General features: G+C 37.0%; 2 protein-coding genes across 3 annotated transcripts in view; one reads left to right on the top strand and one right to left on the bottom strand.

Annotated features, from left to right (window-relative positions):
• The window catches only part of LOC104606557 (E3 ubiquitin-protein ligase UPL5-like), a 13,368-nt gene extending 10,521 nt beyond the window's left edge, over window positions 1-2,847 (top strand). The window contains exon 3 of the mRNA XM_010271833.3: window positions 2,247-2,847. Coding sequence (XP_010270135.1) covers window positions 2,247-2,510 — 264 coding nt within the window. The 3' untranslated portion in view covers window positions 2,511-2,847. The remainder of the gene's footprint in view (window positions 1-2,246) is intronic.
• A 19,856-nt stretch (window positions 2,848-22,703) lies between these two features.
• LOC104606556 (glycerophosphodiester phosphodiesterase GDPDL4) lies at window positions 22,704-53,700 on the bottom strand. Of its 2 annotated transcripts, none has more exons than XM_010271832.3 (9): window positions 53,345-53,700; window positions 51,878-52,168; window positions 40,857-40,969; window positions 39,612-40,113; window positions 35,435-35,473; window positions 34,994-35,278; window positions 24,913-25,049; window positions 23,467-23,947; window positions 22,704-23,217 (listed from the first exon to the last, which is right to left on the bottom strand). In XM_010271832.3, the coding sequence occupies exons 1-9, from the start codon at window positions 53,454-53,456 to the stop codon at window positions 22,922-22,924; spliced, it is 2,256 nt and encodes a 751-aa protein (XP_010270134.1). In that variant the 5' UTR covers window positions 53,457-53,700; the 3' UTR covers window positions 22,704-22,921. The 2 variants fall into 2 exon arrangements, with proteins under 2 accessions (XP_010270134.1, XP_088750796.1); XM_088894670.1 differs by lacking the exon at window positions 53,345-53,700 and adding an exon at window positions 52,519-52,727.
• Window positions 53,701-72,089: the final 18,389 nt, after the last annotated feature.

The following is a 72,089-nucleotide window of genomic DNA, read 5'->3' as shown; positions in this document are numbered from 1 at the left end:
CTTCACTTTAAATATGTTTTGTCTGTTATGTTAATGTATACTAATTTAAGCCAATAGGATTTTTTAAAGAATTTAGTTTCTTTTAAAATTTAAGTTTGCATTTATTGAATAAGTAATATTTTTAATTTAAAAAAAATTTGTGCCACTTCTTTTAAAATGCTGCTTACCCTATTTTGCATACATGTTTATTGCCTTCTTAGGTGAAGGAAAGGGTAAAGGCAGTCACTTTATTGTATGTGTTGTGCTTAGGGGTGCACAAGTTTTACTCCTACTTGTGCCATGTTGTGTTTTATGCACTTGACTAGAACCCTGGGAATGAATTGAGTCTACTCAGCTGCATTGCATGCTACAACTAATAATTCCTTCCTGTTAATGCACATAGTTATCATGGTGATCTCATTTTTCTTGGGTCACTTTTATGCCACATATTTTCTGCTTGCATGCTTGAATCCTTCCTGGGCAAGGTAGGCACATTATCATATGTTGTATACCATGCATTTTTTTTGGTGATATATGATATGTAAATCATATAACATTTGCTGTTCATTACTTGGATTCACTGTACTATTAAATTTTTTATTCCTTGTTATTAGGGATGCCAAGGGTTGGGCAAGGTAGGCACATTATCCTTTAGGGTCGGATCAAGGAGGGTTTACCATTCAACCCGACGACCCATTGACATCTCTAATTGTTATATGAAAATTCATGATTCTATACATCTTGCTTCTTTGCTAGTGGGAATATGGAATGGATTATTTTATGAGTTCAACTACAGTGCATTTACTAATATTGGCTGTATGGTGCAGCATATGAACCATAGATTTTGCCTATATATTAATGTTTAAATTTATGATTAAAAGTGGTATTGCATTAATGTTTTAATGTGGCTTATGCAAATTCATTAGTATTGATTTTCTTTTACTAATTTTCAAAAGAATAAGAAGTTGACAAGGCCAATGCTCTGTTACCTAGTGTCACTTTGCTTCCTTGATATGTTTTTTTGGTATTAAAATAACTATGTCTATGTGTTTCCCATATTTTTATATACACAGATCGAGTGTTTATAATTTTGTATGGTCTCTCGACACATGATGATCCAAAGCAGCATTGTTTCTGCATGGCAGCTATAGTTTTATTGGGACTTTATAAATGGTTAATTGATTTAAGCATTTATTATGCCTCAGGCGTTTAGTTTACAATTGAATTGATTCTTTGTATCTGTTTAGGGTTTGAAATATAGATGATTTGAATCTTGAAGCTATAGGACTTTTACTGTTGCATCAATTGTCAATTTGCTGGTTTGTACATGACCAAGTAAAATTACTGTTTATCTAGAGTACACAATAATTTTTAATGGAGAAGAATGACTTTTGGACTGTAGAATTGAAAGTATGTAATAATATTACTGTGAATCTAAAGAATAGAGAAGCTAGTTTTTTTAATAAGTTGATGAATGTTAGCCTAGGGATATTTGGAGATCAGATTTGTTTATGGATCTGCCATTTTGTTATGTGACTGTTTTACTTTTATTTGGGTGCTGTGAAGGAGCTTTTTGATGAAAGATGTTAGCATTGAATCAGGAATAAAATGCAATCATTGTTCTCCATAAGAAAATCATGAAATTCCCCGATTAATGTGTTCAGTTGTAAGAATTCTACCAGGCAAACAATTTTAAGACAAATTCAGGCTATAATGGTGGTTCCAATCCAAGGAAGAGGCTTCTTTTTTGTCATTGTCTGGTTTGAAATTTGCCTTTTGTTGCTACCTCCCTCCATTTGTTTGCTTGTATTTAATTTAGCACAGGTTACTTTCTTCTTGGGCCAAGTTGATTTTCTAGACCATCCTGAGAAGCTACTGCCTACATGGTTAGGTGTCTCCCTTGTTGCAGTCACGGAAAGAAGCTTAAGGCTCCATTTGGAAGGAGTACAAATACAAATATGTAGAGCGCAAAACCTTGTATTTTGTATTATTTTATATGTATTTATGCTGTATATATTTGTATTTGTACTCCTTCCAAACTGAGCCTAAATAGCTTGGAATTCATTTTCAGATATAATTTGAAGTGTTGGTGCCTTGGTGGTGTTGCAAATGCAGTGAATCATGCTAGCTGCTTTGACATAATATTTCAGTAACAAATCTCCATTAATAAAAAAAATACAGCTTGATTGTTTGATTAAGGAGCTTTTTACTGCCGCCAAATTGATTTGCCCTGATATTTTAACTCTAGTGTGTAAAAACTCGTGCAGATTGTTGATGAAATGTCTCCAGAGCAGCTAAGGGTTCTTCTCTTCTTTTGGACTTCATTGAAGTACCTACCAGTAGAGGGCTTTGGCGGTTTGGCTTCTCGCCTCTACATCTTTAAGACATCAGATTCTCCTGATAGGCTACCCTCATCCCACACATGCTTCTACCGGTTATGTCTTCCGCCTTACCCATCTCTGGCTGTTATGCGGGATCGCCTCCGTATCATAACCCAGGAACATGTTAGCTGCAGCTTTGGTATTTGGTGAGAATACTCTGCTGTTTTATGATGATGGATTGGTTGCTTCTTGCTTGTAAAATGGTGTACAGTTCTTAGGATCATAGCCTATTTCTATTTTTGTTAGGGCATCTTAAAAGCTAAAAGGTGGTGGTTATCACTTCGTGTTTACTTTAGCGAAGTACATTTTCTCAGCCCCTTTTGTCAATTGTGATATATGTAAGGTGTTATATAAGGTATACCAGAAAGAAGGCAGAAAGAAAGAGATCCTTGTTGCACAAGCTTCTCTCGCCTGATTTTTTTTTTCTCTGAAGTTTGAACCGTAAAGAGTATGGAGGAGGTCTATTTCGGTTTTAGCTGTTAATTTACTACTCTCTTCTTTCTTTGGATTTGGAAATTCAATTGGCTGACAAAATAAAGAAAATTGGACTTGATTCTATTCATATCGAATGGCCAATTGGATTCAAATTTGGATATAACTTGATTCTATTTGATAAATATATTTTTTAATTCTAAAATATAATATAAAATATTAAATGTTTTATACTTTTATATAATTTGTAAAAGTATCATTGGGCCATTTCTTAATGCTACAAATCCTAAATTGACATCTTTTTTTTTTTTTCTGTGCAAATCATTCTAGTGGTTCTCTCCTGTGTAGTACCCCTAATAGGCTTAAAGTCCTAGTTGGAGAGCCATTGATAAACACTTGGAAAGAAACCGTGGATACACATTGCATAACCCAATCGATTCACTCACAGGCACTTACAAGGGGAGAAATTATCTTATTCTATTTACCAATATTTTTGCAACGATTTTGCATATAATAATGCCTAAACTAATAATCTGAAAATTTCTACCAGATCGAGATTCTTTGAGCTATTAGTGAGTGCTTCCGAGTTAATTATGATTTATGATTGGCACATGTATGGTTTGAGAAATTTCATGCAAATTGTGGAACTGCAAGGCCATTGAAGCGATTAGAGATGTCATTGGGTCAGATCAAGAACCGAACCGATTATACCAGTTCCGGTTGAATTTTCTGTCCCAATTATAATTGGGTTTGTTGTGGTTATGAGTTTTGTATCCCAATTACAATTGGGTTGAGACCGGTTTTTTATGTTCCAAACTATTAAAATCTGAACCCATTATGTATTTAATAATATATATAGTCTCATGGGCTCTCTTGTAATCTTTTGTTGTACTTTGTCAAGAGAATTTAATAGAGACTACACACAAATAAGGAAGTCTATTTTTTCTCTTTTTTTTTAATTTTTTATTTTATTTTATTCCATCTCATTTTTATAAACAACCAATAGCATAGCAAAGGGGATGTGGCACCACTATCCCCTTTGCTAGATTCCCGCTCCAATTCCCCTCTAATCTCTCCCCCATTTTCCCAAAAAAGGCATTGTTTTAAGAAAATGTATCTCTAAAAAAAAACCACACCCATTGTTCTTTCCCAAAAAGTTGAAACTAGCCGTTGAGGGGGGGGGGGGGGGTCTCCAATGGCTAATTCTTTGAATGGGCCATGTCGTGGGCCATGCTGGCCCATTAATCCATTGGCCCCAAGCCCGACAAAGCCTATTGGCCCATACAATTGGGCTTGGCTACGAGTGGCCCGACCCGATTTACACCTCTATCTTAGGGGTTAGTAAATTTAATAAATAAGTAATAGTTAAAAATATAAATAAAAATTATTTAAATAATTAAATAATATTTCAATTTTTAAATAACTAAATTTTAAACATAAAAACATTAATAACTAAATCATATTTTAAATATTAATTCAACAACAAAAATAGATTAAATAATGAAATTTTATAATAACTTTAACATATTTATTAGAAATACAAAAACAATTATAGTAGATTTAATATGTGATCATAAGAATATAAAAATAATTTATTTAAAAGAATGAAATAAATTTGAAATAATGAATCAATTAATTTAGATGTATTGAAGCTTTTGAATAACAAAAATATGTAATAACCTTTTCGAATTCAAAGAAACTTTCTATGGGAAAAGAGTAATAGATGCTGCATTCATTTGATTGGATGGAAATCCCTTTCTAAATTGAAATCCAATGGTGGGTGGGGTATAAAAAAGGTTGAATGGATAAATGCTACTTGCCAAGCAAGACTAGCGTGGAAGATTTTAATTGAACCATCAAAGTTATTGGTTCAAGTCACGAGGCAAAAATATTAGGGGACTATTGACTTCTAGAAAGACAAAGTTAAGAAAGGGAGCTCTTGGGCTTGGAAGGGAATATTAAGCCATCGTGACCTCTTAGAAAAGGAATACATTGGAATGTAAGAAATGGTAAGAAAATAAACCTTTGGAGGGACAGTTGGATTGATGGCCATCCTATAGTTAATTCAGTTTATGGGAGTGATATTACAAATTCAAGGAAAAAGTAGGATGAATCCAAGATCCGTTGGCTATTGGGAACAGAGTAATGGAACAAAATTAGAGCTATTGTTATTCCATCTAAAGATAAAGATGATTTGATGGTTGGGAATCCTGACCATAAAGGAAATTTTACTGTAAAATCGGCTTACGATTTGTTGGTAAATGGTGATTTGAACTCTAATATCCATTGGTAATGATGATATGAACGTGTGGCCTCTAAGTTGTCCTCCAAAATTAAAAATTTTCCTCTTCTTGGTGTTAGCTAATAAACTCCCTCAAAATGTTTCGTAAGGTAGAAAGGGGTGGATGTGGAAGAGTGCAGTCTTTGCAGGGACATCGAGGATTGCAATCACATTTTCATTAATTGTGGTTATGGTAGGCAGGTTTGGAACCTCCTGCATTGGGTAGGTTTGAGAACAATGAATGATGGAGAAAATGTAAAATCTTGGTGGGAGAGAATCTATCAAAGCTCTCGTCTTAAGAATAAGGGGATCATAGATTTCCTAGTATTTCTATTATGGAGATTATGGAAGAACAGAAATGGGAAGGTGTTTAAGAATACTATATATGAGAACCCAGATCATTTTGGTGTGATAGCTTGTTCCAAATGATTCCTTTATTAAGATAAATTTTGAGGCATCAAGGAAAAGTGATGGTTTAGTAGTTGTTGGGTGTATTGTGAGAATTAAGAAAAAGGAGATTGATGCTATTCGATCCAAGGTGTTCCGAATCAAGGATGCAGTCAGATAGTCTTACCAATTGGACAAGGCCGAGGTGGAAGGACGAAGACGTACACCGAAGTGATCTGCAAGTACAAGAAGGATTAGAGGCCCGAGGAGTTGTTCCTCGGGTAGGCATTTTGACGCTCAAGTCAGTAGGAGATGGGAGATCGGTCAAGACGAGCTGAGGAAAACAGACTAGTCTAGACCGGGATGAATAAAAGGGGTGCTAAAGTAAGTTGAGAGTCAAAAGTCCTTTACCTTGAGGGTGAGGTGCCTTTATATGCCCGAACATCCATGTTGTAATTGGATAAGGCCCACAGGGTTGTCGAGATTAGGTTGTTTGTTGAGGTTCCGAGGAGCTTCCCCTTTCCTCGACAAGGCATGTCTCCTTGTCTGTGTAGAACTCTACCTCCTCAGTGCACCTTCTCGCAACACGGTTGCGTGAGTTGTGCTGACGTGGTCTGATGCATGGTTTTTAAAAATGAACTAGTGATTGAACCGGTTAGAGGTCCGATTACCGGTTCGAACGGTCTGACCGTTCAACCCGAACAGCCGGCCCATTCTGACAAAAAAAATTTAAAAATTGGAAAACGGTCAAAACCGTTCGAACGGTTAACTGGTCGGTTCAGCGGTTTGCTGACCAAAATCAACGGTTTTGAGGGAAAAAACGGTTTTGGAGGAAAATGGAATCGGTCAGGTGACCGGTTCCTGGTTTTTCCGGTCCAACCATCCATTGCGGACCGGTTTTGAAAATAGTGGTTTGATGAGGTCGTCCACAAAAGTTGACATGTGGTGACTTCAGCCAGCTTAGACACCACCCAAATAGAGATCTTGACTAGTAAATGTAAATAAGTGGGCCAATGTTCTATTAATATTGCTGAGGCTCAGGCTGCGCTTGAAGCCCATGACATTGTTAAACCTTTCGAGTTGAGAAATATTACCATTAAGGAGGATTCAAAGTTGGTGATAAATTGTCTCAAGGGTCAAGACATGGTGTTGTGGAGCATAAAATCCATCATCAAGGAGTGCTACTCTTTATATGAGACTTAGAGTTTAAACATCCATATTCTTGCATCTTTAGAGTTTAAACGTTGGTCATGGAGGAGATAGTAATATTTTAATCGTTAGCAATAGGATTTTGGATTCAATTTGTCTTGCTGATGTGTTGGGGAGGGATACCCCCGGGTTGTATAGCCTGCATTGGCTTCTTTTTCCTTTCTTTCTGTTGAAGATTTTGCAGTTTTTGTTACTTGATTTTATTTGTTATTTGTTTAATTAGTGAGTGGGGACCACAACACACTATTTGGTAGCTTTTAGAGTACATTTTTTATGTTTTATTGAGCTTTTTTTACATTAGCCACCCTATAAGGGCATATCGGTCATTGCACACTATTTTTTTATTAAGTATAAATACTAATGGAAGAGGGCAGCCACATTATATTGCTTCCTCTTCCTTTTCTTCGTTCTCTCTTCTTACAAAAACTTCTTTTTTTTTCCTTTTTTTCATACAATTTTTATTTCAACAAATTTATACTTGGTATTAGAGCCTAGTTAGGATTTTTTGAGGCCGATCCATGTAGTCCTAGTTTAGTCAACTACATGAGGAAATAGAAGGCTGATTGATCTAGTTAAGATTCCCACTTCTTGGATTTTTGTGGGTTTCATTCATCAAGAAGGTGATTTTTTGTTTGATATCAAAATCAAGAAGAACCAGAGTGTGGAGAAGAGTCTTAGTCAAGTTGGACTCTTTATTTTTTACCTAGTGTTGGGCAATTTGACTTATTTTGGATATCCTTAAGTTTTTAATAGGGGGCGGTTTAATTTCTTGCTCTCCCTTTCTAAGTTTCTTGGAGAGATCGATACCTCTTATCTCTCTTCTCCAATACCTCTCAAGAAGGGAAATTTCTCTCCGGGCAAGGTTTCTTCATCCAAAAAGGGTTTTCTTCCTTAGGAAAGTTTTTCCACCCTTGCTTGCGAGATTGATATGGTTTTGGAGTGTTTCTATCTAATTCTTGTTAGTTTTTAAATTGATTGAGTTGAAATTGAGGGGTGGAGCATTGAGCAGAAGTCAATTGGAGACCTAAGTCTAGGTGCAGGAGGTACTAGTGATCTTTTTGGATTTAGGATTATTACCCTAGTAAAATGAGGTGGTATAAACTATTTAGAATGGGCACTATCAGCCAAAATGTCTATTGGTGCTTGTGGGAAACTAGGGTATATTACTAGGAAGGAGAAGAAACTTGATACATATTCCTCCCAATGAGTGTAGAAAAATTACATGGTGATGTCTTGGCTATGTAATTCAATGTTACTTTACATTGGTATTTTTTTTGTGGGTTACTACTACAAAGGAGATTTCGGATGGAGTGACTGACGCCTATTCCCAGAAGCATAATGTAGATAGGGCCTATCAGTTAAGGAATTATGTGATTAATACAAAACAAAGAGATAAACTTCTTGGTATGTATTTCTCTATATTGAAAACACTTTGGCAGGAGATAGATCACCTAGAGACTATAGTTTGGGAAAATACTAAGGATTCTACAACCTATAAGAAATTGGTGGAGAAAAATAAGGTCTTTAAGTTCTTAGTTGGACTGAACCCTAAGTTTGATATTGCTAGGCAATACATTCTTTCTAGAGAAAGTGTCTCTTTCTCAAGCATATGCCTTTGTATCTAGAGAGGAGAATAAGATGAATGTTATGATGAAACAATATAGGATTGGCTAGTCAACTATAGTTAATATAGTTAAACCTAAACCAAATGGAGACAGTGAGAGTAATGAGGTTAGGAGGAAAGATAAGAAGGATTTGGTGTGTAATTACCACAAGAAGCCTAAGCATACAAGAAAGAGAATGCTAATGTGGTAGTTATTGGAGAACCAACATGACCTCTTACTCAGGTTGATTTGGAGTCCATTGCAATAGAAATAGTTAAGACAAAATTGCTGAAATATGGGTAGCTTATAAGTAAGAAGGATTCGATTGGTTATAGTTTTATAGGAGGGTAGCAAGGTGGAATTCATATACCACTACCAACTATGCATCCACTTTAGGTAAGAAGGGACCCCCTAGATTATAGGCTTAAGAGCATTTGACCATATGAACAATATGTCTAACATTTTTACTTCTTACTAGTTGTGGTTTGGCAAAGATAGTCTCTACAATTGATGGTTTTCACATTCCCATTTTTGAGAGAGGGACAATTAGGGTAACTAATGGTGTTACTTTGTCTTCTGCCTTACATGTTCTAAATTTCACACTAATATCTTTTCTATGAGTAGTTTGACAAAAAAACAAAAAAAACTAAACTGTTCAGTGACATTTCTTCTTGATAACTATGTTTTGTAGGATCTAGAGTTAAATAGAATGATTAAGAGTGGCCATGAGGTGAATGGAGTCTGCTTTCTAGATGCATTTTCAAGACATCCAAGTCATCATGCTAGTAGCAATAGTAATGAGTCAAAGTCAATGAGTTAAATTATGATGTGGCATAACTGTTTAGGTAATCTTTCTTTCAGTTCATTAAGATGCTTATTTCCAAAATTGTTTGTCTGTTCAGTTGTCAAGTCTGGAGTGTGAAAGTTGTCAGTTGGGAAATATTGTAGACATTCTTTTAAATCAAATAAGAAAATAAGTTCTACTTTTGACATCGTTCATACTAATGTATGGGGCCTTATCATATTTCTTCCATGAGTGATTACCATTACTTTTTTTTTTTGTTCATGGATGATTACACTCAACATTCTTGGATATATTTGATGAGATTACGTGATGAAGTACCTATTTTGGTATGGCATTTCTACCTAAATGGTCTTCACAATTTAGAGTGAGGACTAAGATTTTTAAATTAGATAATGATAAAGAGTATTTTGATAAGGATTTTTTTTTGTATTGATTACTCATCTTTTGCCCCCATAGGGGCCGTAATTTAATTTTCATGGCATAGTACTACAAACTTTACCTAGCAACATTACACTCCTCTCAAAGGTGGATTTAAAGCCATTAGTAGCGAGGCTCAAAACCAAATTGCGTCTAGGGCTTACCTAGTTACGTATCAACCAAGCCACCCCATACTTTTTGGAGTATGGAGTGATTCATTAGAATAGTTGTGCTCATACATTACAACAAAATGAGGGTGGCAGAGAAAAAATACACATTGTGGAGGTGATAACAAGTCTTATGGAGTGTGTTTCGATTCTTGTTTACTTTTGGAGTGATGTAGTTTTTAGAACTGTGTAGTTAGTTAATCAACCATGTACCTTCAGTTTCCATCGTAAGAAGTTGGATCTTAAGGCCAAAAAATATATTTTTCTTGGGTATTCTCAAAACGAAGAGATATTGTTGTTATGATCAAGTGTTGTGTAGCAAGTTTATCACTATGGGTGTTACCTTCTTTGAGTTTACATACTTTTCTCTAACGGTTCTCCTTAGAGGGAGTGCTTTTTTTTGGAAGGGGGTGGGGGGTAGAACTCATAATTTGTTCCATCTTTTTGTTCCTTTCATTTGTTCCACTAGCCCCACCACAAAATACACCATTAACTCCTCTATTTGTTACTCCACCATCAGCTTTTCCAATGTCACTACCTAATCTATTACGACTTGCCTCACAATTTTTTAGTGCCAACACAAGAGGGTTGATTCCAGTCATGCTCCAATAGAGGAATCCACACCTCTCCGTTGGGTCATCAAAGATTTCAGGTTCGACTAATACAATTTTAGGTATTTCACTTGAACTTGCTATTGCTTTTAAGCATATAAATGCTATTTTTGTACCTAACACTAATGTTACAGTTGATCTTGATCTTCTCATTGCACTTCGCAATAGTAAGACAAAGTATACAATCCATTGCATTTTACACAATGTTTTCTATAGTAGATTATCTTCCACCTAGTATGCATTCTTTTCTTCCCTAAACTTTGTGTCTATACTTAGGAATGTTAGTGAGGCTCTCTCTAAGCATGAGTGGAAAACAACTATGTAAGAAAACAACGGAAGCTTTGATTAAGAATTGGACATGGAAAATAATTAATCTTCCTATAGAGGAGGTGTTAATTGGGTGTTTACTAAAAAGTATAAGGCCGATGGCGGTATAGAGAGGTACAAGGAAAGGTTGGATGGAAAAGGATGTACATAAATCTATGTTATAGAGTATCCAGAAACCTTTGCACTAGTGGCTAAGATGAGCTTAGTTTGAATCCTTTTGTCTCTAATAGCTATTTACCCATAGCCACTCTTATAGCTTGATGTAAAAAACTCTTTCCTTAATGGTGATTTGTAGGAGGTGTATATAGACCTTCTAATTGGTTTTTATAAGGATGCTTGTGAGGAAAATATTTGCAACTTGAAGAAGTCAATATATGGTTTGAAGCAATCACCTAGAACATGGTTTGACAGGTTTAGGGGGCATTGATCCATTTTGGATACACACAAATCCAGTCAAACCACAGTCTCTTTGTGAAGAGGAGTGGATCACTTGTGTTAGTGCTAATCATTGTGGACGATATAATTATTAGGGCAATTTCCTTAAACTAACCCTACTGTTTGCGAAATTGACTAACTAAACCCTTATTGTTTACATATTGTCTTAAAGTACCCTTACCGTTTCTAAAAATTGACATCACCGTTAAGTGCTAATGGAAAGAAACAAAATGTCGAATTTGCCCTCCACTATTCTTCAAATTTCAAAATAAAACACAACCGATGAGCAGTTCTGATGATGATGTTTTGGAGACAGATCGAATTTTCCCTTCCTTCATCCCACCAAGAGATGAAACAAAGCGGAGGGGAAAGAAAGAACAAAATTGAGAGGGAAGGAAAAGAGAGAATAGTGAGGAGAAAAGGATTAGAAAAAAGAAATGGAAAAGTCCTTGTCGGTGATGATGATGGGGAAGACTGAAAGAAGATCACCGCTAAGGATTTGTTGTTCTTGTTGGAAGACGATGAATAGTTTCAAAAACTAAAACAATCATCTCTAGATTTTATTTCGCCTTGGTCGTAGTTATGGAGAGGGAAGGAGGATCCAACGAGTTCCTGTTACTATTATGTTCTCGGGATCCATAGGGATGCCTCCTCTAAAATCTCGCGAACTTCTTCCTTATCTTAGAAATTCATCAAGATGACATACAAATAATTTTTTGGGGGTTTCAATTCTGAAACCACCAAACAAACCAGACATCCTATTAGGAAGTCAAAACTAAGGTGGTGTAGCTCGCCATGCGTAAATAGGTCTTGCAGAAAAGCCAAATTTTGGGTGTTTTTAACTTCAGGATTATCGGAAACAAAAAGGAGGTATGTGGACTTTGTAACTTGAATCTCAGAACTTGGACTAGTTCTTAATTAATTCCTAAAAAGTTACGACAACCCTGTTTTCCGCCCATTCCCCACTTGCTCATTATTCTCTATGAAAGTGATCGTCTCTCAAACTGCAATACCTATCCACATCCAAAACCAATTCCATCCTCAAATTGTAGCCCATTGTCGACCCATCCAAATAAATCTTTCTCATCGGTAGGGAGATGCTCTGTTTTGATGATTGCCATTTGTAACATCTCTATATTGTTACTGAATTCAGCACCAACACAAAGGCAATATGCCAAAACTAGATTACCTTATAAGAATTTTCCTTGAATCTTTTTTTCACAACCATTCAAGTTAGTAGCACTGTAGTAGGGTAAGACCGCCTCAGTTTAGTCATTTCTGCCATTTTATAACTATGGTTTTTGTTTGTATCATGATAATTTTCTTTTGTCAAGCACTAAAATCTGTTAATGGGTGTTAACAGAATGGTAGAATGGGCATCCAAGATGTGGGTGTTAACAGATAAAGAGGAGTAGAGGACAAGGGTCTTAGGAGGTTACCAAACATTGAAGAAACACCTTGGCTTCGTGAAATACTATCAGGCCTCGGATTGACACCTTTGTGACTATCAAAACATTTTAGGTATGCACTTGGATCACCCCACTTCGTCTTCAGCCATTTGACCGATCACCTTTAATCTGAACAAAAAAAAGAATAGTAGAGAGAGAGATGGGAGAGCATTGGTGAACAATGCTCTAGAGGAAGGGGATGATGTGCAGTGCCCCTTTGATCAGAGAGATCTTTGCCCACCCCAACACATGCTGTTGAGCACCGACCTACTGCCCATATTCCCTCCACTCGTCAACCATTGACTTGTTTCCACTTCGTAACATTTAGTGCTTACCTCGAAAACTCCTTGGTTCTTCCTTTGTGCCATAACCGCTCACGACCCAAAGTTCGTTCCCGACCACACCCGGAGGGCATTGAACCGACTTCCAAAGGAGGTGACGAGGCTTCTATTGAATCGACTTCTGGAAGGTTATTAAACAATAAGGGCATTTTAGGGATTTTAAGATAATTACCACTCACGTGATGTCACATGTGAACAAAGTGTGATGGAAAATTAATGGCAAGGGAGCTTTTAGATAATTGATAGAAAACTTAACGGTATTTTAAGACAATAGATAAACAGTAAGGGTGGAGTTAGTCAATTAGCTAAACAGTAGGGGTAGTTTAAGAAAATTTCCCTAAATATTATAGAGAATGATTTGAATGAAATTGATGCACTCAATAAGTCACTACAACAAGAATTTGAAATTAAGGACCTAGGTGAGCTAAAATATTCCTGGAGATTAAGGTTACAAGATTTAAGCATGGGATATTTATCTCTCAAAGGAAGTATGTGTTAGATCTACTATAGGAAATTGGAAAAGTATGAATTAAACTAGCTAATACTCCTATTGATCAGAACCACGAGATTAATGCTTTAGATGGTGAATTGGTTAAGGATGTAGGGAGATATAAGAGATGATAGGCTGGCTGCTATATTTTTGTATGGCATGCCCAGACATTACCTGTGTTGTAAGTGTTGTGAATGCATGCTCTTCGAGTTCAGCATTAGGGGGCCATTGATAGGATACTTGCATACTTAAAGAAACATTTTAGAAGAAGCGTCAATGATGTTATACTGTGACAACCAACCTACAATCAACATTTCCTATAACCCAATTCAGCATGATAGGATGAAACATATTGAAATTGATAGAAACTTTATAAGAGGGAGGGTGACAACTGAAAAAGTTTCCCTTACTTATGTCTGTTTTAAATTATAGTTGGCTAATGTCTTCACCAAAGGGGTTGTAAGGAGTAAGCTTAAACATGATATACACAAGTTGGGAATGTGTGACATTTACTTCCAACTTGAGGGGGAGTCTTAACGATTTTGTAGTTTTTGTTACTTGATTTTATTTGTTAATTGTTTAGTTAGTGAGTAGGGACCACAACACATTATTTGGAAGCTTTTAGAGTAGAGTATTTTTCTTTTTTTTTTTTTGCATCAATCGCCCTATAAGAGCATACCAATCATTGTACACTATTTTTATTTTAAGTATAAATACTAATGGAAGAGGGCATCCAGATTAGATTGCTTCTTTTTCTTCTTCTTCTTCTTTGTGGCTACCCGACTGGGAGGGAGGATGGAATGTTAAAAGAACCACCACATTTGTACCATGAAACTTCATTGATTTCACATCTCATGTTCCCTTCAAAACTCCACCATTTTTTGCTTTTATTAACAACCCATTTCATTTTCACATTCCTTATTGTCTTAGGAGGTATAATCTTTTTACCTTAACATCTTTAGGTCATGAGATGAAGGGATAAATGTGATTGGATTTGGATGATCTTAGTGCCATTGGAGTTGGATTTTTGGGCTCTATATACCTATGATTTTTTATTTTTGATTTGACATGAAAAGAGGTTCATGATCAAAATGACTCCGATCGGACAATTAGAATTAGTTCTAGCTTCGGGTCTTAAGATGAAGGGATAAACTGTGTCAGATTTGGGTGATCCTGGTGTTGTCGGATTTGGATTTTGGTGTTCTACTTACCAATGGTGTTGGATTTTTTATTCGACACGAGATAAGGTTCATGATGAAAATGATCCCAATCAGATGAACGAAATCGATTCTGGCTTCGGATCATAAGATGAAGGGGTAAATGGTATTAGATTTGGGTGATTTTAGTGTTATCGGATTTGGATTTTAGGATCTATGTACCTATGGTCTCGGATTCTTAAGTCCCTAACTTTTATAAAACTTCAAAAATACCCTCGGTTGGTTAAGAGGTTAGCTGAAGCATGCTTGAAGCTAAAAATATTGCAGAAAGACTAAAGAGTGCAAAATGAGGTGTTTACAATAGTAATAGTAATAGTAGTAATAGACTAATGTTATATTCATGGACTTAAAGTAGACTCTGTAAACTAACGCTATATTCTTTGATCCTGGTTTCATGTCAAAACCTTGGGTCTGAAGCCTAAGGGTTAAGGCTTCATGTATCACTGAATCTGTTAATGATATGGAAAAGTTTGAGAAAGCGTTGAAGTAAATAGGTCCTTGGTGGAGACTTCCTTCTATGACTCCTAATAAGGAGTCATTGAATTTATTATGTTTGGAATTTGTCAAACAGGTTAAAGTAGTTGTTTGTAATCCCAATCTGGTTAATGGTTTTATGGCTACTTGTATTAGGCCAAAATGTATAAAATTGCAGTCAAATTTCTTCTTGTAGACTTCTATTACTTTCTTGTCTATGAGAGAAGGTTTTTGATTCATTCCCTAGTGCTATAGTTCTTTCTACAGTCCTAACATTTAGGTCTATTCTTAAACTAAATATTACTTTCTTATAGATATCAAATGGTGCAATTTTTGGAATAGTCCAATTGTGCAGATATTTTTCTATATTATCATAATTTACTTTTCTATGCTTTTTATCGACAGGGATTTGGTCGAGGATAAACTACCACTACCTTCTTCAGAATCGTTGCCTGAGCTAAAGGGAGTCCTAAATAACTTCATCTTATCCTTTTACTTCACCAAATACGGTCAGTCAACTAAGACGTCCTTCAACACTTTGGCCTACAACACAACTTCGACCTTGGCTCAAGGGTTCTAGCCTTGGTAAAACTGGCAGATGTCTAGTCTGTCCAATTGGGGTTCTAGCCCAATGATATAGTTACAGTCTTTAGGTTCTAGCCAAAGGTTCTAGGATGCTTACTAGTAGACAAAGGTCTGAATGGGGTAGAAATAGGTTCAAGCTTTTAACAAATTTGGTCTATCAAACAATGATGGAGGGTTTGGAATCAACGGCTCTGATACCAAAGTTAGATGAACAATATGAACCGTATGAACAGTATGATGAAAGGGTAAGAGGGTTAGGATGGATATGGAGTTGATGGAGATAACATGGAGATGAGTATGTTATGCAGAAAATGTAATGAGAACAGCGATCGAAAATATTTCTTAATATAATGAAAACAATGATTGAAATGTTTCTTAATATTGATACTTACAGAGAAATAGATAAGATGAATAGATTCTTAGCGATGATACAACATCACACAATCTCTTAGAAAATTACAAAGCTCACAAATAGCACACTTCTAAGATCAATCGGAAAGAAAAACACTCAAACCATTACAAAGCACTGAGAACTTGGAGATTTCTGTACTTAGAATTTTTTTGCTCGCTTTTCAACTGAGGTTGAATCTCCTTATATAGAGGTTGTCGCAGCTTCTAGAAAGGAACCACTTTATTCAAACTTATCTGCTAGGATTTTGTGATTAAGATTCCTTTTGGATTTTTCTGACGAGCATCTAAATGATTGAGATGCTTTCTTATCTCCTGATGTCCTATTAGGACTAGCTGGCACATTATTGATTTGCTTTTTACTGTTCAAGCATCTTTCAATAGTTCTTCTGACTTTAGTGCGGGCTAAGCGAGTGAACACTTTCAATCTCGAGGTCCTTCGAGATTCCCTTACTTTTCTCTTTCATCTTCTTGGCCATTCGGAGAGACATATCCTCAAGCTTGAGAGGGTCCAGGTCAGGGAATTTAGTTCGAAGCTTATCCATATATGATTCGAAGATAAACTGAAAGATATCGTCTTCGTCAGAGGGAGGCTTTAGGGTTTCTGTGAGATCGAATTTATCCCACCACTTTATCTCTATCACCCGATCAATGACTAGAGGCATCTAGGAAACGTCTAGCTGATAACTCCATTTTAAAATCCATGAGAGGCGGAAGATCTTAAAGAGTTCTAACTGCTTAACGTGGTTGAATTCCAAATAATTTCTCCCTTTTCCAAAATTTTTATACTTGCCAACTAATTCTTGACAAGGGAAAATATCATCTGAGGCTCCCTACGAGGTCCAAACATAGGCCCAATCGGGATAAGGCCCTTGAAAGTCTTCAGAGAATCTGATAAACCATGAATGTCTAAAAACGAAGTTTTGCAGCAAGAAAACTTTATACCAGACATCTTGATGCCACCTATGAGACCCCAATTTCGAACTATCATACAACCCGGAATGAAAGTCGATCAGTAAAATCTTATGAGCCTACAATGGCAGATTTTGAAATCAACATGATGGAATTAGAAGAAGAATTCCAAATTGATAAAGACCTTATCAGGTTAGACTTTAATGCACAACCAATAAAGAAAAATGGTTTTTTAAAACCTTCTCTAAAACCGAGAGAGATCGTACTAGGGAATTATGGTATGAGGAGATGGTAAAATTAAAGGAAAACATCCCATTTTGGGATTGGTTTTCAAAACAAAAACAATTCAAAAATATAAAACCTCCTATGGAAGAATTAGAACTCTATGTTACAGAAAAGCTATCTAAAGCTTAGAAGACAGTGGCAATGGGGAAAATTGTGAAATCAATTCACCCATCATTAGAAGCAACAAAAATAGGAAAGGACGAGCTAATAGCCAGTCCAATAAAAAATTCCAAAAATATTTTTCCGGAACATTGTTCTCAAATTATAAAGCAAAATAATTATACAAATATATGTCTTAACATATTAGGCAAACAAACCAATAGAATAGAAACCCTCTTAAGTTCCTTAGAGGTTTCTAAACCTAGAACAATAAGTAAAAGAGAAAAGCCCATGGCAGTAATGTCAAATTTCTCAGAAGACATGAAAATACAAAAAACTCCTCTAGATCTATCAAAGGTAAGTTATAAGGAGCTATCTACGAGACTAATTTTCTCCTCAAAATGAGAGAAAGGAGAAACATCTAAACCTTCTAAAAGTGAGAAGGCAGATAAGGCCATAGACTCATACTTAATAAATCAACTGAGTGAAGGATCTGACAAAGAAAAAGAATCAATAAAAGAATTAAAAAACTCATTGGAGCTAAATAAGCTCTCTTATCAAAGTAAGAAGCCTTATTATCCTAGGGACACCCCCATAGACCTATTATTTGAAGAACCAGCTAAGCCCCAGGTTGGCTATAAGTGAAATACTTTTTATGAGTGGAATTTGGATGAAAATTTTGAATACCAGATTCATGAAATGATACATCATATGACGATGTATGCTAGTGCCAACAAATTGACTGGGAATGATGAAAAGGTAATCGCCACAGTTATTACCAAATCCTTTACAGGACAATTAAAGGGATGGTGGACTCACTACTTGACTAAAGTAGAAAAGGATTTTATTTGAATGTAGTCAAGAGAGACGAAGATGGAGAAGTGGTTTTAAGTCAAGACCAGGATGCAGTCATGACTCCAATTTTGAATATCCTTAGTCATTTTATAGGAGAGTCAGATAATATGGCAGAAAGATTAAGTAAACAATTAATAAACCTTAGGTGTAAAACACTATCTTATTTTAAATGGTATAAAGATGTTTTTTCTTGTCCAAAGTTCATAGACTTACCGACTCCAGACAAAATTATTGGAAGAAACAATTTATCTCTGGCCTTCCTCTGGTATTTCCTGAAAATGTTAGAAATCACCTTCGGAACATAGGAGGCGGTAGAATGCTATATCCTCATTATACCTATGGATATCTGGTCCAAGTAATTAAGCAAGTTGGACTAGACTTGTGTAATGATTTACGCTTAAAAAGGAAAATTAAGAAAGAGAGAACTGACTCTAAAAGAGATTTAGGAGACTTCTGTTACCAGTTTGGAATGGCCCCTGAGCCATCACATCCTAAACCGGTATACAAAAGGAAAAAATCAAAAGTTTATAAAAGGAAAGAAGAGAAGAAAAACAAGAAACCAAATTTCTCTAAAATAAGAGAAAACAAAAGCCCCACTTGTTTCAAGTGTGGCAAAAAGGGACAATACGCTAATAAGTGTCTTAAAAATACAAAAAAAAATTAATGAATTAGGAGAATCTAAAGAAGAATATATATCTGAAAGAGAATCGTCAATCTCTTCAGAAGAATGTTGCGGTAATGGAATATGTACTTGTAAAAATGAGGCAAGCACAAATGAAGAAGAATTAGGGGAAATCAATGTATTAACCTTAGATGAAGAACACCTCTTAGAGATTCTAGATGAAATTCCTGATGAAAAATCAAAGAAAAAGCACCTACTTATGGCCTTCCAAAACAAAGAAAAGGAAAGTAAAGAAAAACCTGAAAGGCCATTCGAAGTAAAAAATATAATCTCATATAGTGAGATTATGAGAAGAGCTCAAGGAGGAACATCTAAGCCCCCTTCTCTGAATGACCTCAAACAAGAGGTTAATGAGCTCAAAAAAGAAATTAAAACCCTAAAAGCCAGGGTTGACCAGTTAGAAGTTGAAAATTTCTTGACGGAACAATATGAAAAATCCTCAAAATTAGAACCCATCGAATTTATTGGAGATGACGGAGAGTTTATATACTCTATTGTGGAAGTCAAGTACCAGAAGTGGTATTCAAAGGTCACCATTAGAATTAAGGATTTTAACTTCTCAACAGTCGCCCTAATAGATTTAGGAACTGACATAAATTGTATCAGAGAAGGCGTGGCACTTTCAAGGTACTTCGAGAAAACTTCTCAACAAGTTAATGCTGCAAATGGTAGGAAATTAGGGATAAAATATAAAATCCCTATTGCCCATATTTGTAACCAAGGAACCTGCCTAAAGTCTACATTTCTCATGGTTAAAGACTTAAGGCAAGAAGTAATTCTGGGCACCCCATTCTTGCTATTCCTCCTTCCTTGCCACATAGACTCTTCAATAATAACTACAACTATAGGAGAAATATCAGTTACCTATAAATTTTGCCAAAAGACAAAAACCTCCAGTATTAACACTCTAAAAGAAAGTTTAAAAGGCAAAGTCAAGTTTATTTCTGAACTACAAACAGAAATAAAAGAAAAACAACTTATTAAGTTGTTAGAAGATCCTAAGAACCAATTAGAAATCGAAATTTTCCAAGCAAAATTAATAAAAGAAATTTGTGTTGAAACCCCTAGCGCATTTTGGCATAGGAAAAAACATGCGGTAGAATTACCGTATGAAGAAGGATTTAGTGAATAAAAAGTACCTACAAAAGCCATACCAATTCAAATGAATAATAGAGTATTATAAATTTATAAAAAGGAAATTCAAGAATTATTGGAAAAATGTCTAATAAGACCAAGTAAATCTCCTTGGAGCTGTCCCGCTTATTATTATTATTATCACAAAACTTCTTCTTTCCTTCCACTTTTTCATATAGTTTTTATTTTACAAGACTTCTACTCTTTGTTTCTCTTTTTCTTATTATCAAAAAAAAAATAAAAAAAAACCAAAGTCTAGATCACAAACTTTGTTAAGTGAAAGGTAAACAATAGAAACACATAAGAGAAGACAATTATTTTATATTTTAACTTTTTAAATAATTAATAGGGAAAATTCCCGTTTAGTACCCTGTACTTTGGGCCAAGTGCCACTTTGGTCCCCTAAACTTTAAAACGCGACAATTCAGCACCCAGACGTTCAAACGTGCCAACTTAGTACCTATCATTAACCAATTGTTAATCAATCGTTAAGCGGCATTTGAAAAGACACAAATGCCCTTCAAGTGTCATCTAATTTTCTTTATCAACCATCCAAATGTTGACAAAAAATGAACAATCCCAAATCTTTGCCTCTTCTATTCAAGAAAGTTGGAGTCACTAGAATGCCTACTAAGACATGACACCAACTTTCTTGAATAGAAGAGAAGGATTTGGGGTGGTTCATTTTTTGCCATCATTTGGATGGTTAATAAAGAAAATTAGATGACATTCGAAGGGCATTTGTGTCTTTTCAAATGCCACTTAATGGTTGGTTAGCGACATGTACTAGATTGGCACATTTTGAAAGTTCAGGTACAAAATTGTTGCATTTAGTTTGGGGACCAAAATGGCACTAGGCCCAAAGTATAAAGTACTAATTAGGAATTTTCCCTAATTAATAATTATTTATATTTTTTATATTATAAATAATTTTTATAATACAAAAATAAAAATAATTAATTTCAATTAGTTCATCAAACCGATGAAACCGGCCAAACCAAGTAACTCAACCTAACTTGGTAGGTTTTCTAGTATTTTCAATCAACTTCGATTCAACAATTCTCCAACTCGACTAGGTCAGGTTAGTTTTGGTTTCACCATTTGTAAACCGACCAAAACCGAACCAACCCGACCATATATATTTTATATTTTAAATATAATTTTTAATACAAAAAAGTGGAAAAATTCCTATATTTCTTGGTCTAAAACATTTTATGTTATGAATTTATTTATTTAATTTATATTTTATTAATACCACTATAATTTGTTAAGTTTAAATTTCATTTTTAAAGTTTAAATCTTTTGAATTGTCTAACCAAACCGAAAACTAACCCAAACCAATACAAACCGAGTTGGTCATTTTCACTAATGGTTGGTTGACCAAACAACTTGTAACCGAACCAAATTGACTCATAAACACTCCTTACTCCTCAACTAAATTAACAATCTAATCTCTAATAAATAATAGTTTAATCACCAATAATTATTGAAAGTTTATAACAAAAAACACAATTATTGATAATGAATTTATAATAAAAATACAATAGATAACTAATAAAATACAATAAATTCTAAAAATATATTAAATTAGTCAATAAATAGTGTAATCTTCAATAATAATTTAATCTCTAATGAATATTAATAAAAAATTTATAATGAAAATACATAATTGCTAAAAATAAATTTATAACAAAAATACAATAAGTACCATAAACTAAATTCAAAAAGTTAAACAATAGTTTAATCTCAAATAATTATTGAAAATTGTCTATTCCATAACAAAACAAAATTATAGTTATACATAATTATTGAAAATATATGTATCAAAAAATATAACAAATAATTACTAAAAGTATACATAATTTCGTTATGAATTTCATAAAAGTATAAAATTATTAATAATATGAATATTATTAAATCTATGATTTTTTGTGTTTTAATAAATATTTTAAAGTTATTACATAATTTCATTATAATATTTAAATAATTCTTAATTTTTTTAATTCAAACTTTCTTTTGATAGATATAGATGAAAAATGGGATATAGTAGAGCCACTTGGCTAGATTAGATTAGATTAGACTTTGGTAAAGAGAGATTTTATGAATAGTTTTAGACTTTTAGGAAGGGATATCCAAAAGGATAAACATAGAAGAAAGAGAGATGGGCCAGGCATACTGAGATTTCAAAATGAGAGGGAGAAGAGAGTGATGAGGTGGCTTTATGAGGGAGCAAGGCAAGCTAAAATGAGGGACTGAGAGTTCTGGTTAGGGTAAGGGAGAAAGCTCGGGCCATGATGTGACATGTTTCTACTTTAATATATAGATAGATAGATTGATAGATAGATAGATAGATAGATAGATAGGTTTATTTACATCCAGGATCCATATTCCCATTGCCCAACCCAGGTATTATGGGCCCATCTAAATCCAAACCCAAGCTTAAACATACAAGACAATTGGAGAGCTCTTGCACAATTGCAAGTGATCTGACCAACATCGGAGAAACAGGAACAAGGAATTTCCCCTACAAATTTCGCGCTTTATCTTTTACAGATCGGTAGCCCATGACTGTTAACTAAACAGTTAACTAGGCCACGATCAATTCACCAATAATACAAAGATATACAGGAAATATAATTCAGTACAAAGAATCAATTCTTACGTGTGTCACAAACGTATACAGGTTGTTCATGTTGTCGAAAGATGAGGGAGAATGAACACAACTACGCCACAGAAAATAAGAGAACAAATCAGATAGACAGAATGATATGCACGTGTAGCCATGCAATAAAAACACTCAACAACCTGCAAGCTAAAATGTGACAACAGAATACAGAGATCCATCAAATAAATACAGAAGGGGATTTTGTTCTGGTTTTCTGCAGAGGAGATGCAGGTTGGTGTATTCCCCATAGATGTTAAAGAGATGGAAGACAACGTGTTAGTAGTCCTGGTTTCAAAAAAACAGAAGTGATGCAAGGAGCATCCCCAGTGATGATAGGAAGACACAGGTGGTCCTTCGTGGCTGTCCACTTGGCTTTGGTGAGGTTGGAGATGCAGCAGCAGTCCCACTTGATGTATTAGTCTTAGCAGAAGGAAATGGAGGCTCTGCTACATTAGAATCTTCCAGGACTGGATTTGGGGCCTCAGCTGGGGGTAAAAAGTCAGGAGTAATGACTTGCATGAGACTACCAGGCTGAACAGGAGTCATGTAAATTGGTATATTCTTGCCCATACCCAAACATCGGTTCTCTGCATTAACATGAAGCAGCACCACATTAATGACATACCAATCTTGAACTTGTAAATTACACTGCATAATACAATTGGCAGGATGTACCATTATGGAAGGAACAAATACACCACAATGGATGTATGTTGTACAAATTTTTTATGATTGAATAAAAATATTTTTTGGAAACATTACTAGCACAATGACAGCATTAAATTTGATGCAAAGGCTAAAACAGAAGAATCTGATTGGAGTAGGATAGAACTTACTTCTGTAAGCTGCAGCAGTCCCTGGGAAGTCAGAGATGATTCCATCTATTTTACCTAATGTAACAAATGTATTGATCTCAACAGTTGGATCTGAGAAGACGTCCCATGCTTGAGAAACAAACTCATTTCTGAATAGATATACATAGGCGGTGAGGTTGAATGCCTGCAGTTTTGATACCACTTTGGTCATACCAGTAATGAAGGCCTGATTTACAGGAAATACATTTGACTTGGTGATAGCTACAGAATGTGCAAATCGCTTGATATCCTTGATGGCCGAGTCATCAATATCACTGATAAATTCATCAACACTGTAGACCAACTTGTAATTGGTTTTCTCCATGAATTTCATTAAAACAGAGCTATTGGTGGACTGGATCATAACCTTCTGGTTTTCATTATTATAGCCAGACTTGTTTAAAGCAACAACGACTGCATCTATTACATTGAAACCTAGATTCTCCACAAGATAGGCTGCATGCTGAAGGAAAGGAAAACAAAATGTTGATCCAGCTGAAAATAACGAGTTCTACTTGTATGAATGTAAATGAGGAAGATTCAAGTCAGGATGGGAAGTAGAAAACCTTCCTGGTGCTGCACAGATGCTGTAAATGCATCAAAGAAGGGCCCTGCCACTACAAACATGTGCTACCTAAAAATGAAAAAAAAAAGTGTATTCTCAAGATATTGTACTATTATTCCATGTCATAATTTCCCCCATCCATCAAATCGTCCATCCAAACTCTAAAGCAAATAGGTCACTTTAGAATTTTCAGCCACCAAAAGCTGCCAAGTGAGAGACAGTATGAAGTGCTTCCTCATACACTCCTGCTGCTTGCATGCCCTAGGACTTAAATTTGTAATGGCACCATCCTGACTTGGACATTCCTTATAAAATATATTACCAATTCATAGTTGACTGGTTTCCATTCATATGCATAATATGAATTTACATTGTCTAGAAATTCTCTGGAGCCTGCTAAATCTCAATCCCGCAATAAAAACAAATAAATCATAAAGAGAGAAAGATCCTATCTTTTTGCCTGGGGTTGTAGTGGTCTCCTCGGGTAGAGTGAAGGTTGACCTTGGATTAAAACCATTAAATTGGCAGTTTTGAATTCTATGGTTGATACAATGTGTGTGTTCAAGCTCCGCAGCTAGGAGTATAGTCTCTATGAATGGGATACAAAGATCAAATAGAAGGATTCTGTACATGGGCCTACAATCCTTGGTGTTAATCATGTTATATTCCATATTTTTCTTTTCAATTAATCTACCAAGCAAAAAACTCTCAGAAGGGTTCAATCCACCAGTTCTAACCCTTGAAGGATAGCTTCCACCCTTTGGCCAAGGCAGATACCACTACAACCCTTCTGCCTAAAGGTGGGTGAGCCTTGAGCCTTAAGAGAACCTGCAAGCATAGCATGTTCAGCAATAGGTACTGACCTCTATGCTGATCAAGACAGGAAGTGAATTGCCTTTTGCAAATGCCATGAAGTCATCCAATGAGAAGAATTGTCCATCATTTTTATGTACAGGATTCCGGAACAAACCATAATCCAGGAAGGGGTTTGAGATAACCGCTGCAGTGAAAAGGAAATTTCAAAAAATCAAACAAGAGTAAAACAATACTTGTCCAAGACATAGCAATCTATTCAGGCATTTATTTGTATTTCAAGAACATAGAAGGATCCATGCATGTAGAAGTAATAACAAATACTGTACTAACACAATTATAACCTTTCTGAAGATCAAGCAAAGAGAAAGCTGAGAGTAATAACAACTATGTTGGTATGAACCCTACATTAAAATAAAGTTGAACAATACAAATAAGTACTAGGACATGGAGAATCCTATCACTATGACTCTAATAGAGTAATAAAGATAATTTCCATAACCACAAATAGTAGATGTTCTAGAGGACAGTAGAAGTAATAACAAATACTGTACTAACACAATTATAACCTTTCTGAAGATCAAGCAAAGAGAAAGCTGAGGGTAATAACAACTATGTTGGTATGAACCCTACATTAAAATAAAGTTGAACAATACAAATAAGTACTAGGACATGGAGAATCCTATCACTATGACTCTAATAGAGTAATAAAGATAATTTCCATAACCACAAATAGTAGATGTTCTAGAGGACAACTGTATATCAATATTCTGCACATGGGGCTTTTATGAAGGGAAGTCGCATCTTAGGTGGTTTGTTGAAAACAATGAACTAATAGACTCCAGAATCAGTAGGCATAATGCTGGTTTTATCTGCAAATCACTCTGGAAAAGCATATGCATCAATTAACATGCATATTTCTTACGAAGGATAAGTTTCAATCAGAAATAGCCTATCTAGATGAGAATTTGTGTTGAAACCCATTGTTTCTTGGTGCTCATTAATGGCGAGCCACTAGGCCTTTCTAGAAGCTCAAAAGGCCTTCTATAGCAGAAACCCATGGTTTTGACGCTGTGGGTAATCACCCCAAGATAAGGACCAGATTTTTTATCTCAGGTGCATGCTTAGGTAGTTTGAGACAGTCTCAGGTCCTGTACCAACTTGTCAAAGAGTGAATTTTGGGGGTTGGTGAGGTGGAAGATAAAGCATTCTTAGCATCAACTCAGAGAGTATAAGAAGCCTACCAACTAAGTACCATGGGCTTCTCATGGGCATATGATGTATCCCAAACATTATTTGGATCTCATGCATGAAAAGATTGAGGGGAGAATAAGCTCTTGGAAAATCTGTAACCTGTTCAAAGAAGGTAAGCTTATAAAATTGTTTGGCAAGCCTGATCACCTATATCAGGTATTTTATCTCCAATTCTGAGGAATTAAGAATCTGCAGAGAGATCTTCCATTGAGGGGTTCAAAAATGACTTCCAAAATGCAGGACTGGAGGCATGCTCCCCCACTGGCAGATAGGGGTACGGACATTAGAAACTTAAAGTTGTTAATACATCACTGTAAGAAAACATTGGTGGCACTTCAATGTTGAACATGCCACCCCATGGTGGAAGGTAATAATGGCAAAATATTACTTCAGGGAAGGGGGTGGGCCAACCAATCAAGAAAAGGGAGCGGTCGACTGCCTTACAGAAGGGGAGTAGAAGATTTAAGGGGATACCAATCTTTCGTGCAATGAATTAATAAAGTCTATATGACGGATGAAGAATACACTTCTGATGTACCTGTGGTATGATGAAAGGCCTGTTATGGAACTTTCTCTCTCCTTATATCTAGTTGTTGAAAATATGAAAGCGAAGCTCCAAAACTATATTTTTATCAGCAAGTTGAGAAACTATTATTAAGACAACCATGGAGACAAATGAAATCAATTGTTTCAGGCACAACTTAAACTCAATAGCCTTGTTGATGTTTTAAGTTGCACCATCCTCCCCTAAACTAGTGAAGCAGAAATTAAAATCTGATCATGGGATCTGAAAGGTCTATTTCCCGTTTGCTCCATTTACATTGAGTTGCAGACTCCACTGTGCAGAAGCTTCCTAACATGTTTTAAAAGAGTAAATGTTCTGCACAAGAAAAGCAAAGTGCAATTTGATCTGGTTAGAGATAACAATACAAGTGTTCACGCAACTTCCAAGTAGAGGTGTTAGAGATTATTGTAAACTAAGCAAGATACTCTGGATGCTGTGGCAACGCTAAGGCTAATGGAAAATGGAGGGGGATTTAATTAACATGTTTTTCATCCAGAAGAGATTGCCATGAGATATTGACAGACATTTTCCTCTGATCTTCTTGAAGCTAATCAGGACTCCTCTCAGCTGTAATTTTTCCTTTTTTCAACTTGAACAGAAGTTTATCTTATTGTTTCTTTCTTTAGTGATTTATTCATAGTATTAAGTGTTCTTCCAGTTTTACCAGAGAGTTCATTTTGCTACTATAAGGAGGTTCCAACCATGGTTTCAAATGTCGCGACATTTTGCTAATGTCACCCGAAATATGTCGATGTCGAGGCTCACCGACATGGAAATGGATGGTAATATAAAAATTACATTATTTCGGTCGACATTTCCTATATTTCGGAAATGTTGACCAAATCGATCCAAATAACCAAAAAAGACAATTTTTCCTATTATGTCAATAGGATGCCGACTAATGTACATTAATAATACAATATATTAGTATATTATATTAATATAATACAGTATATTAATATAAATTATTCCATTAATAATTTCTATTTAATATTCAAATAAAATATTTATATAAAAGTGAAAGTGTTCAGCCGAACAGAGAAGAGAAGAGAGAGAAAGAAGGAAGAAGAAGAGGAGAAAGTGTTGAACTGGATAGACTCTTCGTCTAACCTAGTCAACCATATACTTTGCATTTGAAATTATAAGATACAAAAAGACTAAAATGCCTCTGCATGTGAGGAGACATACAGCCAACATAATACATAAAGAGAAAAGACGAAAATACCCTTTTCTAACTAACTCTAACACTCCCCCTCAAGCTGGAGAATATATATCATATAATCCCAACTTGTTACATACGTAGCTCACTCTCCCTAAACTCAACCCTTTTGTGAACAGATCTGCCCATTGATCACCTGTTCTCACATGCTCTGTCTTTATCACACCATTGATGACCTTTTCCCTTACAAAGTGACAATCTATCTCTATGTGTTTAGTTCTCTCATGGAAAACTGGGTTGGATGAGATGTGAATTGCATCCTAATTGTCACAATATAGCTTCATGGGTTTGCTTACTGAGAGCCCGATTTCCTGCAATAGATTCTTCAACCACACTAGTTCACATGCAATGTGTGCCATGGCCCTATATTCTGCTTCTGCACTGCTTCTTGCTACCACCGTCTACTTCTTGCTCTTCCAAGTCCCAAGATTTCCTCCGAGAAAGGTGCAATAACCTGTGGTGGATCTTCTGTCTGATACAGATCCAGCCCAGTCTGCGTTAGTGTATCCAACTATTTCAAGATTACCCCCTAGCTTATACAGTAACCCACGATCCGGAGCCCCTTTCAAGTACCGCACAATCCTAAAAACTGCATCCCAGTGAGGAACCCGAGGACTCTATTGACTTACCATACTGACAACAAATGAGATATCAGGCCTCGTGATAGATAATTCAGTTTTCCCACTAACCTTCTATTCCTTCCAGGATTATCAAACAATTCACCTGTGTCACTTCCCAACTTCACATATGGGGGTTTTAGCTGGTTTAGCACCTAGTAACCCTGTTTCTTCCAACAGATCAAGTACATATTTCCACTGACAGAGGTTTATGCCCTTCTTTGATCTAGCAACTTCTATACCCAGGAAATACTTCAACTTTCCAAGATCTTTTGTCTGAAAGTGATCTTGTAGGAAGGTCTTCAATCTATCAATCCCAACTTTATCACTGCCAGTTATGACTATGTCATCCACATAAACTACCAGTAAGATCTTCCCAACCACAGAGTCATAGCTAAGTACTGAATGATCAACTTGACATTGTCTCATTCCAAACTCCTTCACCATCTAACTAAATTTTCCAAACCAAGCACGGGGAGACTGTTTAAGCCCATAAATTGCTTTCTTGAGCTTACACACCTTACCATCCTCCCCTTGAGCAACAAACCCCGGTGGTTGCTCCATGTACACCTCCTCTAGAAGATCGCCATGAAGAAAGACATTTTTAATATCAAGCTGAAATAGAGGCCAATCATGCATGACAGCTAAGGAAATTAACACACGGACAGAGCCAATCTTTGCAACTGGAGAGAAGGTTTCAACATGGTCTACACCATAAAGTTGAGAATACCCTTTTGCAACTAAGCTGGTTTTCAGGCGTTCCACTCTTCCATCCGGTAGATACTTAACAGCATATACCCATTTACAACCAACAACATGCTTACCGGGAGGGAGAGTGGTGAGTTCCCATGTCTGATTGTGATGAAGAGCAGAGAGTTCCTCTTCCATAGCCTTCTGCCACCCCGGCGATGTAAGAGCCTCCTAAATATCCTTAGGAATGGATACAGAGGACAACAAAGTAATAAACTAGCGATGGGAAGAAAAAAGGTGAGAGACAGAAACATAATTGGATATGGGGTGAAGTGTGCAACTACGTTTACCTTTCCGCAATGCAATAGGAAGGTCAAGATCAGAAGCCAAGTCAGATGCAGAAGAGGCTGGATCTACTGCCGGAGTAGAAGGTGGTGGAGGTGCTGGTCTCTGTCGATGAGTATACACTTGACGAATTGATGGTCGTCCAGGACACTCTTGTAACGGGACCGGGGGAGACTCAGGCACAAGAGGAACCACCGGAATGGAATCGTCAACTGGAAGAGGGAGAGGAACCTCCGTAGGCAAAAGATATGTACCAAGATCAGAGAAGTAAGGCACTGATTCAAAAAATGTAACATCAGGGCAAACAAAGGATTTCCAGGCAATAGAGTTGTAGCATTTATACCCTTTCTAGGTCCTAGAGTAGCCAAGGAAGATACATTTAATGGAGTGAGCATCCAACTTGTCTAAACCAGGACCAAGATTCTAAACAAAGCACACACACCCAAAGATTCTGGGTGTCAAGGGAAATGGAGACAAAGTAGGAAACAAGATACAGAACGGAGAATGACCATCAAGAACGAACGTGGGCATGCGATTAATGAGAAAACAAGCAGTAAGGGTTGCATCACTCCAGAATCGTTTAGGAACATTCATATGATGAAGAAGAGACCGAGCTGTTTCAAGTAGATGTCTATTCTTCCTCTCAGCTACCCCATTTTGCTGAGGAGTGTGGGCACAAGAGGTCTGATGAATTATGTCATGTTGTTCCAGCTATTGCTGAAAGGAAGAAAGAAAATACTCTCTACCATTGTCAGAACGAAGAATTTTAACTGAAACACCAAACTGTGTACGCACTTCAACATGAAATTTTTGGAAAATGGAAAATAATTCACTTCTTTCTTTCATTAAATAAAGCTATGTCATTCTGGAACAGTCATCAACAAAAATTACAAAATATTTGTAACCATTGTACGATTCAATTCTAATTGGACCCCAAACATCCAAATGAACTAACTCAAAAGGACAACATACGACTATCGACTCTAGGACTGAAGGAAACCCGGTGGTGTTTCCCATACTGACACAACTCACACTGCAAAGATGACAGACTACTCAGTGATGGAACAAGAAGCTTGAGAGCTTTAAGAAATGGATGGTCGAGTCTACAATGCCACTAAAGAGGATCCAAGGAGGATTGAAGTGCAACTGTAGAGCCTTCATCGTCAAGATAATACAATTCGCCAGCTTCATGCCCTCCACCAATCTTCTTCCCCATCATTAGATCCTGAAAAACACAAGATGAAGGGTAAAATGTGATAGAACAATTGAGAGATTTGGTTAGTTTGCTAACAGACATAAGATTAAAAGGAAACTTGGGAACATATAAGACAGAAGACAAAGGTAGAGATGCAGTGGTAACATTACCAACACCGTAGATGGGGGAAGTAGATCCATTAACTAGGGTAACACTATTTGATGTAGAGGTTGGAGAAAGACAGGAAAACACACTTGGAGTCCCGGTCATGTGATCAGAGGCTCTAGAGTCAATTATCCAGGGTGGGGGTTTGGATGCTAGGCAAGCTATACCTGAATGAGTAAGGGTGGCAGTGTTTTGATGTGCAGTGGCCTGAAGAGATCTCTCATACTCCTCTCTGGGAATATTCATCATTTCCCTCCCAGAAGTAGTTGTGACTATAGAAGATACTGGATCAACTGGTTGAGTATCATTGACTTCACTATCGCCAACAGCTGCATGATTAGCCCATGTGGATGGTGGGCCATGTAAATCATAACAAAAATTGATTGTCCTTTTCTTCCACAGTGTGTGCACTTCTTTGTTGTGCTCCCCCTTCCTCTGCCACAACCTCCCCCTGAATCATGACCTCCTCCACTGGTACGACCACCCATAGGATTACTACGGCCTCCCTTAACTGTACGACCACCTCCTCTCTACCCATAAGAACCACCTCGAGTACTAACCAATGCTAATCTTTCGGAAGTTGTGTTACTCTCTGAGGGGCTAAGAGATATCCTACGGAGTCAGGCAAACACTTCTTCGAGAGTCGGGAGAGCAGATCCTCCCAATATCTGTGCCCTGACCGGTTCATACTCTGCTTTCAGTCCCACCAAGAACCGCGTAACATCAAGTTGTTCCCTTTGTTGTTGCTGAATTTTAACGTCCGAGGTTAAGGGATGATAGACATTGAGTTCATTCTGAAGATTTTTCATGCTGGCATAATATTCTTCAAGAATCTGATTTCCCTGTTGCAAACTGAAATATTCTTGATAAAGCTGATAAACCCTTGTAGCAAGGTTCAAAGTATCGATATGATACGAGTTTTGGCCGTATCATATCGGCACTTAGAAACGGTCGAAACTCTATTTATTTTTCACTTTTTTTTTCAAAGTTTGTTTTTTTTGGAAAGTTTATAACGTGTTTTTTATTATTAAAAAAATTGGAGGTTCGAAACACCTGGAAACATGTGTTTCGGACCATATCGTTTTCAAAAGATACGATACGATACACCCCATACGGGGCGTATCATATCGATACTTTGAACCATGCCTTGTAGTGTTGTCTTGTCCCAAATAGAGTTTCTTCACATGTTCCCATATATCCTCGCTATATCTAAAAATATAAAGTTAACACTGATTTTTGGCTCCATACTGTCCCACAACCATGTCATGATCTGAGCATCCTCTTGCTCCCAATCACTAAACCCCCGGGACTCAGCACTCGGTTTCTCCTCCTGTACGTGTTTCACTTTCTTCTTGGCCTTCAGAAACACTTCCACCGACTTGGCCCATGGAACATAATTTTCACCGTTGAGTTTGATGGATGTCATTTGTACACTTAAAAAATCAGGAGATATCATCACACTTGAATTCTGGACCACTTGAATCACCCACCGATGCCATATCACTCTACAAAGTTGGTCAAAAAAAAAATTCAGCTACTGCACTACTGTCCTTCTACTTCCACACCAACTAGGAGTGTCAATTGGACTAGATAGGGTCCAATCCGATCCAGTCCAATGTGAATCCATTACAAATGGACCTGGTCCAATCCAGTCCAATGAATATTTTGGACCATTTTGAACCGGTCCAAAGACTGTCCAACCTGTTCAAATTTCTGATAATTTAGATTGGTTTCAACTCAAACTTGGTCCATTGACACCTATGTTCTTATTTTCTATCAATGGACCAGATATTGACTCAATCCAATATAAATTCATTATGGATGGACTAGGTCCAATCCAATATGTCATACCGGTCCGTCCAGTCTGTCCAAATTCAATGTCTTATTGGTCTGTCCAATCCGTCCAAATGGATTTTGATTTGGACGGAGTCCAACCCAAAACCGGTCCATTGACACCCCTAACACCAAGACACTTAAAGTCACCACTCGCTTGCCCTAGCATGTATTCAGCCACTGTGAACACTAATCTGCGCACCGGCAGATTTAAAAACACCTAGAATCCCTCTTGAAACTGCTCATTAGAGGGCAGACCATAACCACTACACCCACTCAACCACCACAGCTGTCACATATAGTGACAGCAGTCCACACACAGACAACCTTGGATTTCTTGTTCACTCAAACTGCTGTAGTTGCTTACTGTCACCAGAACCAGAAATCTGGGTTACTTCACAGTCCTCTAACCCAAATTTCTCACACCATAAAAAAAAAAAGGTTGCTGCAGAACCCTTACTGTCGTGAAACCTTATGTACTGCCGCAGAAATAGAAACCCTATTATCACGAGCTACTAGATGTTGCCACAAAGACTGGGTTCCTTCTTCCCTAACCCAGATTTCTCAAGCCCAGAAAAAAAAAAAAAAACCGAAAATAAAGAAGAAGGAGAAGACAGAAGGTTGCAGTCGGCTTCTAATACTGGTGCTCTGATACCATGAAAGTGTTCAGCCGAACAGAGAAGAGAAGAGAGAAAGAACAAGGAAGAAGAAGAAGATGAGAGAAAGTGTCAAACTGGATAGACTATTCGTCTAACCCAGTCGACCATATACTTTGCATTTGAAATTATAAGATACAAAAAGACTGAAATGCCCCTGCATGTGAGGAGACATACAGCCAACACAATACATAAAGAGAAAAGCCAAAAAATACCCTTTTCTAACTGACTCTAACAAAAAGAATTAACAAAAAATAAAAACAAAAGAATAAATTAATTACTTTATAATATAAAACATAAAATACTTTTCAAGTAATAAAATATTAGCTAGTTAGTATTTTTAAAATATTTATTAAAATCAGAAAATATTTATTAAATTTTATAATAAATCATATTCTAAATTTAATGTAAAAAATCAGAATAAATTTATTAAAGTTTATACTAAATCATAATTTATTATAAATTTAGTATTAAAAATCATAAAAAATTCATTAAGTTTTATAAGAAATCAGAATTTATCATAACCTTAATACTACAAAAAGGAGAATCAGTTTATTAAATTTATAATAAAACATAATGTATTATAACTTTAATATTTAAAAAATCAGAATAAATGTATTTCTATTTACTAGTGTGAAATAAATATATTTGAATTTATAATAAATCAAAATTAAAAATAAGAAAATAAAATATCGGATAACCTTGTAAAAACATCAAAATGCATAATAAATCAGTAAATCATCATTTACTAATTTGTTATTGATCTTAGTTTCTTAGCTTTATATAATGGTTGGGAATAAGATAATAGTCTAGAAATATGTATTAATGTTTCTTTTATCATTTTACAAAATATCATTGCATATTTCCACATATTTCATAATGTTTCCACAATGTCTCTAATTTTTACAATATTTCCCCTCAACATTTTCTGACATTTCCGACATATGTCCTATATTTTGGTAAGCGACATTTCCATGGACATCAACATTTTAAACCTTGGTTCCAACACTTAATGTTAATTGAAACACAAACTATCAGGAAAAAAAATTATTAACTCCTCTAGTTGCATGGAAATTAACCTCCACCATGCATTGGGATTTAAAAAACTCTTACAGACACACACACACACACACACAAGAGAGAGAGAGAGAGAGAGAGAGAGAGAGAGAGAGACTTCCCATGTCTCAACCCACCCCCTTCAGAACTGTGGCTGATCAATAATCTCCACTTATGCAACCAGAAGTATAAACTAACCCACATTCTCATGCTTGCCAGCCTGAGATTTTACCATTGCACTGCTAATGTAACAAGGGGATATGTTCTTAGCTGGGATTTTCACTGCACAGAAGCTCAAAAGGATTCTCTATCAACGATATCTAGTCAATCCATGACAGAAAGACAGTATGCACAGGAAATCAGTAATCCTAAATACCTACCGAAAATAACATACTGATCCTCAATCTCCACATCTAATGTGAAATGCATGAATTCTTTACTAATTTTAAGCATGCCAGACTTCTTAAATAGATATTATAAGGTCACAATTTCAGTCTATGAGGTAACTTTCAACTAAGAAGTAAATTCCAACTTACGTTTTAATTTTTTAATCTCTTCCCAAGTAAGGTTGAAGGTAAAAATTCCAGGCGTCGACTGAATCTGTGGAATATTAGTGGTACGAGTGTTGAATTTTGATTGAGCAACATTCGTAGTGTCTATAAGATTTATAGAGCCTGAACATATGGGGATTCCATCCTGTGTCATTTGAACAGAACAATCAATAACATCAGCACCAGCATCGCGGGCTTCCATATATGCAAGATCTGTAGATCCAGGGTAGTCTCCACTAGCTCCATTGTGTGAGATAATGAGCGGATTTGCTGGATGATAAATTAGGTAAAGGAATTAAGTTGGCATTGATGTCTATAGTGCTTTTTATTAAAATATAAATTTATAAAACACCAACAAAAAAAATGAAAGAGAGATCTAGGAGTTACAAGTTACAACAAGACATCAGTATATGCTTGGTAATGTACCTTTTCCAGAACTGTTCATGTTTGCATGAGCAAAGCAATCTGCAAAATGGTTGGGAGAAATCAATATCCTGAAGAAAAAAGTTTTTGAAGCCAAACATGTAATATTTAAGAAGTAGGCAAGTAATAAAAGTCATAAATGTTAAATATTATAGAAAATTACATGCAATTGTATTAAGAATAGTTTTACCTCTTATTTTCTAAGCTATAATATTAACATGTAACCCAGTAAGTTTTTAATTCATTTAAGAATTTAATGGGATCAGGGATGTGTAATAGTTAAGCAAGCAACAAAGCTTCGCTATTTTTCTCCCTTCAAAGCATCTTTCTCTTCTATCCTTCAACCTTTCAATACCAGTTGTTTGATTTTGCTTTCTCTTCTTGTGTTGGCCATTTGACAGAAAAATTTTAAAATTTGTCTCCCCCTTCCATCTGCATCATTCTTGCCCTTTTGTCTCCATTTTATCTTCCCTTAGTAGGTTACTTCATTAAATGATAGCTTCGCCTCCATTCTGGATTTGCTTTCCACTTTTTGTATGGTGCCTACCTCTTCTTTTCTACCAATTGAAGTTATCCTTTCTAGCAGTTCCTTCCATTTCTTCATGGATTTGAATCGTCCTCTTTCCAATTTTTAATCTTTGCCTTTAGCAGCTGCAATTTTCTGGCCAAGATGTGAGGACCCATCCCTTCTAGCAGTTCCTTCCATTTCTACCATTGTCTCATTTTTTGAGAAGAGGTAAAGTATGAATATCATTAAAAGAAAAAAGAAACCCTGTACAACTAGAGGCTGTAACAGGGAGAACCATACAAAAACTAAGCCACTATCCCATCAACATTAACAAAAAGATTTACATAATCAAAAAGGGAACTAAACTCTGAACTGTTTAAGTTAAACTGAGCTGATGACCAAGAAAACAGTTTGCCCACAATTGTATGCCAAACAACCTCCTTTTGACTGCCCTTGTTCTGAAAAATTCTGGAGTTTCTCTCTTGCCATATAGACCACCACACAACTCCAGGGATCGCTTGCCAAATAGCCTTTCCACTTTTACTCAAACCTTGTAACTGCCTCCCTTTCAAGAAACTCTCCACTGATACCAGAACCAGATAGCAACTCTTGTAGGAAAACAGACTGTGTACTTTCACCCAGATGCTATAATAGAAATTACAATGTAAAAACAGGTGATCAACTGTCTCCTCCATCTTCGACCCAGATATAATAAAACCTAAATGGGCTTGATTTTCTTCCCTATCATTCCTTGTTAAGGAAATTAGTGCATGATGAAATAGGGGGCATGACAAACTGATTGATGCAATTCTGGGTGAAATTACACAGTGAATCTGTCCAACTTCACCAATGTTGGAATTTCTTGATTATTTGCCCATGTATACTCTCCAGACAGTGGCAGATCCAGCATCTGGTTATGAAATCAGTGAACCCCCTGCCTGAAGTAATTAGTGATCTTACTTTCTTATCATAAAAGAATCGGATTGTCTTGAAATGCCCACCTGCACACCATGGCAGCAACCACCTGAACCCTTACTCCATCTAGCTTCCCCCATAAATTAGGTCTTTGCAGCTCATTTGAGCCATATACTCCAGTAGCAATGCTTCTAAGACCACCTTCCTACTCCACTTCCACTATGAGATAATAAACTCCAATATGATAGTCCTTGCATGTTACTTTCTTCGAGGTTCCATATCTAATGTTCCTAGCTGTTCCATTTACCAACTGACCACACTAACCACTCTGGTCATTACCCCAAATGCTTACAAAAGATGCTTCTAGGTGCTGAAGCTGTCTCCTATATCATTAAGATATCTGGATTTTGCTTCCATATGAAAGGGCTTAATACCACTCTTCTACAGCTTGAACGCAAGCCTCAAACATACCACAACAAGATATTTAGTCATGTCATCTTAACAAGACTGAAACAATCTAGCTCCTCTTTCTCCACCACCTCAACCCCTCCAAGCAACTGGCTCTTACTATTTAATCCACACGTACCATCACTTTGACCTTCTCCAAAGGGTATTTGGTCAGTTTGATGAGGGATCTGTTTTTATGGATTTCCACCTATGATTGCTACCTCATTTTATCCATTCAGTCATTTTGGTCAGTTTTGTCTCCCATTATTTTAACTCTTTATCATTTGTTCTTTTCTATAGGGGTATTTTGGCCATTTTAAAGGTGGACATTTTTATGGATTTCCACTTATGATACCATACATTTATCCATTCCATCATTTTGGTCATTTTCATTATCTAGTATCATTTTCCCCTGTTCATATTTCATCATTTTGTCCTTTCCTAAACGGGTATTTTGGTCATTCCAAGGGTGGATCCCTTTGTATGGATTCTTGCTTAGGATCCCCTCCCTATATTTGTTTGATTTTGTCATTTTGTTCATTTACATTCTTTAGTATCATTTTCCCATATTTTACCATTTTATCCTTTCCTCAAGGATTATTTTAGTCCTTTTATAGATAAATCTATTCCCTATGGATTTTCATCTAGGAGCTCTACCCAACATCTGTTTTGTTTTCTAGCCTTTGTATTTGCATCATGTCTTCTTGTTTTTCCTTTTCAGTTTAGTTATCATAATTTTTCCCATTTTGCTTCATTTATGGATATGGACATTTTGTTTCTTTCAAAGGTGGATACACCCCATCATGGTTTTCACCTAGTGTCTATTTCTGACATTTCCTACCACCTTATTTTTAAATTTTGGAAAACACATGTCAGTTTCCATTTATGATTTTCAATAACCTTCTTAGCTTTAGTCTTATCCATCTTTTTGTTAATTTTATGCTTTATTTCCATACCTATTTCAAGACCATACCTATGAATTTTATTTAGGAATTGTGCCCCATAACAATTTCATCCTTTGATAAGCTTGGGTTTCCCATTTTAGTTTCTTGTTTTTTTCTTTTTAGAATTTTGATTTCCTTTAATAAGTTTAGATTTCATGGTTATTGATTTAATTTTGTCACTTTAGTCATTCATCAAAAAAACTGTCACTTTAGTCTTAAGCATGTTGCCACTATTCGAGTGATCTAATAAAATCCGGATATCTAGAAGTCATGCCACTTTTTGGAGTTTCAAAGCACCCATGTTGTTAAGTTTGAAAAGTTTTGATTATTTAGAGTGAGTTTTATTTAAAATCAAATTTTGACTTTAATCTTTGATATTTTAACTTTAGATTCAATTTATTTTATAATCTTTCAACAATTTCTGTTTACTTTATTCTTGTTAATTATAACAATGGATGAGGGTGATGCCTCTTGAGGCAAAGAACACGCCATTAATTTTGGACATTCTCTTCATAACATTCACAAATTTTGAATGTAATTTTTTATCAGCAACCATAAAAGATCAACTTACTAATAATGTGAAAAAGAATGCATGCTCAATGTACAGTATTAGTTAAGCAAAAAAATTTTGAGTTTCATCATCAATATTATTGTCACCTTTCCTACTTTTTAGAACCCATTTGTTTTTTGGGAAATATGAGGGGGGAAGTTGGTCAGCAGGAAAGTCATGTTTTAAAAGCGCAAGGCGCAAAAAAGCCACAAGGGTCAATTTGCACCTGAGATGCAAGGTGCAAGGCGAGGCACGTGCCTTTTAAGCAAGGCACAAAAATTAAAAAAAAAAAAGCTAAAAACCAAGAAAAGCCAAAAAATGCAAAAAATCAAAAAATTATTAAGCATAATATTAATAAAAATATAAACTTTAATTTTAAAATAAATGTTTTAAAAAACCTATTGTCTAATATTAAAATACATAAATATAACATGTATAGCATATTCAAATGAGAATTTAACAATAAAATCAAATATATAAAACATTTTCAAGCATATAAAACCCAAAATCTCTTTTTTTCTCAATTGCATTACTTCAAGTAGCTAATGTGATGTAAAACATATTACATTCCTGATTCTACGAGCCACCTTTATACCACGCCCCTTGAGGCAAGCCCAAACAAGTCCACGTTAGGTCTTAAATTCTTAGTTCTCACACAAAAAATAATGGTTTTGTAGTTTTAATAGCTTTTGAAGAAGACATTCATTTAAGTATGCATATATATAGTTACAACTATCTCGTGTCATTTTTTTTGTTAATTAACGCATAAATTTATCAGGAGCTTGACTAGTAAAATATGACGAGGAAAGATCATACCTATGGCCTCTGATGGAGTTATAGGGAAGTCAGACAAGACACCATCAACAGAGAAGACACCATTGTCAATGAAATTAAGATACTCCTTTATTGGATCATAGCTATAGTTGTAGCTAAGAGGTACATCGTTAGTAAAATCTGATGCAAAAACCTCCAGCCCTTCCTTATGAGCATTTGATACAACAGAGGTGGGAGGTTGTAGATATAGACTAGAAGTTACAGGCCATATGGAAGTCTTGGGAACAAGGATTCCAGAAGCAAATGCCTTGACAAATGTAAGATTTTGCAATAGTGAGCCATACGTCTGGTTGGTTGAAGGTTCAATATCATCGGCACCTAGAAAGCGGAATACCAGTTTTGTTGTGCTTCTCCTGAATCGTGCTGCAATACTGCTAAGGAAAGCCACCTCTGGTGATGAAATGTAATTGACAATAACACGTCTTGATACAGAAAGTACAAAGCTTCTCATACTCAAGTTGTGCTGCGTATAGAATGCATCATGCTGTGGAATAAATGTGAGAATAGAAATTAGGTCAAGACCAATTTTTATAATAAAAGCATCGCACCGCATTTGTTCGAAGAATTTATGACACTGAAGTATTCTTACATGTGTCATAAAGTAAGGCCATTACCCAATGTTGGTCCCAACTCCCAACTATTTGAGGTTTTGGGAGGGGTGGACTGGGAACAGACTTAACCTCCAGCGTTTTTTTTTTTTTTTTTTTTTTTTTTTTTTTGCACAAAGTTGCTTTTACATGTCATAAAGTAAAGATCACAAAGCCTAATATATACTTAATAAAATTTTATGGTTATTTACAGAAAAAAAAAAAGATTTTTTTTATCTATCCACCAAAGCCGAACATTAATAGACATAAAATGAACAAAAAATGTGGCTTCAATATGAGATGCAACTTACAATCTAGGATACCCTGATGTCTGTACATGCTTACTGTACCAGGTTCAAGTAACATGATGTCTATTTGATGCAAAATTGTTATTGCATAGAGACTTGTAGAGTACACAGGAGAGACAATTCTAGAAATATACAGGTGGTATATTTCAATTTGGCAAGATACAAGTACTGGACAATGAAAGTTCACTTAAAACAGACCGAAAGTAAAAAAGCAAGGTATTCAACATACTGAATGTCCATATGCTGAATTTCAGGAAATGGAGAGTCATGTCAATTTCTTGTATCAGTGTCTCATTATGAACATCTTAGCTTATAGTTTAAAAATCATTTACCTGAATATTCAACCATAAACCTGGTGGTCTTAGGCTCGCCAATTCTTCAACCCTTAGAATACTGAAAAGATTACCATCAAACTTATCTGTTCGAGAGTAAATTCCTTGAGTTACTGTCCAAGGGGGAAATAATTATTAGTAAAACATGTGATCTGGTATTGCCATAAAGCAATGAATGATAAAAAAAAGTATGCAGTATAGACTAAGTAACTTTTCATAGGCTCCAGATCTTGAAATCCATATAGGTCTAAATAATATAAATTTTCAAAAGAACCTACTATGTCAATAAAAACTTCAACTAGCTATTTATCAAAAAATAAAAATAAAAACTTCAACCAGCTTTCTGTAGAGAAGATAGAGTACAATAGCATAAGACAAGAGAAAACACAACAATTTCATCCACATGCATGGCAGTAACAACCAAGATTTTGGCTTCAATTATTGTTTTAGTTTTATGGCCCAATTATAATCTAGGGATACTCTTCCATGGTCTGTAATTTGGTGGGGCATAAAAGGAGCCAATGGTCCTTGGCAGCTTGATAACTAGGTGAAGCATATAAATTTTTTTTATCTGATTTGATTACTTGTGTGTTTCTCATTAATAGCAATGCCAAGATTCTGCAAAATATATTGAAAATTCGATGCTCTACTGTTATGACGATATTTTTTCTGATCAATATTTTCTTTTATCTCAATTTCATGCGATAACAATTTCAACATCACTTGAGTCCAAATCTTCATCTTCCTCAGCCTCAGACCCCGTTTCCAAGTTTGCAGCGGTTTTTCTACACCATATTTTCTTCCAAAAGGTTGCTTTCACTTCCACATTTTCACTTTGAATATGTTTTATATGTCATTTGAGCCAATGGGATTTTTAAAACATTTAATTTCTTTTAAAATTCAGGCTAACATATGTATTATGTTAGAAAGCCCTTGCATCCTCCTCACCTTATGTCTTGCACCTTGGGCACTAGAAGGCCCTTGCATTTTTAAAACACTGAGATCAAGAGAATAGCAAGTAAAGGAAAACTCTATTGGAGAATCACCCTTTCAGCTATCTTATGGAATATTTAGAATGAGAGAAACCAAAAGGTATTCCAAAATAAAACTGGTCACATGGACAATTTGTCGAGGAAAATATTTAGCAAGTGTAAATACAAATAAGTTCAGCACAAAACCTTGTATATGGTATTTCAAATCTTGCATTTGCATTCTTCCCTAACTGAGCCTAAGGTAATAGGAGATTGCTTTTCCTTGATTTTATTATTTTTTTTTTGTAGGGAGGTTTTGTACTTGTGTATCTATTATATAGCCTCTCACTATATAAATACATTGGTGGTTGCAAATGAATTTCAAGAGATTTATGCCCCAAGTAATGAAAATATATGCTTTACCTTTTTCTAAAAAAATCTCTAAGTATCAAGAACATCATGAAATCCACCCTCCTGTGTGTGTATACACATATGTACATAGAATTGTGGCCTTTTCTATGTCATGCAGTTATTACACAATCAGTATGGTTTTTACTTGCAACTCCAGTGAGTGTAAACATACACAATCAGTATGTTTACTTCCTGTCAGTGTTTAAGATTCCAACCAAAATCTCAAACATGTTGGAAAAATTAATGAGGGACTTCTTGTGGGAGCCAAGAGAGGAGAAGAAGGATCATAGGGTGAGTTGGGAGGTGGTAACTAGAAGTAAAAGCCTAGGAGGTCTTGGGATAGAAAATATTAGGAAAAGAAACATGGCCTTTCTAGGGAAGTGGTTGTGGAGATTTCCTTTGGAAAGGGACAAATTGTGGACGAAGATAGTGGCTAGCATTCGTGGGCTGGAGGATAATGGTTGGGATCTTGGAATTTTGGAAAGAACTACAGGCATCTCCATGGAAACTGGAAAGCCATCCATGATATATGTCTAGCATTCTCTCCTTGGATCAGGTATGGATTGAACTCAGGTAACCTAATAAAATTTTGGGAACAAACTTGGGTTGGGGATTCCCCTTTGATAGAACAATTCCCCTCTTTGTATGCTCTATCAAACCTAAAAAATGAACCTATCTCTTCCTTCTTAGTTCCTTCAGTCTCAACTTCTGGCTTTGGGTGAAACCTAGGCCTAAGAAGGGCCATTAAGGATACAGATTTGGACTGCATTTTGACTTTGTTAAATATCCTTGATAATATTTTCCTGGACCCCACTAAAGAAGATATCAAAATATGGACCCCCTCCTCGGGTGCCTTCTCTTATGCCTCTTTTTTTGAAACCTTAACTCATCCTCCTACTCCTCTTGGGTTGCCCTTCCCTGTTAAAGAGGCTTGGAGTAAGCCCATTCCTCCTCGGGTTGGTAGTTTTTGTTGGGAAACTTTCCTGGAAAGAATCAACACAAATGACCTGATTCAAAGAAAGAGACCAATTCTTGTTTATCCCCAAATCGGTGTTCTCTCTACAAGGTTGATGGGGAAACTGGCTACAACCTTATGGTTACTTGTTTGTTTGCTAAATCTATTTGGGAGTGGGCTTTCTCCTTTTTTGGGTGTAATTGGAACCCCCCTTTGAATGTGCAAAGTCTATTTTCTTTGTCCTATTTCAGTTGGCCTAAGAAAAGAGGGAGGATTATGTGGAGATGCATCAGGGCAGCAGTTTGTTGGTCCTTATGGGAAGAAAGGAACTGTCATATATTTTCAGACAAGGAAAGAACTGCTGAGAGTTTAACAAATTTGATACACCTAAGGGTGGTTCACTGGCTGAAATCATTGGACCTTTTTACAAACTTCTCCATGACCGACTTGCTGAGAAATTGGAAAGAGATAGCAAACTCTGCTCAGGTTAAGAGGATTTCTAGACCCATTTGGACTCCCCCACCCTCTGTATTTATAAAACTGAACTTTGATGGGAGTAGTTTTGGAAATCTGGGCCATCTGGGATTGGGAGTGTCTTCAGGAATGAGGAAGGGTTTATTCTGGCCTTGTATTCAGGCCCAATTGGAGAAGGTGACTCTCTCAGGGCCAAGATCTTTGTGGTTTTGGAAGGAATCCAAAGAGCAAGACAATTGAACATTAGAAGATTGGTCCTTGAAGGTGATTCGGAGGTGATGGTTAGATGGCTAAAGGAAGACAACAGTAGCATGTGGAACCTAGTAATGAAAGGAAAAATTCAAATGGCTTGCTAGGGACATTGAGGTGGAGTACAATTGGGTGAAAAGAAATGCCAACTCATTTGCTGATGGGTTAGCTAAGCAAGGGGTGAATAGGTTGCCTTTGTTTTGGGCTAATTTCTAATTTTTCTCTCTTTGTAATTTGTTGATGGGGAGTTAAGTCATTTTACCTCCCCTATATCTTGTAACTGCTTCCTTCTATTTTAATAAAGCTGATTGTTATTGATCAAAAAAAAAAAGGTGAAGTAAGATCTTATTGCATAAAAGGATAATTAGTACAACAAGAGGCAACAGCAGAGGCCCAGACCCCAAAGCAACAAGCCACACACAATACATCCTCCAAAACTCCATACATTGAAGGGACTGCAACCCAGATAGATCAACCACAACTTCAGCATCCTTCGATCTGCACTTGTTAAGGACGATCCTTCTATTTCTTTCAGCCCAGATCGACCACACCACAACTGCAGCCCAGATTGACCATACCTGATACCACAACTTTGTTATCTGTTTTTCAATTGAAATAAATCTGATCAAGGAAAAATCCAAGACCACAGCTGAGATAAATAAAGGAAAGCTGATCAAAGACCGAAGGGGCTGCATCATCAGCTAGAATGATGACTGATTCATCTGATCCATTTGAACAAAAATTTCTTTGAGATTATAGCTCTTGCTTCCCTCACTAAATGTCTGAACATGGGCCTCCACTTCCCTCTAATAACCAGACAATCACAACCTGGGAGTCTCCCTGACTTGATTGAGCTCATCCCTGTTAGCTGCCTACCTTGTAAGACCATCCTCTAATTAGGCTTTCCATGTGAAAGCCTCTGAATTCATCCCTACTTCCCTAGCTCATATCCAATGGGCAACTATAATTGTGATGATGTTTATCATCTCATCTGATGTAGGATTGGTATGATCCAAGGCTCGACTCAAACAATTTTGAGGGAAACTGAAAACTAAATGATGATGGTAAGGCGTTAGGTCCAAGGTTTGGGGTTGAGAGGCTAAGGAGTAGGCCTAGGTAAGGTGGATGAGGGGTTGTATAGGGTTATATAGCTGCATGAAGTGACTAGGAGGGTAGTTTAGTGCTGAAATTCATGTAATAAGCAGAAATTTCTAGAGAGAGAAAATAAATAAATTTCAATATCTCAAGATTGGAATGGAATTTCTTCAAACTGTTTTAGAAGGAAAGATTAGGAAAGTGAACCAAGCATGAGGTTAAATTTGGATTGGTTTTAAGAAAGGTTGGGCACAAAAAGGCAGGAGTTCTCAAAATTAGAAACTTTTGAGAAATAGGGTTTTTTAGTAAGCATTTTTTGAAAACTGTTTTAATGGGATGAAAAAGAACCTTAAATATGGGGAAGGGCTGAACCAGATCTGGGTTTGGTGGGGAAGCATTAGTGAGATAGGTTTCTCTCTCTAGAAAGGTGCATGGATTTAAGAATTGAAGGGAATAGAACACAAGTCCATCAGGAAATCTGCTCAGAATTTTCTTTTTCTTTGAGAAAAGTGTAAGGTATTGTATTAAGAAAAAAAAAAAAAGACACCCATTACAACCTGCACAGACTGGAACTGTGCAGTCCAAACATGTATCTCGATCAATTCTTCTTACAGAAAGAAGTATCATGAACAAGAAACTGGGTATAAGGTGTATTTCTGAATAAACTGTGAGCTGCCATCCAGGAGCATTGTTTTAAAAGGCTTAAGCCTTGAGGTGTGAGGCATACGCCATGAAGCGAGGCACACAGATTTTGCCTCACAACTTTGATTTGAGGTTTAAGACTTTGTCAGAATTCCTCAAGCCTCAAGGCGTGAGGCATAGCTTGAAGCGTAAAAAGGTGTAAGCCTCAAGTATCAATGATTACTTTATGATTTAATGCAAAATATATATATATATATATATAAATATGCATTTTTATAATTCAAAACATATAGAAAAACACTTCAATAATTATAGGCCAAATAAAAGGTAAAAAAGAAAAACCAAAAGGACTAATCAAATTCTTAGTTTCTTTTGGATAAATCAAGTGAGATTTTTCTTATTATTCTGAATGTAATATCACAAGTTTGTTATTTTTCTCATTTCTTCTACTAATGGATAACATTTTCATCTTTCATCAATAAAATTTCTTTTACCTCACCTTCTCAAAAAATAATAATAATAGTATTATTATCATGATCAAATCAACTAAGTTGTTTCCTTTCTTCTAAATTGTTTTTTTTTTCATGCAACGTAAATTGTTTATAATTGTTAGTTGATTAGTTATTATTTTATTTAATGCTCAATGCCAAAACTTATTGCTTATAAACTTCTAGTTTATAGAATATGTGTACTTTCTATCATTTTAATTTGGTATATTGTTTGTTATTTTCATCAATTTACAAACTTTGAGGCTTATGCCTTGCAATGCCTTGAGGCTTACACCTCAACTACGCCTTTAGCCTTTTAAAACCTTTTCCAAGAGTATATTCTTCCCCGTAGAGATTATAAGATGTCTTCTTCCCTCTTTTCTTTGTTTTCAAAGATTCTTCCATTTCTTTCCTCCCAAACCGTCCAGATCATTGCTAAAGGCAATATTTCTCATACCACTTTTCCTTTCTTAATCAAACCGGTTAAATGCCAGCTTCTATAACAGCATCCTCCAAGGTTTCAGGGAAACACCACTGCACCCCAAAGAGATCAAACATCTTGGCCCAGTCTTTTGATAATAGGACAGTGTAAGAATATGTGGTTAACTGTCTCCATTTCATCTTTACAAAAATTAAATTGTGTTATCTACAGAACAGCCTCACTTCAGTAAGTTATCAACAGTCAAACACCTGTTATGATTTAAGAGTAGCCAACCAAAACAGAAAAGCAACCTTTTTGGGTGCCCCTGTATGCCAAACCCTGACCCAAGGGAAAAAGGTCTCCTCGCAGCTAGCCAACCATTTATAGAAAGATCTCACTGAGAAACTTCCGTCCTTACTCCATCTCCAAAGTCTTCTATCATATCATTTTGGATTGTAGTGAACACTTATGTATTTATTCTTTTTTTTCTAGGGGGTTGTGGGGGGGGGGGGGGGGGTCCACTGACAGTGAGATTCAAAATCAGTTCTGGTAGAGCAAAGGTCCATCAGGAAATGGGCATTATATACCTAACATGGACGAAAACAAGGTAACATTAGTGGCTCTGTTGGCAAGAAAGATTCCACCAAGCTGGAGATGATGGCCTTCTCTTTGGCCTTGGGGTTGTTACCTTGTGAAGGTCCTCATCTCCTCTAGATTGAAGGGGATTTCTATAAAGCAATCAGATGGGGCAAAGGTTTTGGAAGGATTTCTATGACAATTATCTTACATGCTGAACGAGATTAAATTGCTTTCAAGTTTATCCTGCTTTATTAATATGGATTTTTAGTTAGATGAATTCCATTATTGATAGATTAGCTAGTTTGGTTGCAAATTTATAAGGAAAATATAACAACTCTTATTTATCAAAAAAAAATATATATATATATAGCAACTCTTCATTGATGGGTGCAGCATCTTTTGAAGCTTTAAGAGATAGTGTTCTTTTCCTTGCCAACTTCTGGGCTTTGGTGAGCAAGGAATTCATCATCATCATCATCATCCATGCCTTATCCCAACATGAGCAAGGAATTCATAATTATTTCAAACAAAGCCCTTCAAAGGAACTTTGTTCAGATCCTCTTATTCATTTTCTCGCAGATTAGCATGGATCTAACATTTTAGCTTTCAACAGAAAATTAGGGATGCAAAAGCCATCAAAGCTGAGAGGTGGTAATCCTTCCTACTGGGTCAGGGATTGCTTTGAGACTAAGTTTGACACTTTCACAGTGCTTGGTGATTTGGCAATTCTATCATCCAATGGACCAAAAGGTTTGAAATATGATCTACAGCACATTATCTAGATGGCATTATAGATGACCTTACTGCCTTTAATAAAGTGCGCTAGATTAAGACCCTTTACAATCAGTAGTAGTAACACCATACCAGTCTTACAGACCTACTGCAGGGAAAGAAAAACAATAGTTGAGAGCCATCTTGCTCCATATACATAGGAGTGAGAAAACTCGGAGCATGAAGAGGTATCCCCATCACTCCTAACTACACCACACATCTTCTTCTCCCTTCACTTATCACCCCTGCCACCGGGAATCACCAACTTAATCGAAAGTCAAAATCCTACACCTTCGAACTTTTTAACTCCAGAATCAATTCAACATCTTCCTTGCAATGAAACAGAAACAAAAATAAGCCACCATTTAACTTTATTACTCCCATCACTCTCTCCAGAACCAATTTATGAATTTCATTAATAAAACAAAAGCATCCCTGTACAATAAGAGGCTATAAACAGGGAACACACAATAATTGCCCAGGAAGCACTACAATTTTTTTATCAATAACTGAATCAGATTCATTAAATTCAATAAGCTCTCTTAGCTCTCCCAACTAGAACACAAATTACAACAATGCCCAAAACAGCCAATTTCTTCCCACCCCTTGTTTGGCTAAAGTATCAGCAAACGAATTAGCATCTCTTTTCACCCATTGAAAAGCAATTTTCATTCCTTGTAAAAGCCACATAATTCTTCTTTTTTCATAAATAAAGTCCCACCATCCAATCTCCTCTTGCTTTTGAAGACAATTTATAACTAGCTTTGAATCCCCTTATGTTGACAGCTTACTACTTAGAGTTTTGGATTCCCTCCATGACATGACAGCCAATATTTTAGCCCTTAACAAGTCACCCACCCCAGTTGGACTTGTGTAGAGAGCAATAACTTTCCCTTTATCATTTCTGAAAACACTGCCAATCCTTGAAGGACTTGGATTTCCTTCACTACTACCATCAAAATGCAACTTGATAAAACCACTGGAGGAGACCAAGATGGCCTAACAATATCCTTGAAAGGTGTAGAATCAGCTATTTCCTTCCAATTTATCGGAAGGTCACAAGCAGGAATGTTCTCAAAAAGCTTCAGGGATTTCACCCAATGGATCACTCTAATAGTGATGACTTCAATTAAGGCATCCCTACTCCTCTCTTTCTAAGAAAAGGTTTCTTTACTCCTTTCTTCCCAAATTGTCCAACAAACAGTTGCATGTTTACAGCTCCATAGAGTTATTCACATAGTTTTCAAGGCGCCAAGGCGAGGCTAGGTGACTGGGGGGCACCTTGTCACCTAGTCGCCTAGGCGGGCGCCTAGGCGATGGATTTTTTTATGTTAAAAACATAGATCCTAGGGTAGTTTCCTAGGTACCATAACCATATTTCTTTAATAATTATTCATGATTTTCATAAGAAAAGTATAAATTTCATATTAAAGTATAGAAAATCAACATATTCATGAGAAGAAAAGGAAGAAGGAAATTTCAAAAAATATAGGGGCTGAACCCTTATTTTTGTTATAGGAAAAGAAGAAAATAAAAAGTATTGGTAGTAGTAGTAGTAGTAGTAGTAGTAGTAGTAGTAGTAGTAGAAGAAGAAGAAGAAGTAGAAAAAGAATATATGGAAGAGGAAAGTGTGCCCTGATTAGATAAAATTTTAAGTTCTTCCTTACTTATTGGTTCAGGTTTTTAAGTCTTTGAGGGTTCAATACAGAATTTAGCAATGTCTGTGTTGATTAAACCCTAAAAAATAAGAAAATAATAAAAAGAAACTAGTATATAAACACACAAAATGATTATTTTAGTTTAATAATATTTATTTTATAATTATAATCTCAAAAAGAATGAATAAAAAAGTATTTTATAGCAGGAAGTAGAAAACTACTTGGCAATTAGGCAAGGCGAGCCTCAAAGGGCGCCTTGTTGCCTAGGCGCCCGCCTAGGCATCGTCTTGACAACTATGGTTATTCCCCTCTTCTTTGGCCAAATGACAAAAGAATAGGCAAACATGCCTTGAACATTTGGCAGAGGGTTTCACCTACACCCAAATAAGGAGCAAAACCAATCCCAAATTTCCAAGCAAAGGGGCAGGTGATTAATAAGTGATAGCAAATCTCACCATTGGCCTTACAGAGATAGCACCAGTGTGGAGATAAGCACCAATAAGGTCTTTTTCTTTGCAATAAGTCATAGATATTAATTCTTTTCAAAAGAACTTCCCAGCAAAAGGCTCGAGGCTCTCACTCTGGGTGGTATAGGATTACTCTAAATCTCCTTAACAGGGAAAGGAACTCCAAGGCTTCAGTCAGTTGTATCAAGAACAAAAAGAAAGAGGCAAAAGTAAAGGAACCAGAAGTAGATAAGGTCCAAATCCAGTTATTCCTTTTTGAAGGATCCAGGAACACCCCTTCAAGACCTTGGAACAAATGTAATACACTACTTATTTCAGACCAGAGGTAGATAAGGTCCAAATCCAACAATCCCTTTTGAAGCCCAAGTCCCAATCAAACCCAGCCCTTGGATTAAAAGGAACCAAGAACAATGAAATAGGCTCACCCTTACGGTTTGAAAAAGGATAAAAGGAGGGGAATTGAACCTTAAGGGGAGAGTTTCCAAACCAGACATGTACAAAAAAGGCAATATATTTTCTATTGAACAGCTTGTGAATAACCATCCAAGAAAACATCTTCTCCAAGATTTTTTTAGGATACAAAATCTGGAAAGACTCCCCTATTTTTGAATATCCTGGCATTTCTCTCCTACCAAATACACCAAAAGGCCACTACGAGAACAATGTTTCAAACTAACCTCCCTCTCTTACTCAAGCCTTGGATCCTCCAGCATTTTACAAACTCCACAACAGATTCTTGGTAGCAGCTACTTACTGAAACCTGTCCCACCATTGTGCTCTATCAAAAGCCACATTTTCTTTCAAACTATGTTTTTAAATAAAATTTTTACCTCTTCAGACCATATTTTCTTGGGTCTTCCCTTAGCTCTTTTTAGAGCCTTCTTCTTGCACCAATTCACTACTCTCCACAACTCAATTCAGACTAAGTCCAAACTATTTGTGGTGCACTACATGAAATCTTCCCCGCCATTGTGATCCATCAAAAGCCATGTTTTCTTTCAACTTATAAGTTTTTAAATAATATTTTTACCCCTTCAGATTAAATTTTCATGGGTCTTCTCTTAGTTCTTTCAGAGCCTTCTTGTGCCAATTCACTATTCATTGGTTCAGTTGTTGGTCATCTATACACACAACCAAACCATCTCAGTCAACTTTCCTTCCAAGAAAAGGGCAGCCCAGTGCATGAGGCTCTGGGGAGGAACAGATGTATGTAGCCTTACCCCTGCAGATACACAGAGAGGCTGTTTCCAAGTTAACTTTCCTTCAACTTGTGACTAATTGTAATTGGAACTACTCTTAAGTCCCCTCTACTTCAGCCTGTACTTATTTCTGATTCTGTTCTTTCTAGTCTTGCCACTCATCCATCCCAACACCATTATCTCAGATGCACTCATTTTTCAACATATTTCTTGATTGAACAGCACTCTGTCCCATGTAGCAATGCCATCTTAGAACTGCCTTAGAGAATTTTCCTTTTAGTATCATTCGAAGACCCTCCTAAACTAAGAAAGATGGAAGCCTTCGCCAATAAAAACAGCTTCTACTTTCAAAATGAACCCTATTTCTAGTCTGCAGTACCATATGCAGCCAAAACATATCAGGCTATGGCAGTATATTAATAATAAACTTGCAACGAGATCTAATTTATGACATAATTGAACTCAAAACAAAATAAAGAAACACACACAATCAATTTAGATCTAAAAATGGTAAATTGTCCAAAAGGAGAAACAGTATGATTTCGTTCTGTTGAGAATTTAAAAATCTCATTCAGGATTTCTGGATCTATGCATAGAATACTATTATTAGATTAGAAACAACTCAAAGAAGTTGAACTTACAGTAAACATTTGCTAAGTCATTCAGAGTATAGTCCACAGGGAAGTATCCTTTCATAAGTTGCCCATTCACAAGGTAGACAGTACTATTTTTGAAAACATTTGCGATGTCAGAAGAATTATCTAGCTTGAGATCTGGAAAGCATATTCCAACTGCATCCTTTGTCAGTTGCACATCACACCATAAGATCACATTGCTTAAGCTGGTCATATTTGCCAAACTGTATGCAGCATAACTAGAATCTGGAAAAAGCCCTGAGAAGCCACCCTTAGCTATGACTAAAGGTGCTTTCCCTGCAAACAGTAACCAATAGAATAGGCCTGCCTCATTCAATAGTTCTCTAAAAAAGACTAGAGCAATAACAATATGCATACAAGAAAAATCTAGCTAACATTGGGCAGTTGGCATTCAATCTACCAAATTTTGAAGGGATAACAAGAAATGGTTTAGGTGCACAGACCAACTAAATAGAAAAGATTATTATCTCTGCATATCTTCTTTACAAGCATAAATCATCAAAAAAGATGAAGAAAACTTTCCAATCAGACACAACATAGATAAATAAATAAATAAGGCTCCCAACTCTCAAAGGGTTACTTATCAAGGGGAAGGTAAGATACTTGTTAAAGGGCAGCAAGCTTACTCTCATTCAAAGGTTGGGTCGAAGGCACTAAAAGTTTGTTAACACTTTGCTGCTTGGGAAGTGAGAGTGGAGATTTGCGATAATTCCAGAATTTAGATGTGTAGCAATTCAAATTTCACTTGAGGTTCTTATTTAGTTGATTTATAACTCTTGAATGATAGAGTATGATCACAATAAAGTATCAATACTATCACACATGGAAGTAAAAGAAAATGCACTTTGATGTAGGACTAAACAAGGACTACAACCCCACTCACATACAACAGCCAAGATGGTTTCAAACAGAAGACGGATAACAAGGAAGATGACCTTTTTTTATTGTATTTTGTCTTTTAACCGTAGCACTAAAAAGAAAATATTTTCAAGAAAAAAAAAAAGAACCCAAGGAGGAAAAACTTTGCTCGTATATAGCCATAATCATCCATTTTTCACAACATACGTATACCGCTTGAGCTTTTCCTCAGAAAATACAAAACCAAAAAAAGCACGTTTATACAAAAAAGAAATAATCAATTTTCTGACAAAGAACTCTCTCAAGAGATTTCTTTTCCCATAAATCTTTCGTCTTATCTCAACCAAAATCCGAGACAAAATTAAAACAGTAACAGCAAACAAAATCGTCCTCCGAGATTCTTCTTTTCTCCTTTTTTTTTGTTCATATCACAAAATTATCCAGCATTTCCCCAAAGAAAAACAACCAAACAACATAAGCAACGAAGTAACAACCTCAGAATTCGACCATCAAAGTGAAGAACTAAAACCAAGCATTTAGAAACGAAGCGAGAGATAGAGAGAAGAAGAGGAGGAGGAGGAAAAAGATACAGACCATTTAACGTCAGCCATGGACTGGTACTGTTGTTAGTACTGGATCTCTGAGAAGTGATCAGAACAGCTGAGTGAAGAACCAAAAGAAGAAAAAGAGGACGAGAGATCAGCATTGCCGGAAAGTTGGCCGAAGATTAACTCTGCTCTGAAACTTCGGGCAAGTGGCAATCGGAAGAATGGAGTCTAATTGGAAAACGGGAGAGATTTGGTTGTAGTCTTGAAAATACAGCAGAAGAAAATTAGTTATTCTTCTGTTCAGCTCAGCCCCAGCTCCAGAGAGAGAGAGAGAGTTGTACTCTTTTTCAGGATGGCTTTTATTATTACTCTAATTATAACTATTATTTTGTGTTATTGTCTGAGAAGCTCTCTCAGCGTGAAGTTTACAGTAATATCATTAGCTACCATAATAATACGCGTTTCCACATATCTACTCAATCCAACGGCGCGATTGGCTCGAGCTAGCTGATCGGAGCTGATGGATTCAGCAGATCACACTCACTGACTCACCCACCCGGTAGGTTTTGTTTTGAAAGTTCAAACTCGCTGATATGGGGACAGCTAGTCGACGATGTAATGGGAGCATCTGGCAGTTGTCCACGTGTTAATACATTATTGGAGGAATTCCTGTTTCCGTCAGCAAACGCGCAAACGTTCCCATATAGGTGGGTCCCTGTTTTTTGTTGAGAGTTGAGAGACTTGAGGCCGGAGCTTGCTTGCCAATTGCGATAAAGGTTTTTTTATCTCTTCATCAGTTGTTATTGCTTTGCGGCAACCAGCAACTACCATATCACCGTTTTTATCCAGTGGTTCCTTACTTCCTTCTTCCAATTCCAAGACTCGAAGAACCAAAGTCAGTCAGACCTTGTACAATTAATAAAATATCTTAAAAATTCTACTTAAAACGTGGGACTGGCCCACTTGCTAGCTTGTTCTCGTCATTGATAAATCACGCCGTGACGCTAGCATCCGCCGTTCCACCTACGACCTTTGATGCCCTGATCCACTTTATTTTCTACCGTTGGATTTCTAACTGACGGTGACTGCTTTGGTAGTTATTACCTAAGGCTTGAGAAATAAATGAATGCCCTGACCCTGTATGGTGGAGTGGACTTGTTAAAAGTTAAAACTTAAAAACGACCCAAGAAGATTCAACGTGAAAGAGGCGAGAGCGAGCTGAAATCTCAAATCTGTTTCCATCCTGATAGTGCTACCGCCGGTTGATGAAGATGGGCACCGTTCTTATTTGTTTGCAAAAGTATTTTGCAGGCCCACTTTACAGCTCGGTTTTTGCTTCACGACATTCAACTTTGATTTTGATTTGCCAGAAATATTGTCTTTTTTAAATTATATTTCAGTTGGAGATAAAATGTTATGTTATATACTCCAAGATTTTTAAAACCGGACCTGACAGAGAACTGTTCTGAGACCGGTTCCCATGTCAAATGGTCCGACCATCTGATTCGAATAGATGGTTTGTTATGATTTAAAAATTGAAAAAAAAAGAATAAAAACAGTTGTTCGATTCAGCAATTCAATCACCAAGGTCAACAGGTCGTTAATCAAATCAATAATTTTTTATTAAAAAACAGTTTTAGGGTGAAATAGAACTTATTACTTAACCGGTTTCTAATTTTTCTGATCCAACCATCCAATCCAATCCGATTTTCAAACCCATGATATACTCTTCAAATATATAATTTATTTGATATTATAAATATTGTTTGGATTATAATTAAAAAATATCCCATATTTTAGTAATATATTATTTTAATTATGATATTTGTCCCAAAGTGAAATTAGATTTTCAAGGATTGAATTTTTCCACATTAAAAGTTTGGTGTCCTAAAATGGAATTGAAGATTAAAAGTTGGGCTAAACAACAGTTCTTTTCTCTTTTTAGTTCGAATTAGGAGGGAGCTTAGAGGTATCGTTGGTGTTTTAAGTATAAAACGTGGTCACATCAGCCAGATAGGCATTTTGAATATAATGGTCAAATTTCTTTTCGATTGAGATCTGTTTTGAGTTTAAAATTTATAAAATACTTCTCATAGAAATCTAGCCGGCTCCGTATTGTCAGATAAGGCTTGGGTGGTGTTGACGAATGACGGTAATGAGGATGATGGTAATTCCTGTTGGCCTGTTGGGGGTGTGTCAAGAAACATCAAAGTTAGGATGAGAAACACAAGTTTTCACCATAATTCAGGTACGAATGGTGGTGTTTGTATTTCAAGTATATATGACGTTTTAAGTCAAAATATTGCAAATTGAAACATTAATAATACCAAACACAACCTTGGTGATTGATTTTAGTTGCATTAATGTTCTGCAATTCTTGATACGCATCTGTCTCACGGACATACAATCAAATTAACCCTCGTAATTGTTACAGCCTTGAGTAAGGTTTCCATGGTTAAGCGTTATGAAAAGAGATTTTCTTTTTCTTTTTTTCTTGGTCAGATTTCCCAACTTGGTGGTCCTCACATTTTTTATTTGTTGATGGGGGCCGGAGAGAGAGAATATGGTGGTTGTGTTATAATTATTATTGATCAGCTCCACGGGGAAGTCAATGTTAAATGTGGAGGTTTCAATCAATTTGCTTAATCAACCTAACCTCCTTAATATTATCATTTAAAAATGTCTAGTGGCAGCTTTTTATAAGATATTTGAGTTCGATTCATGAAAAGCTCGATTTAACTAAGCCTAAATTGAGTTCAAGCTTAATATATAGGCTTATTTGCTAATTGAACTAGTTCAAGGCCAATAAAGCTCGGCTCATAAGCCTAATTTTGATTTTACATATACATATATATATATATATATATATATATATATATATATTACATAATAAAATATTTTATATAATATTGTTACTATATATATAATAATAACTATTTTTTATATGTCAAAATAAAATAATTTTTTTTTGTTTTTATAAAACTTTTGGCTCACAGTCGAGCTCGAGCCAAGTTGAGCTTGAATTTACGAACTTTTGACTCAAGCCAAATTCGAGCTTGAGCCTAATAGCTTGTTGGCAAGTTGAACTCGAATAACCAGATATTCGACTTAGCTTTGCTCAAATCCACCACTACTCCTGACCATTTAACTAAGTGAAAAATGTCTAAAGTCCTTGACCCATGGTTGTTTATTTAAAAAGTATAGGGAAACCTTTACAAATCTTATATAGATTTCCTTATACTTCCCTTCCTTTCCTTACCTTTTCTTTCAAACCAAATATAACTTTCATGTTAAATTTTTAGACAAAAACAATGTTTGGTTTTCAAATGTACCAAGCAACATTTGACTAGTAGAATAAAGAATAAAAGAGAATAATGGTGTCTTGGTTTATCTGCAATAGTGTATAGAGAATAAAACTAATAAAACGGAGTAGTTGCCTGTGTGTAAGTAGGCGCAAGGACGATATTTCATTTTTATCTTTCTTTTGATTAAATTTGTTCAAATGGATTTTAGGGTCAAAACCATTATTTTCCACTCCCATCTTACAAAATATCAATTAAGGGTCCGTTTGGTATGCAAACAATATTGGAATCAGAATCATAATCGAAATTCCCAGGAATCGGAATTATAATCACCTATTCCTAATACTTGTTTGTTTAGTTCAATTAGGAATTGGAATCAAATTCAAATTGTTGCTATTTGGTTCATTTGGAGTTAAAATTGGAATCAATTGAAAATTTTCAATTTGTATTAGTTTATTTATTAATTCATTATTATTTCATTAATATTTTATGAATATATAATTTTTATTTTATTTGTACTTTGTTATTACTATTTTATTAGTATTTAATATTTATTATCTCAATATTTATCATTAATCTATAAATATTTTATTAATATATTATTATCTTATTATTACTTTAATAGTATTTTTATTATTATATTTTATTAATAATCCATTATTCTATTGCATTTATTATTATTATTATTATTATTATTATTATTATTATTATTATATTTGAGTTTATTAATATTCTATTGTTTTTGTTTTATTATTTTAAAATTAAATGATTATTATTTAATAATTAATATGTTAATATTTTATTTATACCTAATTATTATTTAATAAATAATATATTTTTTTATTTAGTAATATTTTATTATTATTCTATTAATATTTTGTTAAGAATTTATGAATATATTTATTATTACTATATTATTAATTTAATAATATTTTATTATTTTATTAATATTAAAGTTTTTGGGGTTTTTTGTTATGAATTCTTTATTTCTTGATAGACTTGTATGAAAATCCATTCCTTTAAAAGGAATCTAAAATGGCCATTCTCCCATATGAGGGAATCCTATTCTAGCCCAACAAATAGTTGAAATTGAAACAGACCATTACGATATTCTGATTCTAGGCACCTATTCGAGGGAATCAAATGGACCCTAAGTAAATTGGTCACAAACTCAAGGGGTGTTATACTAAATACAAATTAATAGATAATTTCATAAAATACAGGGGGTGTTTTAATAAAATGACAATTATTTATTTCATTAATATATAATTTTGTTCGGTAGAATGATCCCCAGCAACAGCTGAACAGCCTAGAGGTGAGACTCTCCATCTGGCAGCACATGGGATGGAAATTAGAAACCGGAAACTGGACGGAAAACTTGGGGAATGAAAAAATTAAAAAAAAAAATAAAAAAATAGATGCTTTTCCAGAATCCACGCGATTTTATTCTGGAAGGGAAAATCCAAGTGGGGAAAATAATTGATGGGTTCATATCATATCATATGGCTGCTATGTTTGTCCCTGTGGGCCTCACTCAGCTCAACAGCCACGCAGTAAAACAACGAGGAGATGTCGAGATGACAGAGGAAAGAGTGGAGGGTTTCTACTTTCTACTTTCTAGTGTCGTCTATTCAACCCAAAATTAGGTTTAGGAGGGAATGTCTGTATTAAAAAATATATACATATAAAATAAGAAGCTCAAATTTATTTTATTCAAGAAAAAAAAAAAAACAAAGGAAATGGTCCATTCACCGTGAATAATAAACCCACGCCTCCTTTTTTTAAAAGAAATTTTATAACCCCTTTAATAAAAAAGAAGAGAAAATAGTGAAAGTCAACTCAATCGAAGGTAGCTTTAAGCGAGGCAAGATTTTAGTCAGACGAATCTTTCGCCGGCAATTTGGACGATATTTAGGCGTTGAGCAATATTAATTTAGGCCTTTTGGAAAAAAGAGGGTGAATTCTGTAAAGCCATATTTAAACACCATTCTTGATTATAAATTGAGTTAATTACTTATATTCTGTAATTTCAAAATTTATTTATACGTACTGACTTTTTAAAGGTTAAGTATAGTGGATAAAAATTTACAGTCCAATGCAGAATAGATATTTAAAATGTCAAAAATCTTCACTTTATACATCAATGCCCACCAACCGCCTTTCTCCCTAAAATTTAAAAGAACAACAGTGTATTTAGTTGTTTATTAAATTTTTGAAATGTGTAATTTTTTTTTTCTTCTCTTTTTTCTTTTCTTAGGCAAAAATCGCTAATAGAAAGCTTATTTCGCTCTCCTTCTCTCTCCCTTAGAATCTTCTCTTTCTTCTTACCTTCTTCTCCGCACGCAGTGTTCACAATTCACACTGTTCTCATAGCCTTCTGCAGCTGTGCATTAAGAATATCTCCATGTTCCATTTCTTCTCATTCTTATTAGGACATGCATGGGAAAATAAGGTTCCATGCTCCATTTCTTCTCATTCTCATTAGGATACGCATGGGAAAATACGGTGCAAAAAGAATGAGAGAATTGCAGCTCTTTAATTTCATTTCATCCCAAAACCGCTTATTGACCAAAAATTATTAATTTAGTCAGCAAACCATGGACTCAGGCAGCCGAACCGTCAACCTAGACAATGATTTTTGGCTGTTTTTGTTTTATAATTTTTTTTTTTATTTTTTTACTAGAATGGGTCGTCTGTTCAGACCATTTGACTTGGTCCCTAGAACAGTTTCTTGTCGGATCCAATTTTAACAACCCCGTATAAAACACTTCTAAGACATCTTCCTGATGATGGCTTATTTGTGTTATGTAGGGTCCTCCTAGTTTTTGAAAATACAGAGAGGTTTAGGTATGGTATCTTTTGATATGCCAAACATATACAACGGAGAGGTTTAGGTTTTTACCTCAAACCTCTCAGGGTATAAGTAATTAACACATACATTTACCAAAAAAAAAAGTTGACAATAAATTCTAATTATTTATAAATTTGAAATCGTACCCAAAATAGCACTGCATTTTCTTCGATAAAACCAATTATGTTTTTCATCAAGTGCGTCCTATATAAACATTAGGAGAGCATAAATATAATTATAGTAGAATCTACCCAGGGTAAATAGTTGGTTTTCAGTTTTACAATAGTAATTATTAAGTTGGATGAATTTATACAAAACAAAAGAATGAATATTTGGATTTTGGAATTCCTCCCATTTCAAAAAAAAGGGAAAAAATAGAACCCCTCTTTTGTCAGTTATGGAAGAAATCTAAATCATTCATGTTGGAAAAACATGTCTTTTAGTCTGTGATTGATAGGGAAAGGAAGAGATTATTACTTTTTAACAAATATTGCATTAATGAATTTTTTTTTTAAACAATTAATTAAATTGGCATTTGTCTAGATATAATGAAACAAGAGTTCAATACTTCAATTATCTTACCAGAAAACATGATATTAAAAAAAAAAAAAAAACTTGTGAACAATCAACAGGTATCATGAACATGGTAAAAAGTTTATTCAACTCTCACCTTACAAACATGTGGGCCCATGAAAAGACATGCTACTTCCTTTCATGGGTCCTTTGTATTTTAGGTGGGAGAATCTAATGGTAGCATCCAAGGAGAAATATATTTAGAAAAAAAATTGCATTTAGTTTGCAAATTATATTTTTAATAATAAAAGTAACAAGAAAAAATATCTGAGAATTGTTCAGAGCAAAGTATGATGCATAAACAATATCAATTATAATTTTTGCAAATGCATATATTTAAATATATTATATTAATTGTATATACATTTATTTATGGATCATAAATTTTCCTACATCTTAACTTGTACCGACTTTATCAAAAATCTTATAAAAAAGTAAATGATCTTTTTCTTTATTTTTGTACTTTTATATGTAAAGTTATAAATACAAGCTTTTTTTATTCTTACTTTTGTATTTATTTTAATTAATCAATTATCTATTTGGGTTTTAAACAGAAGATTAAGATTTAATTTATACTTTTATCTAAAGTTGGGGTGGAGAGAGTGAAGAATATAGTTGGATTGGGTCAACGTAAAACTGGTTATAATGGGTTTGCAAGGTTTTTAAAACCAACTTTCGAATCAAACGGTTAATCCGTTCTGATAAAAATTAAAAAAATAAAAAACGGTTAAAACTGTTCGAACGATTCAAATGATTAATCACTCGGGTCAGTGGTTTATTGACCAAAATCAACGATTTTTTGAAAAGATTTGATTTTGAGGAAAAATGAAACTGATCACCTTATCGATTCCCGGTTTTTTCGATCCGACCATCTCATCTGGTCTAATTTTGAAAATCATGTGGGTTTGTAGCTGATCCCAACAGCCTTGAAGCCATACATTAATTGGGAACATCTCGCCAAAAGGTTATGGCGGAGATTAAACCTTCCACATATAAAAACATATACTATGCTATGCACGTGTGTAAGATGTATTAACCATATAGTAATTAGAAATCAACACTAACTGAAAATCAAGATGTCTTAACTATATATTACCCGAGCCAAAGTACAAAAACCGAAAATTTTCGATTGATTTTGATTTCAACTCCACATGAACCAAACAACGATAATTAGAAACCAAAACTAATGCCCATTTGAACCAAACATGCGTTGAGAATAGGCAATTTCGATTTTGATTCTAATTTCGGTCCTAAGTGTAAGTGTGAACTAAATGACCTTATTGACTTTACGTCTTTACCATATGAAAAAGCATTTAATATTTTTAAAATAAATATAAATGTTGGTGGGTGAATAATGAATGGAATCATTTTAAAAGATTTTAACGGAGGAGATGAGGAGGTAATTATAATTATCAAATTTTAAGAGAAAATTTAATAATAATCTAAACTTTCACGAGAGATGATTGTAATTACTAAAATTTAAGGAAGATTTTAATAATAGCAGGTTTCAATATTTAAGAGTGATTAAAGTTTTAAATAACAAATATTTGTGAATGAACTGACTAAGTAAGTTGACATCAGCCGCCACAGAACTTGATTTTTCTTGCGACCTCTCAATAAAGACATAGATATGATACAGAGATGGTTTCAAAAGTTCAAAACACCCAGATTGGGTGGTCGCAACTCGCACGGACGAAAGTGCTGCACCAATACACAACTTGATGGAATAAAGGATTGATGCGGACAATACAACAACCATCAAGTGACCATTTAAGAGGATCGATCTCTTATTTGGTGGAAGGCTCTCTGGCCTTTACAGTTTACACCGCCCAGCTAGGAAAACCTTTCCTCGATCCGCGTCTTAAATTCTTTGTTTATTGGCGTTTTAGCTTTAGGTCGCATTTCACATGTTGTGTATGCCAGCTGTTTGTAATCAATCTCAGCTGAGATGTGGGGAAGGAAGCTACTGAGACGGCCTCGTTTTGTATTGGATAAGTAGAGACATTCTCCATTGTAGGTAGAGAGATTGGATTTTTTCCTCTTAATGGGAGGATCGGAGGATGTAATATATGTCAACATATCGTAAGCAAAGCGTATGCGTGAACCGAAAATCATTCAATTTTTTATTTTTCTTGTACTGAGAAGATAGAAACCCACACAACACAAGGTCCACCGAACAAAAAAAGAGGGAACAGAAGAACATCAACATCAGCATGTGGTGACAAGTGACAACCACAACCTGATTCTCCATGGCCAGCTGTGTTGGATTGCTTTTCAGCTTTTACGTCTCTTGCTTCATACAGATAAAAGCCGTACAGGCGCACTTCCAAGTAGCGGTGCAAATGGATCGAATGATAATTCAATCTGATCCTATTTCGTCGATTTCATATTATTTCTGTTTAGATCTTTGAATCGAATTGGATAATAGAATTTAATCAGAAATGGGATTGGATTTAGATCACTATTATCTGATCTGATATATATATTATATTAGAGTTCGACCAGGGCTTATTCGGGCAGCTTTTACCACCCTATATTAAGAATATCTTCGTACTTGTGTGTTTTATTTCATAAAAGATATTGCTAATGTAATGTTGTAAAAGGTTGTTAGAATGGTATAGTCACAGATTTGTCATGATAGAAGCCGATCTCATTATATTATGTATTTATAAATATAAATATATAATACATATATAAGCTATTTATTTATTTATAAATATATTTATATAATATTTGTATAATTTTGTTATATTATTTATTTTTTTATAAAAACATGTATATATAATGAAAATCATTAAAAAATATTTATATATTTTTTGTTTTTGCTTTATTTTAATTTTCTTTTAATAATTTATTATTTAAAAAAACAAGTCAGAGCAGATTAGATCTAAAGATCCGATTTACTGATAGGATTTAAATTTAAATTGAATATCAGATTCGATCAAATCTTCGGATCGAATCAAATCTAACATGAACAATATCCGTTCGAATTCGAATATACCCTCATTCAAATCTGATCCTATCCGTTTGCATCCCTAATTTCAAGCATCCAACAAACATTGTCATCTATATTAACCCATTAATTATGTTAATCAGAGATGAGATTGGCTTCATTCTTGTATTAGTCGCAATCAAAAGCAATGCTGACCAATAATACCAAAAAGTAAAATTGCTACTGGGGACATACAATCCATAAGAGAATGAAAAATCAAGATGAAAGATGAATGAATAAAAAGGGACAGAGCATGATAAAAGCTTTACGAAAAAGAAAAGAAAAGTTCTTCAAGTTTAAGGACATTTGGGGAGTTTCATGAGAGCCCAGATCATTGCTGTATACAATTACAATCGTGAAATTGTAAATGGAGAATGTTAAAACTCAAAATTCTGTTAATCATTAATTAAAAAAGAAATCAAAGGAAATTCTCTCGATCTAGAAATTTCCCCTTTCAGATGGAAAGCTGATCAAGTCTTTTTGGAATTTGTATGGCGCAGGGCTTTCTTTGAATCCCAATCAAATATTCTGTAAGAAAAAGGATATTAGAAATATGGTTTCATAGCTTCTTGCTATCTTTTTGGAATTTGTATGGCGATTGCATTCATTACTCAACATATTATTCTCTAAAGCTTGGGCAATCATATACGATTCATCTATATTTTGTATTGAAATTTAATTAATTATTGATGATGGGTGATTTGGCCTGACCTAGTAAGCAGTTGAGACGTGGACACAACCTGATAATTGAATGTATGGCTCGGCCACCTCGGCAGGTCGGGTCACCTTAGGTATCTCAGTCACCTCGGATAGCATCGAGGTCCGGGTACTTCGGATGGCCAAGCCTCCCTAAGCGACAGTAGTAAAACTCTAGAAGCTTCTCAGCTAGCTCCGAGCCTTTCAGGATCACGCTGCACAACCGTAGGCCTTATCCTCACTCCACCCAAATCAGATAGACATGATAAGCCTTATCGACTAGCATGTTATTCATCTTCCGGAGCAGAATAGACTCCTACAGCTCGGACCGAAGATCTCAGGAGTGTTTCGTGAGACTCACGATAGCCCAACTATATAAGGGCATTAATCCCTAAAGGCCCAGGTATGCGCGATATAGTGCATTCTAGCTCTCAAGTTCACTAATTTTCAGCTCACTACTTACTACCAATACTGAATTAAGCATTAGAGCGACCCCACTGGGTTAGCCACCCCGGGTTCTTTGATCCATCTATTTTGTAGTTCGACCAATCTAGTTCATAACCGACATCCTAGCTGCCTTCCAGCTAGGAGCATCCAGACCACACACCATCAGTTGGCATCATCTGTGGGAACCGACAGAAAAGCTAAGTTCCTACCTTACCTTCTCTTACTCAATGGCATCCTCAAACAACACCGGAAAGAACTTCGAGATGACCGTCTCTAGGGGACAAGAGTAGACCTCTACTAACCAAGAATTCCCAATGGTCTGTATTGGCCAGTTACCATCCCCCTCACTATTTTGGGGATTCCAACTATACAGACTCAGCAGCCACAGTTTCATACCCAGCTGTGAACGTTCTGCTTCCCCAGGTGAGTACCACCTTTTCGGTCCCTGAGCCCTCCGTTGTTCCTCCGGGGGTCGGAACTCAGCAGTTCGACAAGCTGGTGCAAAGTGTTAGGGTGATGCAGCTATAGATGCACCAGATTCACCAGTTTCAGCAATATCAACAGCAGTTTCCGCCACTACATTTGAACCAGAGCTAGAACCCTTAGCAGAATAGGACTCAGAATCAATCATAGCAAAATGTGCACCGATCTCCTCCCGAGGTGTGGAGAATCCCCGGGTCCCAATTCCTCCTAGGGTTCGGACCCCACCTCGAGATAGAGTTGAAGGTCAGCGTACACCCCCACCTTCTCAAGGGGTGAACCAGAAAGATCGGCCTGAGAACAGTCATCACACCAGGACCCCAGCAGTAGCACTCGCGGCATGAGAACCGCGATCTTCAGGTTAGTGATAGCCAGCTCGGGGCAAGAGGAGTAGGCTCACAATGAGACCCCTCTGTCCCTCGCACAGTTAGCACCAAGTTCGCAACCACGAAGACGCAGCCGACAGGAACCCACTCCCACCTCGTGACAATGTTCGAGAACACGAACGAACTGGAGTCAAGGTGCAGGACAATACTGAGGTGAACAACACCAATGTAGAAGCAGTGAAGAAGCGACGATGTCACAAGACACACCGGTCATTCGCTAGGAACAGTCCCCCGAAGAACAACCAGCCACTAGTACCAAGCAGGGTGAGGGAGGAAGTGAGCTCAGTAGTTGCATAGCCGGCTCCTGTATTGTTAAGCTGGCCCTCCCCCTAGCATCGGAGGTTCTCACCGCCCCGAAGCCGAAAGATTTTAAGGCACCTACACTGGAGACCAATGTGGGAAGTTTGATCCTAATGGCCATGTCGACGCTTTCCAGTCTCAAATGTTCCTTGCTGGGGTAGACGAGGCGAGCATGTGTGTAGCCTTTTCTACCACATTCAGAGGGTTAGCCAGACAATGGTACAGGAGTTTAGCACCAGGCTTGATTAAGAGTTGGGGTCAGTTCACAGACATGTTTACTACACACTTCGTCACTAGTAAGAAGTGCTCGAAATCTTCAGCGAGCCTTCTGAATGTGGCCCAAAGGGAAAACGAGTCGATTAGAAGCTATGTCAAGTGCTTCAACAAGGAGTGTTTGCAGATACCTGACCTCAACCCGGTCATGCACCTCATCGCAACATAGAAAGGAGTTTGGAATGTTGAATTCACATGGCACCTTGGGGTGAACCCACCAAAGACAATCGACAAGTTCCTTGACGATGCCGAAAGATTCATGAGGATGGAAGAGGCTCTCGGGTCCAAGACAGAGATCTAGCAGGGAGAAAAGAAGAAGAGAGATGAAGAAGGAGCCAGTAGCAGCAAGCATTGGCGGAGGAGTAAGTCGCCTAGAAGAAGTAAGTCTCCGCATAAAAGAAGCAAATCACCACCTCGAGGTTCTAGGTCAGGTCGGCGATCTAGGGCCCCTCCAATTGAAAGGACCATCTACACTCCCCTTAATGCAAAACGAGGTAAGATCTTGATGGAAATCAAGGATTCCAGCTATGTCAAGTTGCCGCCCAGGATGCAAGGAGATCCAGCAAGCAGGAACCCGAATGTCTATTGCTACTTTCACCATGATGTCGGGCATAGCACAGAGATTTGTCGAAACCTCCGCGACGAAATTGAAGAGTTGATTAGCCGCGGGTATTTGAAGAAATTCATCCAGCATGAGGGTAGGGAGACGGTGGACCGGCAGGCCGATCAGAGAAGGGAAGCTTCGGAATCGAGTAGAAGGAACGATTACCCACCTCGGCAACAACCACCACCAGAGGACAAGCCGATCTGTAGAGTGATCAACATGATCACCGACTGATCCATTGTTGTGGGGTATAGCACAATAGCAGGGAAGACCTCGGTTCGGGAGTTAGAGCACGAAGCTGAGAACTCACCGAAGCGACCTAGGGTAGAGGAGCCCATCTACTTTACCGAGGGCGATGCACATGGGATCCAGTATCCGCATGATGATGCCCTCGTCATCAAACTTGTGATCGACGACTTCGAGGTAAAGCAGGTACTGGTAGATTCTGGAAGTTCGAAAAATATCCTATTTTTAGAAGCATTCGACAAGCTGCAGTTAAAGCGGAAGGATTTGAAGCCAATAGACACGTCCCTAGTCGAGTTCAATGGAGAGGTGGTCAGGCCCCTCAGTCGGGTCACAATACCAATTGAAGCGAGAGCTTGGCCCATCTCGGTGCATTTTGAGCACATGTTTCTAGTGGTCGTGACTCCATCCCCTTACAACACCATCCTAGGTCGGCCCATCTTGCATGCCCTACATACGGTGGTGTTGACTTATTACTTGTCCATGAAATTCTCGACAAGCTGCAGAGTGGGGGTTGTATGAAATGTCTAACTTAAATCGTGTAAGTGCTACGTGGTCACATTGAAGGGCAAGGCAAAGTTGGCGGAAGACGTCGAAGTAGAGCCACCCCCTGAGCATGCAGAGGAACGAGTTGCTCCAATGGAGGAAATAGTCCAGGTATCGGTCTCTAAAGTCAAGCCGATGAAGACCCTCCAGATCGGTGCTCTGCTAAGCGAACCACTTCGGTCGCAACTTGTAAGTTTCCTACTTGATAATTTAGATGCTTTTGCTTGGTCGACGGTAGAAATGCCCGGCATAGACCCTACCATAATAACTTACGAGCTTAATGTGGACCCCTCAATTAGGCAATGAAAATGAAACCTTGCCCCGGAGCGATGGAGGGTAGTTGATGAGGAGGTCGGGAAGTTCCTCGCAGTAGGCTTCGTTAATGAGGTCCAATACCCGAGCTGGGTGGTCAACACTGTGGTGGTGAAGAAGGCCAAGGGAAAGTGGCGCATGTGCATCGACTACACCGACCTCAATAGAGCCTGCCTGAAGGATTGCTTCCCCCTTCCTAGAATAGACCGCCTAGTAGACGCGACCTCAGGGCACGAGTTGCTGAGCTTCATGGACACTTACTCCGGCTACAACCAGATTAGGATGGACTTAACCGACCAGGAGAAAATTGCCTTTGTAACCGAACTAGGGATGTACTGCTATAAAGTAATGCCCTTCGGACTAAGAAACACTAGAGGAACCTTCCAGCGACTTGTAAACAAAGTTTTTGAACCTTTGATTGGAAATAAAGTAGAACGTTATGTTGATAACATGGTTGTGAAGATTGAGTTTCCAAATTCTTTAATCGATGATTTAAATTGTGTTTTTCAAATCTTAAGAAAATTCAACATGAAGCTCAACCTGAACAAATGTGTCTTTAGGGTCATGTCAGGCAAATTCTTTGGCTATATAGTGAACCAACGTGGCATCGAAGCCAACCTGGATAAGATAAAGGCCATACTAGATATGTGACCGCCCCAAAAAATAAAGGAAGTTCAAAGGCTAACTAGCCGGGTAGTTGCCCTAAACCGGTTTATGTCTAAATCAATGAGCCGGTGTTTACCCTTTTTTAAGGCAATAAAAAATAATGAAGACTTTGAATGGACCGAAGAGTGCCAGCTCACATTTGATGAGCTAAAAAAATACCTAAGTACAGCACTGGTTTTAACCCGACCTGAGGAAGGAAACGAGCTGAAGCTATACCTCTCTGCAAATGATGGGGTGGTCAGCTCAGTACTAATCAGAGAAGTAGACCGGGTCCAATGGCCCGTTTACTATGTAAGCAAGGTTTTGTAGGTAGCACAGGCCAGGTATCTTGACATCGAGAAGTTGGCCTATGCACTAGTAGTAGCAGCTCGGAAATTGCATCCGTACTTCCAAGCCCACACGATTGTCGTCCTCACCAACAAACCCTTAAAGCATATTTTACTGAAGCCAGAGGTATCGGGTAGATTGACGAAGTGGGCCATCGAGCTAAGCGAGTACAACATTCGGTTCGAGCTATGCCCAGCAATCAAAGCTCAAGTCTTGGCAGATTTCATGGCGGAATGTACGTTCAGCGCGTCGGCCCCTGAAGTGGTTGAGCCAGTTGGCACATTGGAAGCGTCAACAAGTGCGACACCGGCCCCGGTTAGAGAAGGCCTGACATGGGATGAGAAGCCCTAGATCCTCCACATAGACGACTCGTCTAATTAGCAAGAAAGCGGTGCTGGACTCGTATTGTACCGGCCGAGCGAGGTGAAGCTGGAGTACGCCCTTCGGTTCGGATTTGAAGCATTGAACAACGAGGTGGATTATGAGGCACTGATAGCCGGACTGAACTTAGCAAAAGAGATCGGCACAAAGCACATCATAGTATGCAGTGACTCCTAATTAGTTCTGAACCAGGTGAATGACAAGTACAGAGCTAGAGATTCTACGATGATGGCTTACTTAACCAAAGTAAGGGAACTCCTGCCAACCTTCTCCTGGTTTATACGACAAATACCGAGGTCAGAGAACGCCGAGGCCGACGCATTATCACGGTTGGCCAACACAAGTGACAACACCATGAGAACAGTGTACATAAAAGACCTGCCTCGACCCAACATTCTTGTGGGGGGCAGAAGAGGTCGCTCCCATGTTGCAAGCAGAACCGAACTAGATTGACCCGCTTGTCGACTTTCTGCTCCATGGGACCCTACCAATAAATTGCAATGTAACTAGGCGAGTAGAGTGTTAGTTAGCATTGTACGCCATTATCGATGGGCGACTATACAAGAGATCCTTTATGCTCCCCTACCTACGTTGCTTGCGACCTTCGGAAGCAGACTGGGTACTCCACGAGATTCATGAAGGCCTTTGTGGGGGACACCTGGGGGGCAGGGCGCTTGCCCAAAAGGCGCTAAGGCAAGGGTATTATTGGCCCACCATGAAAGCAGATGCGCTTGAGCTCGTCAAGAAATGCGACAATTGCTAGAGGCACACCAACATCCTCCATCAACTCACCGTCGACCTGAAGTATCTAACCAGCCCGTGGCCTTTTGCTCAATAGGGGATAGACATTCTCAATCCATTCCCGCCGGCAACCAGGTAGAGAAGATTTTTAGTTGTGGCAGCTGACTATTTCACAAAGTGGGTGGAAGTCGAGCCGCTGGTAACAATTACAGCCCGAAACATGTAGAACTTCTTTTGGAAGAACATAGTCTACCGGTTCGGATTACCCAAGGTGTTGATATCGGATAATGGGAAGCAGTTTGAAGATATCAATTTCCAGAGCTGGTGTGCCGAGATGGGGATCCAGCAAAATTTCACTTCGGTGGCACACCCATAGGCAAATGGGTAGGTCGAGGTGACGAACAGGGCCATCCTCCGCGGACTGAAATCTCGCTTGGCGCGAGCTAAGGGGTTGTGGGTTGACGAGCTACCCAGTGTCCTCTGTGCCTACAGAACGACTGTCAAGATCGCAACAGGAGAGACATCATTCAATTTGACGTATGGAACAGAGGCTGTGATTCTAACTGAAATCGAAGTACCAGCTCTACAGCTCAAAGCGTACGATGAAGAGGTTAATGACGACGAACTGCAAACCAACCTTGAGCTGGTTGAGGAAGTATGCAACCTGGCCTATATCCGGACTGCGGCCTACCAATAGTGGGTAACACAGTACTACAATGCCTGGGTCAAGAAACACCAGTTCCGAGTTGGCGACCTAGTACTTCGGAAGGTGATGGTACCTGAGCCCGTCGTAGGTAAGCTTAGAACGAACTGGGAAGGTCCGTACAGGGTGAGACAAATTTTCAGCGAGGGCATGTACGAGCTCGAGATGATGGAAGGGAAGCAGGTACCCCGCGCTTAGAACATTAACAACTTGAAGAGATACTACATATGAGCTCGAGAGTCAGGCATCCGCAAAAACTTTTTTAAGTCCAAAAGACCACCGAGCTGGTCGGAGCACCAACAAGAGAGTGGACTATGAGTAGCTCCTATACCCTAAGGGCTAAGGTGTCGAGCTGGTAAAAGACCTCGACATTATATAACACCCAATCGCTTCCTCGACATGGGCAACATAAGACCCAATCACCTCCTTGGCATGGGCAACATAAGACCTAGTCACCTCTTCGGCATGGGCAACATAAGACCTAGTCGCTTCTCCAGCATGGGCAAAATAAAAGTAGTTCGCGTTCAGCCTCACCGGTGTGCAGACAGGTCGGGCACATACACTACAATGTTGGCACACCTCGGCTTACATTGACTCTGAATTATTCCTATCTATGCCTACCTCACCAACTCGGCACCTTGGGGTGATCTACACTTAGGAAAAAAAATCTTGCGCGTTTGAACACAAGGTGGAAAACAAAATATGTTTCATTACTTCATTACAAAAAGAGGGCTTAGTACATTCCAAAAAAAAATAGAAGAAAAGAGCTACTACCGAGCTCAGATGTCCGGTATACACTATATTAACAGGGAGGTCCAAGAAAAGAGGCAAAGTGTCAGTCTTCATGGGGCTCCTCGCCCCCTTCTTCGATGTGCTCAGGATCTTTTGTCAGGTCCACTTCCATAGATGCATTCATAGCAGCAACCTCATTGGTCTCCATGACCTCGTCGACTGCACGTCTGAGCTGCCCGACTTCTCTCCAGCTTCCTCACCGACGTTGTCATCTCCATCCTATTCGGATTCTAGGTCTTCCTTCTCTGCCTAGATCACCACTTTCGTAGAAACCCCGATGGTAGTGAGTGGTTTGAGGTCAACTGAGGGAACGCGCGCCTAGCCAACCAGCGACAGACTTTGAAGCCCTTGCGGAATGCCGAGGTAGCGGTTTCGTTCACAAATTCGTCAAACTTCGGAGAATTCTTGTAAGACCGAACAGCGAGAGCACCGGCCTCCTTTATCTCTTGAGTGAAGATGGCCTCACGATCGGTGAGGAGAGCCTTATGATCTTCGACCTCTTTCACTAGCTCGCGGATGCGTTCATCTCTCCGCTTCGCCTCGGCCTCCCACTTCCTCGCCAAATCCATGGCCTTCAGCATTTTAGTCTGGCACTCCATCACTTTAGACTCAGCGGACTACGCTTTGGCCTCAGCAGCAAGTATCTTGGCTTCCAAACTCTTCGCCTTCGCCTCGGAGACTTGCAACAACGCCATTTGATGATCAGACTGCTCCACCAACAAATGGATCATTGAGTTCATCTGCAAGAAGATCACATCGAATAGTAAGGCAAAAAATGCAAGGGGCAAAGAAGTAAGCTTGGAAACATACCACCATCAGATGACCCCAAGCCATGGCAGCGAGTTTAGAATGCAGCATCCCGACATACTTGGAGACTTCGGCGGGGAAGACAACCTCATTGCTCTTGAGAGTGGTTACTTGGGCATCAAATATGCTTGGCCCTCCTCGGGGATTGTGCCAGAAGCAGCAACCTCGGGTTGGACGGGCTGGGGCTGGGGCTCACGAACTGGCGACCTGGCTCCTTGGTCATCTTCAACCAAGTCGATCACTGGGGCATCCTCCCTCCTTGTCGAAGCAGCATGTACAGTAGGAGCGGCGACGAGCTCGGTAGTTGGGGGATCAACGCGAGACACCATCTTCTTCTTCTTCTTCTTCTTCTTCATGTCAGTGAAAAGC

Source organism: Nelumbo nucifera, chromosome 1 (assembly GCF_055504915.1).
Source record: "Nelumbo nucifera cultivar China Antique chromosome 1, China Antique-T2T, whole genome shotgun sequence".
Taxonomy (NCBI): Eukaryota; Viridiplantae; Streptophyta; class Magnoliopsida; order Proteales; family Nelumbonaceae; genus Nelumbo; species Nelumbo nucifera.
This window is presented reverse-complemented; position numbering and strand designations above follow the sequence as displayed.

What these genes read in the sequence shown, in the direction of transcription:
- LOC104606556 (XM_010271832.3), bottom strand. Translation starts at nt 53,456, where the DNA reads ATGCTGATCTCTCGTCCTCTTTTTCTTCTTTTGGTTCTTCACTCAGCT. An exon ending in TCCATGGCTGACGTTAAATG is followed by an intron (nt 52,169 to 53,344) that starts GTCTGTATCTTT and finishes TACTGTTTGCAG; the next exon opens with GGAAAGCACCTTTAGTCATA. An exon ending in GACTGCTGCAGCTTACAGAA is followed by an intron (nt 23,218 to 23,466) that starts GTAAGTTCTATC and finishes ATGTTAATGCAG; the next exon opens with AGAACCGATGTTTGGGTATG.